Source organism: Salmo trutta, chromosome 21 (assembly GCF_901001165.1).
Source record: "Salmo trutta chromosome 21, fSalTru1.1, whole genome shotgun sequence".
In the NCBI taxonomy this organism is placed as follows: Eukaryota; Metazoa; Chordata; class Actinopteri; order Salmoniformes; family Salmonidae; genus Salmo; species Salmo trutta.
The window spans coordinates 9,864,774-9,936,862 of NC_042977.1; the positions used below are offsets into that span (position 1 = coordinate 9,864,774).

Consider the following 72,089-nt stretch of genomic DNA (forward strand, 5'->3'; position numbering starts at 1 on the left):
GTGATTAGGTAGGCAGGCTCAGAGTCAGGACATGCAGGCGGGCTCAGAGTCAGGACAAAACCAGGAGGGCGAGAAAAAGAGAGACTGGGAAAAGCAGGAGCTGAGACAAAAATGCTGGTTGACTTGACAAACAAGATGAACTGGCAACAGACAAACAGAGAACACAGGCATAAATACACAGGGGATAATGGGGAAGATGGGCGACACCTGGAGGGGGGTGAGGACAATCACAAAGACAGGTGAAACAGATCACGGTGTGACAAATGGTGGTTATTGGGAGTTACTGCACACACAGTTCATCATGTAGAAAGACATCTGGATCCTGGTCCTCCTATCAGATCAGTTCTGTCTGAATAACACTTTTCACACACAACATTGATCAGCTGTGAAGCAACTGTGAATGGACTGACCATAGGGATTTCGGAAGTAAAGAAAGAAAGGCAGTATAGCCAGTCTTGGCAATATGGTATTCAATATGTACATATCGAAAGTTAAATTATATCACTATTCAATTGTATTATTATTAAGTTATATTCTGTTGTGAATGTTGCTAAATGTTTTCTTGGAAGTGCTTTTAGGAAAGCAACAGATTAATCAAAACTTCTCGCTCCAGCCTACTCATCCATGTTTACCTATGGTGGGCGTGAAATCCCAAACAGCCAATGCATTTCCAAGAAAGCAATAATATGGAAGTACTTGACCATAACTAAATATTTTCTATTATATTGGCAAGATAGTCGAGTGACCGTTCCAACAACTAAAGTCGTTGTTCCAAAGGTGAGAAGGGGGTAGCTGCATTACAATATGGCGACCGGAGTATGGAGAGTGGGTGTGTCTGAAGGAGTGGGTGTGTGGAAAGAAGTGGGTGTGTCAAAAGCAAGGGGTGTGGGGAAAGCGCTCTGCTACAGGTTAAACGGTTTTGATTGATTGAGCAGTGTTTATTTTGTATCTTACCACGAAACTACCATACATTTGAGTCTGAGTCGAATTTCACTGTTAGTTTTATACAAATAATAATTTAAAAAATGGTTGTAGAACTGACAATTGTTTATTTTGTATAAAAAGTAGGTCTACTCATGTTGATTCATGCGTTGTATGCGTGTGCTTACTGTGACTGTCACCCTGATATTGGCTACTAGGTAGCTGGCTACTTCCCAGGCCGTTGCAGGACAGTAGTGCTTGTCAAGCGGGAGCGAAGGGCGCTGTGTCCCTGTGTCGTTGCCGTTCATGCCCTCCCATTGAGTAGATTGTATGTACAGATCAAGGTGACATCTAGATGGTTATCAATATTAGTCCTTCCTTGTGCAGGCTGCTATCCTACTTGAAATAAAATCATGGTAGGGAAAACATTTGCTACCGTCGGCAACACGACCAAACCGTGCAGCTGCCGAGTAGCAAGCCCCTATCAGTGGTCAGCAGGCACATCGAAACAACATCGGTGCACTGGTCGCTGGCTTATCGACTTGACTCGTGCAGCCCAGTCAGCCACGCAAAACGGTCTTGAGGGGCAACAAATCTACCCAATTAGCTGATTTTCTTTCCATAGACCCATCCTTTAGACACACCCACGCTCCGATCGCCATATTGGGCTGCAGCTGCCCATACTTGCCAAAGGCGAGAAGGCAGGCGGTTTTCTTATCAGTCTGCTTATCGTGGACAGATTTTGACAGGAGTAAACACTCTCCGCCTCCATAAAAGATCGACCACAGATGGAGATAGGAGGGACTGACCTCTATACATAGATAGCCTAACTGTTATTGGTCCTTGTTTGAGTGTAAGCTAGATATTTTGTCGCTATAGGCTAGACATGCCTTCGGTGTCAGGAGCAAAAATTATAACTAGGTTTTATTATATGAAAAGGATATAATAAACATTGTTCTGACTGTGTGTGATGTTTGTGGGCCCAGGTTTTGTTCTCTAATTTCCAATAATCATTATCACAGTGCTCTTCTTAGTACTCATCTGCAGGCCACGGTTACCATACTGCAATTTTTACTACTTTACTTTGTAGTCTCAATACAGGGTGTGTCAGTCCTACAGAGTGGTGCTTTTTGACAATATACTCTGACAACCTAAATAAATAGGGTGTGACTATCTCTTATCTCAAATATTGATGGAATTGTTACATTATCTGGTTAAAACGTGTTTTTGGCATGTTTTTAAGCTGATAATGTAGGATTTGTTGAGCAAGTGTCACCTACTTTTGGCAGCCCTTTTAGCTGAAGCGCTGAATTTGTGATTTAGAAATGATTGTCTGAATCAGCTGCAGTACCTTCAGAAAGTATTCACACCACTTTCCTTTTTCCACTTTTTCCTGCATTTAAAATGGATTTAATTTAGATTTTGTGTCACTGGCCTACACATAATAGCCAATAATTTCGAAGTGGAATTATGTTTTTATTAATATTTACAAATTAATAAAAAAATGAAAAGCTGAATATTTTTCTTGATATTCATGGAACTTTTGGCTGCACTTTAAGCTGAAGCACTGAAAATACTGATTTAGAAATGACCGTCATATCAGCTATATAGTCATGAAGTCAACAATCAGACAGGAGTATACACCTTCAGAACACTTTTGTAACTCTGATGAGTCAAAACACTCGATTCCGTAAACATCAAATGTTTTGTAGCATGTCCAACATTTATGTGTTCTACCTCATTAGCTACCCAAAGTTAGGCAACAGGGAGGTGTCAGTAGTCTTGTCACGTTGAGCTTAACGAATGCTCCCAAGGGTACTGACCCAATCCAAAGACCAGCGCTGTTGTCTTCTCACTCTCCCAGTTAGGCCGGCACCTTTCAAAATGATCTCAACACAGTCCACAGACAGAAAATAGCTATACATACCCACAGAGACAGGTATTTGAAAAGGTCAACGTTAGTTGGAGAACGGAAAGTCGTATCTAGAGGAGAATCGGTGCTGAATATGATAAGAGCAGACATGGGTTCAAATACTATTTGAAATCATTTCAAATACTTCAGCTTGAGCTTGATTGAGCTTGCCTTTTGCAATGGATGTAATAGAACAGTCCCAAAAGTGCAACCCCCGACCATCTTAAAGGAGATGCTCAAAGTATTTGAAAGATTTCAAATAGTATTTGAACCCAGGTCTGGATAAGGCGAACTAAGGATGAGTCCCAAATGGCACCCTATTCACTATGTAGTGCACTTATTTTGATCAGGTTTTGGTCAAATGCAGTGCCCTACATAGGGAATAGGGTGCCATTTGGGACACCTACTAAGACAGTAAGTTATTTTTAATTCATTCAGATGAGCTAAAAGAGGAGATACATCGAACATGGCATTTGAGAATGGGCATTTCATTCAGTGAGGAGAGCATTAGTGACATCACACCTAACTGAATGCGCTTAGTCAGTTGTCCAACTGAATGTATCTTCCCTTTCCACTTTTTGTACACTTTCATATCAGAAAAGACATGACCCTGAAAATAAACGATTGAGAGAGAAGAAAGAGTAGAGAAATAGCAAAACACAAAAATGGAGGGTGACAGGGAAAAAGAGTGTGTGTGTGATTGGAAATCTGTGTGTGAGTGAGGGAGAGAGAGAGCGAGAGAGTAAAACACACAAAAAAGAGCGCGAGAGAGATGTATCGATTTGGAGAGTGCTCAAAGATGCGGCCCCAATACGATGAGTCAGAGGCTTGGAGCTGAGTCAAAAACTCCTGCTGTTTGACAGCTGCTTTGGTGTGCTGCTTTGGTGCAGTACGGAGACATGAGGGAGCAGTGACAGCCAAGCTGCAGGGAGAGCAGAACCTGCTAAATATGCTGCTGCTGATTTTGTTACACACACCTCTGTGTTGCAAACAAATTGTCCTTAGGGGGACGATAAAGTCTAAAGAGTAGTGATATATTGTTGGCTCCAAACTGAATCCTAACCGCCTTAATCTTGGGAGAGAGGGAAAATAGTTATGTTGAGCTACTGTAGATATAGGCGTAATAACATTTTGGCTAAGTGATATTCAATTGGCTTCAAACCTCTTCTCTATTAGAGACTAGTGAGATATTATTGGTTCCATCTAAACCCTAGCATGCCTTGTATTGGGAGAGAGGGTAAATAACTGTGGTGAGATATATTGTACACTTAAGGCATCCGCGTACTTCCCTTCCGAAACTAGGGTTTGTTCGGCTGTTTGTGAACACACATTTTTTTTTTAGGCAAGCTGAAGGTCGGAGCCGAAGTCTACGCATTGGTCAAGAGTAGGGATTATTCAATGAAGTGTGTGTTGTCATTCAACAAAAGATAACTCATTTTCATGATTCTTTTTCTTCAATTGCAGCAAAAAAAACAACACCAAACACAACAACCTTTTGGGTGTATGATATTGAGTTGGCTCAAAAGTGAATCTTGGGAAAGAGGACATATTGCATGGAGCATCACGGTGGAGGAAAACTTGAATGTAAATTGTCTTGAATCAATTGTCCATCACAAATGAGATCCAGTCATGTAATACAGCACTAGTACAGCAGGCTTTTGAAGTTCGCGGTCTTTACATTAGACGTTTATTCATTTTCAACCCATTCAAAGTCTTTTCATCAAAAAACAACGCCAACGACTGGCCATGCTGGGTGTGTTTCACTATTACACAATGGTTCCATAACACAGACCAGAACCATATATTTAGATGGCTGTGACACAGACTACAACTACACTGCTGTAAGCCCAGGAGAGCAGGAACAGCAGCAGCAAGTTCAAGTGCTGAGACAAAATCTATGAAAAAATGTAAACACATTCAAGAAACACATGTGAATAACTGCAACAGATATAAACAAACATCAGACAAATGTGACCAAATATAAACAAAAACAAATAATAAAATATCCAACAAATACAAAAAATGCAACCCACAAACAACAAATATAAACAAATATCAAACAAAAGGACAGCAGAGCAGAGTTTGGAGGGTGGGGAACAGTTAACACCATAGAACTGTAGAACTGTAGACTTTGTGATATGATTTCGTTCTTGGGTGAAGCGAAGCCGTGGATGGCTACACGGCCACCTCATCACCCAGACAGTCCGCGGGGCTCTCCGCATTCATTACGTTGAAGAGAAGTGCCGCGCCCTCAGGCCCCGCCCCCTCGCCCCGCCCCCAGCTGTCCCTGTCACTGCTCTCATCCGCGTTGGACTCGTACTCCGAACCGATCCCTGACTCCCGGAAACGGAGGAGCTCCAGGGCTCCAAGAACCTCCCCTCCCCCCAGAGGGGAGTCCCCGCCTGGGCAGCCCGAGCATGGACTCTCAGCCTCCTGGTTCTGGCTCTCATGGTTGTCCCCTCCCCCACTGCGGGGGAAGCGGAAGCACTCCAGCCTCACTCCACCCGGGCCCAGAGAGTGGCTGTCCGGGGCCCTGGTCCCTGGAGGAGAGGCCCCTGGTAAGATGGAGGCCCAGGGGCCATTGGTTAGCTGGGGCTGGGGCTGACCCTGCAGGGGCCCCATGGAGGTGTGGGTGGTGGTGATGTCACGTAGCACGGAGGGGGGCTTGGCACGGAAGGTGATCTCCAGCAGACTGTCTTGGGAGCCCACTGTGGAGAGAAGAGAGAGAGAGAATTTGTTGGAATGGAGGAAAGAAGATGAGTGGAGGGAATATAGCTAGAGGAAGTGAGTTGAGAACAGGATTGAGAGAGACGATGATGATAGATTAGAAAGGGCAAGATGACAGTGTTGCTTATGAGCTGTGATGTCAATGTGGATAATTCTTTTAAAAAAACTCAACAAAAAAAGAAACGTCCTCACTGTCAACTGCGTTTATTTTCAGCAATCTTAACATGTAAATATTTGTATGAACATAAGATTCAACAACTGAGACATAAACTGAACAAGTTCCACAGACATGTGACTAACAGAAATTGAATAATGTGTCCCCGAACAAAGGGGAGGTCAAAATCAAAAGTAACAGTCAGTATCTGGTGTGGCCACCAGCTGCATTAAGTACTGCAGTGCAGCTCCTCCTCATGAACTGCACCAGATTTGGCCGGTTCTTGTTGTGAGATGTTACCCCACTCTTCCACCAAGGCACCTGCAAGTTCCCGGACATTTCTGGGGGGAATGGCCCTAGCCCTCACCCTCCGATCCAACAGGTCCCAGACGTGCTCAATGGGATTGAGAATGAGCTCTTCACTGGCCATGGCAAAACACTGACATTCCTTGCAGGCAATCACACACAGAACGAGCAGTACAGCTGGTGGCATTGTCATGCTGGAGGGTCATGTCAGGATGAGCCTGCAGGAAGGGTACCGCATGAGGGAGGAGGGTCTTCCCTGTAACGCACAGCGTTGAGATTGCCTGCAATGACAACAAGGTCAGTCCGATGATGCTGTGACACACCGCCCCAGACCATGACGGACCCTCCACCTCCAAACCGATCCCGCTCCAGAGTACAGGCCTTGGCGTAACGCTCATTCCTTCGACGATAAACGCGAATCCAACCATCACCCCTGGTGAGACAAAACCGCGACTCGTCAGTGAAGAGCACTTTTTGCCAGTCCTGTCTGGTCCAGCGACGGTGGGTTTGTGCCCATAGGCAACATTGTTGCCGGTGATGTCTGGTGAGGACCTGCCTTACAACAGGCCTACAAGCCCTCAGTCCAGCCTCTCTTAGCCTTCTGCGGACAGTCTGAGCACTGATGGATGGATTGTGCGTTCCTAGTGTAACTCGGGCAGTTGTTGTTGCCATCCTGTACCTGTACCGAACATCACACCATCCTGCAGGTGTGATGTTCGGATGTACCGATCCTGTGCATGTGTTGTTACACGTGGTCTGCCACTGCGAGGATGATCTGCTGAGTTTACATAACAGTACAGAATCACCTCTGAGTGAAAGGAAGAGCAAGAGAACCAAAGAAGGAGAAGAAAGGGAGGCATGAAGAGAGGGTGAGAGAGGAGAAGAGAAACAAGGATGAAGAGAGGGCGAGTGGAGATACAGGGATGAAGAGAGGGGGAGAGATAAGAAGAGAGAGGGAGGGATGAAGAGACAGATGGATGAACAGAGAGGGAGAGAAAAAGATAAATGGAAGAGACGAGAGGGGGAGGGGGGAGGGAGACATTAGAAGAGAGGGAGAGAGATGAGAGAGAGGGATGAAGAGAACAAGGGATGAAGAGAGAAGGAGAAATAAAGAAAGGCAGACAATCAAAGAGCAAAGGGATGAAGAAAAAGTAAGATGCCACTCCTATTTGAAAGTGTGTGCCCTCAGGCCTGGTGGGAAGGAAATGTAATTCCGCTACCAAAGAATAGTAAAGCCCCCTTTACTGGCTCAAATAGCTGACCAATCACCCTGTTACCAACCCTTAGTAAACTTTTAGATAAAAATTGTGCTTGTCCAGATACAATGCTTTTTTTTACAGTAAACAAATTGACAACAGACTTTCAGCACGCTTATAGGGAAGGAGATTCAACATGTACGGAAGACACTTATTCAAATGACTGATGATTAGTTGAGAGAAATTCATGATAAAAAAATTGTGGGAGCTGTTTGGTTAGACCTCAGTGCGGCTTTTGACATTATCGATCATAGTCTGTTGCTGGAAAAACGTATGTGTTATGGCTTTACACCCCTTGCTATATTGTGGATAAAGAGTTACCTGTCTAACAGAAAACCGAGGGTGTTATTTAATGGAAGCCTCTCCAACATAATCCAGGTAGAATCAGGAATTCCCCAGGGCAGCTGTCTAGGACCCTTACCTTACACAATAAAGAGCTGCAGTCAATTTCAGAATGGGTTGCAAGAAATAAGTTAGTCCTAAATATTTCAAAAACTAAAACCACTGTATTTGGGACAAATCATTCACTAAACCTAAACCTAAACTAAATCTAGTAATGAATAATGTGGAAAATGAGCATGTTGAGGTGACTAAATTGCTTGGAGTAACCCTGGATTATAAACCTTCATGGTCAAAACATATTGATGCAACAGTAACTAAGATGGGGAGAAGTCTGTCTATAATAATGCACTGCTCTGCCTTCTTAACAACACCATCAGCAAGGCAGGTCCTGCAGGCCCTAGTTTTGTCGCAACAGGACTACTGTCCAGTCGTGGGGTCAGGTGCCACAAAGAGGGACTTAGGAACATTACAATTGGCTCAGAACAAGGCAGCACGGCTGGCTCTTAAATTTACATGGAGAGCTAACATTAATAATATGCATGTCAATCTCTTATGGCTCAAAGTAGAGACACTGACTTCATCACTACTTGTTTTTGCAAGAAGTATAGACATGCTGAATGCACCTAGCTGTCTGGTTAAACTATGCTTGGACAACCATGCATACCCCACAAGACATGCCACCAGAGGTCTCTTCACAATCCCAAAGTCCAGAACAGACTATGGGAGGCGCATGTTACTACATAGAGCCATGCAAGCAGTAGAATCAGATTTGAAAAACAGATAAAAATACACTTCATGGAAAAGCGAGAACTGTGAAGAGACACACACACAGGCACAGACACAGACATACGCATACACATTATAACACACACACACTCTACAAACAAGTACACATGGATTTTGTATTGTAGATATGTAGTAGTAGAATAGTGGCCTGAGGGCACACACATAATGTATTGTGAAAAGTTTTATGAAATGTAATGTCATATAATATTTTTTAATGTACATAACTGCCTTAATTAAGGCAGGAACTAATGGGGATCCTTAATAAATAATACAAATGGAAAGAAGAAGAAGAAGAACCATCACCACTCACTGGAACTGAGTCCTGCAGCAGATTTGAGCTCCATCTCCTGGATCTGTTTGACCAGTAGGGAGATGTGCTGCAGTAGATCAGTGTTCTGCAGTAGGAGTCTCTGGACCCGGGCCTGGGCGTCTGTCCTGGCACACACCTCCACTGACAGCTGGTCCTGGAGCACACGCACCTAGGTAGGCACACGTAGAAGAGAGGTGAGAGTGTATACACACACGTACGCAGATACACTACCGGTCAAAAGTTTTAGAACACCTACTCATTCAAGGGTTTTTCTTTATTTTTACTATTTTCTACATTGTAGAATAATCATGAAGACATCAAACCTATGAAATAACACATATGGAATCATGTAGTAACAAAAAATGTGTTAAACAAACCAAAATATATTTTATATTTGAGATTCTTCAAATAGCCACCCTTTGCCTTGATGATAGCTTTGCACACTTGGTAATCTCTCAACCAGCTTCACCTGGAATGCTTTTCCAACAGTCTTGAAGGAGTTCCGACATATGCTGAGCACTTGCTGGCTGCTTTTCCTTCACTCTGCGGTCCGACTCATCCCAAACCATCTCAATTTGGTTGAGGTTGGGGGATTGTGTAGGCCAGGTCAGTTAATGCAGCACTCCATCACTCTCCGTCTTGGTCAAATAGCCCTTACACAGCCTGGAGGTGTGTTGGGTCATTGTCTTGTTGAAAAACAAATACTAGTCCCACTAAGCCCAACCAGATGGGATGGCGTATCACTGCAGAATGCTGTGGTAGCCATGCTGGTTAAGTATAATAAGTGGTAAGTGTAATAATAAATCACAGACAGTGTCACCAGCAAAGCACCCCCACACCATAACACCTCCTCCTCCATGCTTTACGGTGGGAAAGACACATGCAGAGATAATGCATTCACCCACACCGCGTCTCACAAAGACACGGTGGTTGGAACCAAAAATCTCCAATTTGGACTCTCCAATTTGTCAATTGCTCGTGTTTCTTGGCCCAAGCAAGTCTCTTCTTCTAATTGGTGTCCTTTAGTAGTGGTTTCTTTGCAGCAATTCAACCATGAATGCCTGATTCACACTGTCTCCTCTGAACAGTTGATGTTGAGATGTGTGTGACGACCCTCCCACTCTGTCTGCTGTATTTTCTCTCTTTGGTCTTGTTTCCTTATTAGGATGCCGGTGGGCGGAGTTGGAAGGGTCGTCAGCTAGATGGGAAACACCTGTGCTCGGGTGTGTCCCAGGATAAAGACACCTCTTCCACAGTCATTGGGGAGACTCTCTCCATGCAGACACCTTGTTTTTGGTTGTGCTAGTTATGGTATCTAATAAATATATATTTTTGATACTCCTTGTCTCCACGTTGTCTCCCTTTTGTTGCGAACTCTGAGCCGGTTCGTAACATGTGTCTGTTACTTGAACTCTGTGAAGCATTTATTTGGGCTGCAATGTCTGAGCTGGTAACTCTAATGAACTTGTCCTCTGCAGCGGAGGTAACTCTGGGTCTTCCATACCTGTGGCGGTCCTCATGAGAGCCAGTTTCATCATAGCGCTTGATGGTTTTTGCAACTGCACTTGAAGAAACTTTCAAAGTTCTTGAAATGTTCCGTATTGACTGACCTTCATGTCTTAAAGTAATGATTGACTGTCGTTTCTCTTTGCTTATTTGAGCTGTTCTTGCCATAATATGGACTTGTTTTTTTTACCAAATAGGATTATCTTCTGTATATCTCCCTACCTTGTCACAACACAACTGTTTGGCTCAAACGCATTAAGGAAAGAAATTCCACAAATGAACTTTTAAGAAGGCACACTTGTTAATTGAAATGCATTCCAGTTGACTACCTCATGAAGCTGGTTGAGAGAATGCAGAGCATCTGCAAAGCTGTCATCAAGGCAAAGGGTGGCTATTTATAAAATATATTTGGATTTGTTTAACACTTTTTTGGTTACTACATGATTCCATATTTGTTATTTCATAGTTTTGATATCTTCACTATTATTCTACAATGTAGAAAATAGTAAAAAAATAAAGAAAAATCCTTGAATGAGTAGGTGTTCTAAAATGTTTGACCGGTAGTGTATGTAGGTATGTTTGTGTGCAGGCTCACACACCAGGGGCACGCACAAATGCAAACACACACACACCACACAAGATCTAATTAAAATTCATGGTACACACACCCACTGATCAAGATCAAAACAAACGTTTCTTCACTTCTACAATTCTGACGCTGTTCAATCAGCATTAGATAGAATCCCTCATTATAATCAAAGCAAGACCAAACCTCATTAGACCAAGCAATGTGATTATAGGAAAGAGAAGAGGGAACAAGAAACAGAAAAGAGAGCACAGAGTGACACCGTTGAGCTGGCTTGCTCATTAGCCATAAGGAATGTCTTATCACTCCAGCAGAGATGAGCGCTACCTTTGATGAAAAGTACTGTCTTGTCCTCCCTTTACAGCCACAATTGCCTTGTTGAACTGTCAATCATTATAGGGATTAGAGGTCGACCGATTATGATTTTTCAACGCCGATACCGATACCAATTATTGGATGACCAAAAACAGCCGATATCGATTAATCAACCGATTTATTTTATATATATATATATTTGTAATAATGACAATTACAACAATACCAACAATACCGAATATAACGTAATATAATACATCAATAAAATCAATTTAGTCTCAAATAAATAATGAAACATGTTCAATTTGGTTTAAATAATGCAAAAACAAAGTGTTGGAGAAGAAAGTAAAAGTGCAATATGTGCCATGTAAAAAAGCTAACTTTTAAGTTCCTTGCTCAGAACATGAGAACATATGAAGGCTGGTGGTTCCTTTTAACATGAGTCTACAATATTCCCAGGTAAGAAGTTTTAGGTTGTCGTTATTATAGGACTATTTCTCTCTATACCATTTGTATTTCATATACCTTTGACTATTGGATGTTCTAATAGGTACTTTAGTATTGCCAGCCTAATCTTAGGAGTTGATAGGCTTGAAGTCATAAACAGCGCAATGCTTGAAGCATTGTGAAGAGCTGCTGGCAAACGCAGGAAAGTGCTGTTTGAATGAATGCGGGTGGCATCCATAAGTCTAAATATTGCTGTTACATCGCACAACCTTCAATGTTATGTCATAATTACGTACAATTCTGGCAAATTAGTTTGCAATGAGCCAGGCAGCCCAAACTGTTGCATATACCCTGACTCCGCGTGCAATGAACGCAAGAGAAGTGACAATTTTCCTAGTTTAATATTGCCTGCTAACATGAATTTCTTTTAACTAAATATGCAGGTTTAAAAAATATACTTCTGTGCATTGATTTTAAGAAAGGCATTGATGTTTATGGTTAGGTACATTCGTGCAACGATTGTGCTTTTTTCACAAATGCGCTTTTGTTAAATCATCCCCCATTTGGTGAAGTAGGCTGTCTTTGTTAGGAAGAAATGGTCTTCACACAGTTTGCAACGAGCCAGGCGGCCCAAACTGCTGCATGTACCCTGGCTCTGCTTGCACAGAAAGCAAGAGAAGTGACACAATTTCCCTAGTTAAAAGAAATTCATGTTAGCAGGCAATATTAACTAAATATGCAGGTTGAAAAATATATACTTGTGTATTGATTTTAAGAAAGGCGTTGATGTTTATGGTTAGGTACACATTTCGCGAATGTTAAATCACCCGTAAATCACCCGTTTGGCGAAGTAGGCTGTGATTCAATGATAAATTAACAGGCACCGCATCGATTATTTGCAATGCAGGACAAGCTAGATAAACTAGTAATACCATCAACCATGTGTAGTTAACTAGTGATAATGTTAAGATTGATTGTTTTTTATAAGATACGTTTAATGCTAGCTAGCACCTTACCTTGGCTCCATAATCGGTGTCCAAAAACGCTGATTACCGATTTGCTATGAAAACTTAAAATCGTCCCTAATTAATCGGCCATTACGATTAATCGGTCGACCTCTAATAGGGATACCTCAGGGTTGCAACCAAAAACTAATTAAATCAAAGGTTTGTGTTTAGGACAATAGATGAGCCTAAGGTTGCAAAGGGAGGTTATATTTCTGGATATAAACATTCTAAGTTTACCAGTAAATTATCAGAATTTTGCTAACTTTCAATTTTTTACATAATTTTTTATCATATGACATCTAGAGACCTTTTTGGGTACTTCAGATTATCATAGGTGTCTGTAATTATCTCTGGCCCTCTGTGTGGCCTTATCGCATTGTAAAATATATATAATAATCAAACAGCTAAGACGATTTTAAAATACACATTTTTATGACAAGGCTGTTAAACATCACACTAAATATAAACCATCAATTTAGTCAATACCATTGGTGTTTAATATGAGGGTTTCAGCATAAAATATAATTTCTATCCTTTTTTACAAAATTCTATTTATTTTATTTTGTTATAAATGTTTTGGCTCCAAACTGGTGGCAGTTGTGAAATAAGTTAATAGTTGGAAGAGTGGCAGAGTTAATTGAAAAATAATGCCATTGTTGATTAGATGCTTTTTAAATACATTTTCTCTTGAACCATATGGTGTATCCACTAGAAACTCACGGATAATATGGATGAAGTTATAAAAAAGGAATACTATATATTCCTTTTTTTTAAGTTATTCAAATATAAATTACAAATGACAATAGACTGCCATAGATTACCAGTTAATTATCAAAATGACAGAATATTCCAGTAACTTTGGTAAATTACCGGTAGCTTTGCAACCCTAGTTGAGCCACTTGTGCTCTTCACACACTCCAATTTAAAGTTGCTAGCTAACAATCTGAAAAGGTACTGTAGCTCACGGCAAGTACAAGTGCCTGTTTCTGGTCTAAACTGCCATTACAAACAGTGAAATGTACATTACTTTGGCAAACTGAACATCAACATGTTTGAATAGCGCAGACCCACACACATGAGCTGCGTTCAACAAGGCAAACCATCATTTGGAACTGTTTGGAAACGTGTGTCTACCTGTGCTGCAGCAGCCTGGGCCTGCTGCTCCTGCTGCTGGAGCTGTCTCTGGAGAAGCTGCACCTGGTGTGCCACAGAGCAGTCCACAGCTAGCAAGCTTGACACAGGTGGCCCCGACCTGGATGAGGTCAGCTGCTGGGTTGGGTCCTTGGATGGGGAAAATGAGGACCAGGTCAGTGATTAATGATCTATAATGACTGAGGATACACAATGCATTACATACTGCAAGGGTTGCAAGATAACAGTAACTTCCCCAAAATTCCCTGGTTTTCCAGAAATCCTGGTTGGAGGATTCCCAGATTTGCTGCTTATTCCCTCCATATCTACATGTACATACTACCTCAATCAGCCTGACTAACCGGTGTCTGTATGTAGCCTCGCTACTTTTATAGCCTCGCTACTGTATATAGCCTGTCTTTTTACTGTTGTTTTATTTCTTTACCTACCTATTGTTCACCTAATACCTTTTCTGCACTATTGGTTAGAGCCTGTAAGTAAGCATTTCACTGTAAGGTGTATTCGGCGCACGTGACAAATAAACTTTGAATTGATTCCAGGAATCCAACCATGCTTTCAGGAAAACCAGGACATTTTGGGGAAGTTACTGGCATTTTGCAACCCCATACTCTATTTTAAACGATTTACAATATTACTTTTGATACTTAAGTATATTTTAGCAATTACATTTACTTTTGATACTTAACTATATTTAAAACCATATACATTTAGACTTTTACTCAAGTAGTATTTGAAGTAGTACAGTTGAAGTCAGAAGTTTACATACACCTTAGCCAAATACATTTAAACTCAGTTTTTTACAATTCCTGACATTTAATCCTAGTAAATATTTCCTGCCTTAGGTCAGTTAGGATCACCACTTTATTTTAAGAATGCGAAATGTCAGAATAATAGTAGAGAGAATGACTTATTTCAGCTTTTATTTCTTTCATCACATTCCCAGTGGGTCAGAAGTTTACATACACTCAATTAGTATTTTGCATTGCCTTTAAATTGTTTAATGTGGGTCAAACGTTTCGGGTAGCCTTCCACAAGCTTCCCACAATAAATTGGGTGAATTGTGGCCCATTCCTCCTGACAGAGCTGGTGTAACTGAGTCAGGTTTGGTCCTTGCTTGCACACACTTTTTCAGTTCTACCCACAAATGTTCTATAGGATTGAGGTCAGGGCTTTGGGATGGCCACTCCAATACCTTGACTTTGTTGTCCTTAAGCAATTTTGCCACAACTTTGGAAGTATGCTTGGGGTCATGGTCCATTTGGAAGACCCATTTGCGACCAAGCTTTAACTTCCTGACTGATGTCTTGAGATGTTGCTTCAATATATCCACATCATTTCCCTTCCTCATGATGCCATCTATTTTGTGAAGTGCACCAGTCCCTTCTGCAGCAAAGCACCACCACAACATGATGCTGCCACCCCTGTGCTTCACGGTTGGGATGGTGTTGTTCGGCTTGCAAGCCTCCCCCTTTTTCCTCCAAACATAACGATGGTCATTGTGGCCGAACAGTTCTATTTTCATTTCATCAGACCAGAGGACATTTCTCCAAAAAGTACGATCTTTGTCCCCATGTGCAGTTGCAAACCGTAGTCTGGCATTTTTATGGCGGTTTTGGAGCAGAGGCTTCTTCCTTGCTGAGCGGCCTTTCAGGTTATGTCGATGTAGGACTCGTTTTACTGTGGATATAGATACGTTTGTACCTGTTTCCTCCAGCATCTTCACAAGGTCCTTTGCTGTTGTTCTGGGATTGATTTGCACTTTTTGCACCAAAGTCCATTCATCTCTAGGAGACAGAACGCGTCTCCATCCTGAGCGGTATGACGGCTGCGTGGTCCCATGGTGTTTATACTTGCGTACTATTGTTTGTACAGATGAACGTGGTACCTTCAGGCATTTGGAAATTGCTCCCAAGGATGAACCAGACTTGTGGAGGTCTACAATTATTGTTCTGAGGTCTTGGCTTATTTCTTCTGATTTTCCCACGATGTCAAGGAAAGAGGCACTGAGTTTGAAGGTAGGCCTTAAAATACATCCACAGGTACACCTCCAATTGACTCAAATGATGTCAATTAGCCTATCAGAAGCTTCTAAAGCCATGGCATTGTTTTCTGGAATTTTCTAAGCTGTTTAAAAGCACAGTCAGCTTAGTGTATGTAAACTCCTGACCCACTGGAATTGTGATACAGTGAATTTTAAGTGAAATAATCTGTCTGTAAACAATTGTTGGAAAAATTACTTGTGTCATGCACAAAGTAGACAACTGAAATATTTTATTAAAGTTTAAGTAATGTGAATAAAATATGGTAAATAAGTGTTAAGCAGTAATGGGCAGTCACTACCATCATGGGACTTTATTAATTGTTTTATTGTGCATTTAGTGTAGTGTATTTAACCTTTAAAAAAATATCGAAACAAAATAGAAAAATAGACTATTGGACTGAAAGAGAGTGGTTGTTATCAGTCTTATGGTATTTATGGATGTCTTTGAGCGCCTCCTTGTATTGTACAGCATGTTAGCCAGACAGACATCTACCACATCACAGTAAAACAACTCATCTAGAGTCTAGATAGAGTTAAGAGTCAATCTCAGCTCATTTCAGATATAGGTATGGTTTGTTTTTTTAGGATGATCCTTAGTTTACCATTTTATTTGTTTAGTTTATTGATGGTATATACAGTAAAAGACAGACCGTTCAACTTCCCTCTACTCTGACAGAGAGAATGTCCTTCTAAATGAGCGATAGAGCAAGAGAGCGAGAGTGAGAGAGAGCGAGAGCGCGCGAGAGAGAGATAGTGGGTGGTATGACAAGATGGTTCCTAGAGCACTGGATAGCATCATGCTGTGCGTTTTCATCAATAAACCATAGGAACACATCAATATTACAAGAACCCTATGAAATATTTCTAAACCTTATGACAACAAACATGAGCTATCAACCCAGTTCAACACTAGATCTTTCCGTGGCGGGCTGTTGATTTGTATAAAGCTTCCTTTGAGGGAGACATCGTATGCAGGAGCCATGTTCTGTTTAGAGTATTTATTATGAGGTTTGAAATTGTTAGATGATGGCAATTTCAATACCTTACTTTAGTCAAACGTATGTCGAAAGGATGAGCTTTGGTTGTGGAATTGTAGGGCACTGTATAGGTTGGGTAACACGACTTCACACTGCAAGACAGGGTCCTGAAAAAGGGACGTTTCTTTATTTTGCTGAGTTTAGTAGGGAGAAACGGTTTTGAAACTGAGTAAAACAATGTACTACCTGAACTTGTCCAATACAAACACATATTTTGTTTTCTTTTGTAAAACATTTTGCAACAATTTGCTCTAATAAACACAACCCAGGTCATATACATTACCTTCCCATCTTTACTGAGAAGGTCCTGGCTCTTGGTCTTGTCCTGGTCGGATGACAAACGGTCGATGCTTTCCTCTGTAGTGGCTTCAAGGTCAGTGGAATCAGACAATGCCAACCTCTTCTTGGCTGAGAAAGATATGGATAGAGAGAGAGAGAGAGAGAGAGAGAGAGAGAGAGAGAGAGAGAGAGAGAGAGAGAGAGAGAGAGAGAGAGAGAGAGAGAGAGAGGGGGAGAGGAGAAAGGAGAGAGAGAAATCATCAACAAACAAAATAACAATCACCAGCAAAAACGCATAACATAACCCATTCCTTATATACAAATGAATAGTACATCATATTTTTTTGTGCTTTTCTCAGACCAAAAAACTGAAACATGGAATTCAAACTTGGCTGGAGTCACAACACACGACAATCTCTAACTGATTCAGCCTCAGTAGAGAATGTCACCACTGTGCAAAGATGAAACAGTAGGTACTATGTAATAAGATGGCATGGTGCGTGGGCAAATGCCAGTCACACCTGGCACGGCGTCTGTCCCCTCTGCATCGGCAGTGCTGGTGACCCCTCCATCCTCTGAGATCTGTTCCCCTGTCTGCTGCAGGGTCAGCTGGTGGCACACGTCAAAGGCCTGGCCCACCGTCCGCACGATGCGCATGGCCTGGGACTGGAGGTGGGCAGGGGGAGGGGGGAGAGGGAGGCGTGGGGAGAGGGAGGTGAGTTGATGGAGGGACGGGAGAGAGGTAGGTGAGGGAGGAGAGGGAAAGAGAGAGAAGGGTAGGACAGAGACAGGATCAGGTGTGGAGAAAGGGGGAGGAGGAAGGAAGGGAAGAGGGGGTAGTGGGAAGGAGATAAAAGAAGAAACAGTTGAAAGAGAGGGAGATAGAAAGAGGGGGCAGTGAGGGATGGAAAGAGGAAGAGAACAAAAAGAAGAGAGGAGAATGTTTGACAGCGCACAGTAATTCAGCGACGTAGCCTTACTGATCTACTGTAGGCGCATGCTTTCGTTGTAACGGATTGGTTCATTCCAGAGCCGTTTTTCCTTGAGACCCTACAAGGCGCAAAGCTCTTGGTTATATAGTTATCTACAGTTATCTACAGTTATCTATGTCACGTGTGCTCCCTCTCCGGCCTCTAGGTCACCAGGCTGCTCGTTATGGCGCACACCTGTCACTATCATTACGTGCACCTGCGTGTCTTCAGACTCACCTGGACTCCATCACCTCCCTGATTACCTTCCCTATATATGTCACTCCCTTTGGTTCCTTCCCCAGGCGTTATTGTTTCTGTTCCTGTGTCAAGTCTGTGCGTTGTTCGTGTTTCTTATTTTGTATTATGTTGTATTTATTTATTTAAATACTCACTCCCACAACTTGCTTCCCTTAGGTGAGGCGTTATTCTGTAACGATGTGCGCTGAGAGTCGGGAAGCAACTCCATCATTCTTAAATGGAAGAAGTTTGGAACCACCAAGACTTCCTAGAGCTGGCTGCCTGGCCAAACTGAGGGGGAGATGGGCCTTGGTCAGAGAGGTGAACAAGAACCCGATGGTCAGCTCCAGAGTTCCTCTGTGGAGATGGGGGAACCTTCCAGAAGGACAACCAGATGGAAGTCACTCCTCAGTAAAAGGCACGACAACACGCTTGGAATTTGCCAAAAGGCATCTAAATGACTCTGACCATGAGAAACAAAATTCTCTGGTCTGCTGATACCAAGATTGAACTCTTTGGCCTGAATGCCAAGCGTCATGTCTGGAGGAAAGCTGGCACCAGTGAAGCATGGTGGTGGCAGCATTATGCTGTGGGGATGTTTTTCAGCAGCAGGGACTGGGAGACTAATCACGATCGAGGGAAAGATGAACATAGCAATGTACAGAGAGATCCTTGAGGAAACCCTGCTCCAGAGCGCTTAGGACCTCAGACTGGGGCGAAGGTTCACCTTCCAACAGGACAACTACCCTAAGCACACAGTCAAGACAACACAGGAGTGGCTTTGGGACAAGTCTCTGAATGTCCTTGAGTGGCCCAGCCAGAGTGGCCCATCCAACCTGACAGAGCTTGAGAGGATATGCAGAGAAGAATGGGAGAATCTCCCCAAATACAAGTGTGCCAAGCTTGTAGGGTCATACCCAAGAAGACTCAAGGATGTAATCGCTGCCAAAGGTGCATCAACAATGTACTGAGTAAAGGGTCTGAATACTTATGTAAGTGTGATATTTATGTTTGTTCGTTTTTATACATTTGCAAAAATTGATAAAAACCTGTTTTTGCTTTGTCATGGTGTGCTATGTAAAGTATATACTACTGTTCTAGACTGTCTAACACAATTTTTTTCATTTTCAGTAGATTTCTTTTATTGGCATGGCCACTGCTGAAATTGAACCTAGAACCTTTGTGAAACCAGCATTGTGCTTCAACCAACTGAGCCACATGGATGACAAGGTAAACACTAAGATTCTGGGGATACTATAAACCCTATACAGTGATCCATGGGATGCCACATGAAGTCCAGTAAATCAAGCCCAGTATCATCGGTTCACCCTCCCCTCCAATGGCCAAAGTTCGATCTGGAAGCCTGAGATAAGAGCTTCAAGGCTGGAATCATCTGAATGGCACGACTACACTACACAGGATTACAGCCTGTGTCTCTGTTCTCTGGTAAGTGAAGATGGTGGGTGGTACAGCTTGAAGATGACATTAAGGACAGAATTAAAAGCCTCTTTCTTCCCACCTCACTCACTGACTGCGTCCTAAATGGCACCCTATTCCTTACGCAGTGCATTACATTTGACCAGGGCCCGTAATCCCCAATAGGGAATAGGGTGCCATTTGGGACGCAGACACTCATTAGCATGCTGCTTCACTCAGTCACTGTCGACAGTACATGACTGGTATCCATGGTGAAGTGATAAGAGCCAACCTCATTGGTGGGGTTGCTACCCAGGCTTTTGTTATGCAGAAAATTGTCGCTGTTCCATATGCAGCTATGGGGTAGTCGCGTGCCATTCATTTTCCCAAGATTTTTTCTTGCATGCAAGGTTGTGTGAAATTGATATTCATCAGGTGTGTGTACTGTGTATAAAACGTGTATGCACTGTGTTCAACGTGTATGCACAGCGTGTATGTATGCGTTTGTATAGACTAAACTCTCGAAGATCCCTATTGATCCAAGAGTCCCAAGTAAAATATAATGCATCATGGCATATTCCCTATACCCAGCCCCCTTCCCTCCCTATTCCCTGCCCCTTCCCTAAGCAGCTGCTGCCACGATCTGATACCCTGTAGAAATAAGCGGATTACATATCACTGATCTGGAACCTGTGGATAACTTTAATCTCATACTCAGCCCACTCTCATAGAGCTACATCCTTCTTACCCACATAATCATCAAATAGAACATTCAGTTGAAGTAAGAAGTTTACATACACTTAGGTTGGAGTCATTAAAACTCATTTTTCAACCACTCCACAAATTTCTTGTTAACAAACTATAATTTTGGCAAGTCAGTTAGGACATCTACTTTGTGCATGACACAAGTCATTTTTCCAACGATTATTTATAGACAGATAATTTCACTTATAATTCACTGTATCACAATTCCAGTGGGTCAGAAGTTTATATACACTAAAATGACTGTGCCTTTTAAACAGCTTGGAAAATTCCATAAAATGAAGTCATGGCTTTAGAAGCTTCTGATACGCTAATTGACATCATTTGAGTCAATTGGAGGTATACCTGCAGATGTATTTCAAGGCCTACCTTCAAAATCAGTGCCTCTTTGCTTGACATCATGGGAAAATCAAAAGAAATCAGTCAAGACCTCAGAAAAAAATTCTGGTTCATCCTTGGGAGCAATTTCCAAACGCCTGAAGGTACCATGTTCATCTGTACAAACAATAGTATGCAAGTATAAACACCATGGGACCATGCAGCTGTCATACCGCTCAGGAAGGAGACGTGTTGTGTCTCCTAGAGATGAACGTACTTTGGTGCGAAAAGTGCAAATCAATACCAGAACAACAGCAAAGGACCTTGTGAAGATGCTGGAGGAAACAGGTACAGAAGTATCTATATCGACAGTAAAACGAGTCCTATATCGACATAACCTGAAAGGCCGCTCAGCAAGGAAGAACCCACTGATCCAAAACCTCCATGAAAAAGCCAGACTACGGTTTGCAACTGCACATTGGGACAAAGATCGTACTTTTGGAGAAATGTCCTCTGGTCTATTGAAACAAAAATATAACTATTTGGCCACAATGACCATTGTTATGTTTGGAAGAAAAAGAGGGAGGCTTGCAAGCCGAATAGAATACCATCCCAACCGTGAAGCATGGGGGTGGCAGCATCATGTTGTGGGGGTGCTTTGCTGCAGGAGGGACTGGTGCACTTCACAAAATAGATGGCATCACGAGGAAAGAAAATTATGTGGATATATTGAAGCAACATCTCAAGACATCAGTCAGGAAGTTAAAGCTTGGTCGCAAATGGGTCTTCCAAATGGAAAATGACCCCAAGCATACTTCCAAAGTTGTGGCAAAATGGCTTAAGGACAACAAAGTCAAGGTATTCGAGTGGCCATCACAAAGCCCTGACCTCAATCCTATGGAAAATGTGTGGGCAGAACTGAAAAAGCATGTGCGAGCAAGGAGGCCTACAAACCTGACTCAGTTACACCAGCTCTGTCAGGAGGAATGGGCCACAATTCACCCAACTTGTGGAAGACTACCCGAAACGTTTGACCCAAGTTAAACAATTTAAAGGCAATGCTACCAAATACTAATTGAGTGTATGTAAACTTCTGACCCACTGGGAATGTGATGAAAGAAATAAAAGCTGAAATAAATCATTCTCTCTACTATTATTCTGACATTTCACATTCTTAAAATAAAGTGGTGATCCTAACTGACCTAAGACAGGGAATTTTTACTCGGATGAAATGTCAGGAATTGTGAAAAACTGAGTTTAAATGTATATGGCTAAGGTGTATGTAAACTTCAGACCTCAACTGTATACTGTAGAATTATAGGATCTCTAAGGTCTTACCTTTCTCTTGGATTTGAAGACATTACAACGGAACATGTTGCTCTTTCCATCTCTTGCAATGTAACTGAAGATCTTCAAGTCCTGGGCGTCATGTGACACATAGAAAATCCTAAATGGGATGGTGAAATATCTTGATCACGAGAATTTGACTGATTTCAATCTGAACTACTCAATCAAAAATCATCAATGGGTTTGTATGGTCCTACCAAAGAATAGTCTTAAAGAGGGTTATGTTTGAGGGCACTTTGTGCCTGACTTTACCTGTAGATGGGGTCTTGTGTTATCATGACTGTATTGTCATCCCAAGACCACTCTTTCCTCTGGAACACAACCACAGAGCAACAACACTTACGCAATGCTGTAATTCACTTCTATGACTTATGACTTAAGGTCAGTGTTTCACCTATAAGAAATACGTATATATGGAGGTTCTTAAACCTTTTCCATCTGCAGAGACACTCAAGATGAGGGACCTTGCAGCTTCCATGAAGGACAAAGAGCTATGGCATTCAATCATTCATCAAATCACCACATTTCACAACCATAAGCCATTCCGCCTCCATACACAAAGAAAGCCTGTTTACATTTGACCATAGAACCGTCTTTTCATCACTGATGATGAATTTTCCTTTTGATTTACTGCATCTGGAAAATAACAGTTGCACACTTCACACTGGTGGAAACATTTAGTAAATCTAGCCTTTCAATATGATGGGCTAAGAAATAACATAACAGTTTCAGTTTCTTGTATCATTGACCTTGGTGCAAAATAATAGTTGATGTACAAAAGTACAAATGAAAATGTATCCACTCACTACTGTGAGTGTAGTGAGTGGCTCCTGAGTGGCGCAGTGGTCTAAGGCACTGCATCTCAGAACAAGAGGTGTCACTGCAGTCCCTGGTTTGAATCCAGGCTGCATCACAATCTGGCCGTGATTGGGAGTCCCATAGGGCGGCGCACAATTGGCCCAGCGTCGTCCGGGGTAGGCCGTCATTGTAAATAAGAATTTGTTCTTAACTGACTTGCCTGGTTAAATAAACATAAATAAAAGGAACTTACTCTGGATAAGTGCATCTGCTAAAATGTTGATGTGAGTTTTCACTATGAGCACAAGACAGTCAAGCTCATACAAATGTAAGAAAAGACACACATTCTCCAATAGAACAATTCATAATCAAGACCAACATTTTGGTAGTCACTCTGACTTCATCAGGTATTTCATATTTTGAAGGGGACTTACCTTTTTCTTTTTTCGCAAAACCACCCTTACACCATCCGCAGACACAATGATGTTGACTTTCTTCTTTTTGATGTTCTTCAATTTGAATTCATACTGTGGGGGGAAATGTAAATTCCATAGATTTGTACATGACACTGGAATATAAAATGATCCATACAAGCCCACGGCATATAGCCTAGGGGTGACATCATGGACTTTGTGTGTGTATCATGTCATTATAGTTTGCACATAACCACAGAGCAGGGTTGGGGTAAATTCCATTTCAATTCATTCGTATTCAGGAAGTAAACTTAGATTCCAATTCCAATTTTCCTCAACCTTGTCAGAGATACGGTTCCTGTAGAGATGTAAAGGGATGGAAGCATGTGCTTTGAGGCAGGGAGTGAGTACTTAAGTATTTACCATCGTTGTCTCTACAAGACACCATCTGCTGCTGAGAGTAAATCAAAGTTTGGGTCAACACAAAGTTGCCTAAGGCTGAAAGAAAACGGGAAGAGTCAGATTGTAGAGCTGGCAAAGTCTCCAGCAACTACGTTACCCCTCCCCTCAGAGTGCATTAGACATGAAGGAAGACTCAGCAGTGTGCACCGCTTTTATTCTTGCCTTTGAGTAGTTAGAACCGTTCCCGCTGCCTCACTGCAGTCAAAGGGACCAGACATCTAAACGACAAATACTAATCTAAAATAAACATGTTTTTTCCGTAAATGAGGAAATACAACATCAGAAGTCGAATTGATCAAATGAGGACTTTTATCAAAAGCACTTTTCCCCCTCTGATCCTCAACCAAAAGGCTAATCAGGATTCTCTCATGTCAAAGGTTTGAAGATTCTCCATGCTGCTCTTCTTTTCCTGTAAAAATGTATGATATTCTGCCTGTTCTATTGGCTGACTTTTTACTTCATTTTTAGTATTGGACTATGGACTATTTTATGAAAGGGTGGCTACTTTGAAGAATCTCAAATATAAAATATATTTTGATTTGTTTAACACTTATTTGGTTACTACATGATTCCATATGTGTTATTTCATCGTTTTGATGTATTCACTATTATTCTACAATGTAGAAAATAGTAAAAATAAAGAAAAATCCTTAAATGACTAGGTGTGTCCAAACTTTTTACTGGTACTGTATATATTAAGCATACCAGATTGCACAATGTTCTTGTTTTTTATTTATTTACGGATGCCCAGGGGCACATTCCAACACTCAGACATAATTTATAAACGAAGCATGTGTGTTTTGTGAGTCCGTCAAATCAGAGGCAATAGGGATGACCAGGGATGTTCTCTTGTCCTGCTAAGCATTCAAAATGTAATGAGTACTTTTGGGTGTCAGGGAAAATGTATAGAGTAAAAAATACATTATCTTCTTTAGGAATGTAGTGGTGTAAAAGTAGTAAAAAAAATACAGTAAATAGTAAAGTACAGATATCCAAAAAACGACTTAAGTAGTATTTCAAACTATTTTTACTTTGACCAAGGAGCTGATCGTGGACTTCAGGAAACATGGGCAGGTGCACAGCCCCATTCACTTCGATGGGGCCGCAGTGGAGAGGGTCAATACCTTCAAGTTCCTCGGTGTCCACATCACTGAGGATCATGGTTCTCTCACACCAGCACAGTTGTGAGGAAGGCACGGCAGTGTCTCTTCTCCCTCAGGAGGCTGAAACGATTTGCCATGGCTCCTGACATCCCTAGAACCTTTTACAGCTGCTCCATTGAGAGCATCGTGACTGGTTGTATCACCGTCTGGTATGGCAACTGCACCACCCTCGACAGGAATGCCCTACAGTGAGCTCAGAGCCATCCAGGACGTACATGCCAGACAGTGTCTGAGAATGGCCAAAGACTGGCCACCCGAGACATGGACTGTTCTCCATGCTCCCTTCAGATGGTGGAGACGGTACCGGTGCATCAAGGCTCAGACCAACAGACTCCTAAACAGCTTCTATCCCCTGGCCGTAAGATTGTTAAATACAACCACAACACTGCTGTTCATTGATTATTGATTGCCATTACCATTAGTATCTATCTATTTATCCTGCTACTGGTCACTATTACTCCTGTTTACATGCATATATTACCACTAGTATATTACCTTAAGTATTTATATATCCTTGCTACCAGTTACTTGCCAGCCCTGTTCACATGTATATCCACCTATCACGTCTACATTGTCACTCTAACACCCACACACACACACAATCACCACCAGACACACCCACCCACCCACCACTTATGCTGCTGCCATACTGTTTACTACATACTGTACTTGTTTAAACATACTGTTTCTTAATTCTTATTGTTTGTGTTTTCTTTCTTTATATATATATATATATATATATATATATATATATAGATAGAGATTTTTTTGTTAAACTATTTTGATATTGATTACTGCACTGTTGGGTAGAGCAGGCAATTTAAGCATTTCACTGTACTTGTGCATGTGAAAATAAAACGTATGGAAATTGTCCCTCTCTTGGTGTCATTGAGGAACTGGCCAACCTCTGTGTGACACAGACGCATCACTAGATTAAATGTAACATTTGGCTCTCCCAGCTGACTCTGCAGCAGTTAAATCCTCTCTGTAACACTGTAATACTCTGGCCCACTGCAGTATCCGTTAATGCCAGACACCATTGCCATCTCTGTCTCATCTCTCCAGAGGAGTGGACGTCTTTTAAAGGGATGGTTAGGGATATTGGTTTTAAGATTTAGAAAGAGGACTCTTCATACAGAGATGGTTAGAAATATTGGTTTTATAAGATTAGAAGAGATGGTTGGCTGGTTTAAGGCCTTCCAACACTGTACGTCGGATTCAGTCTTTTACCATTATTCCGTCACACCGTGCGATGTTGTCAAATTAAAATCTTGATATCAACCTGGCTAGATTGTATGATTTGCTTAAATTCTATCGCCACATTCTGCGATTGGCTTGCGAGGCTACGTCAGCCGATGTAGGCTACGTCAGCCGATGTAGGCTACGTCAACTGCAGCGGTCGATTTAATCTGCGCATGTGCCAGCACCCGCAGCACAAACTTCCCAAGTGGGTTTCGAAAAACTGAAAGTATGCATCTTAGAAATAATTTTCTCATATGAACTCCGAATCAAACAGGCTTCACAAAAGTAACATGGTTTCTGTGGTACAATGTTTATTTTGATTGGCGATTTTGTGCATTTGTCAACAAGATTATTAGGGAAATCGTTATTCTTGCAACGCATGCAAATGTTTTTATCGAACTATGTAATTAATATGACGATCCCCAATAATCATTATATTGTGTGCATACTCAGTGCCAACCGTGGTCCCATTGGTCAGTCACCGGCATCGGCTCGTAACACCAGGAACACTACATTATAAATGCTGAAACGTTCTGACTGCCATAACTTTGTCCGAGCCTACGACCGCACACAGTGGTACTTAATCGGCAGACCTATACTTTAGCTGTGTTCGAATACTCATACTAACCTCACTAACAGTACTATTTCTGACATAAATTGAGTATGTAGTATGCTTATTGGTCATAGTATGGATATAGTTAGTATGCCAAAAGTTCCCGGATGTCATTAAATTCGGCAAAATACGAAGTATACAAACAGTGGACACTATTTCCGTGCCCATAATGCTATTCTTCAGAAAATGGGCGTGGCTTCACGTTTTCAGATTTGAAGAAAATGGCGGAAAATATGCAGCCGAAGTCCGACGAGAGAGGATACAAATTCATTGCTTTAACTAATTATGATAAATGTTAAGATGTTGAGCAATGTAATAAAGTTATGACTTTTCAAATATGTTACGTTGGCTGACAATTTATTAGCTACATTATCCTTACGAACCGCATAGCATTACAACAGTATGTACCAGTGTGTTAGCTACTTACCTAACGTTAGTAGACTACTAATATGTCGAACTTGCCATGCAGTATATTAACTATATGTCATCTAACTAACTACCAAATGTTTATTGACTTGATTATTCACATCATTCTTAGCTAAGTGGTATAGTCGTTGTGCGTTCTCAACGGACATTGTTAATTCTGGCAATCTACTCCGATTTCAGAGCACTCTTGTCTGAGTGTGCAAGACCGCAGAATAACTGATGAATTTACAAACGCTCAACACCCGTTGAATATGGCTAGTGTCAGTAATCGTCGGCTAAAAAGCGTAATTGTTGCCAGCAGCACAGTTACTGTCACCAATGCTCTGGATAACATAAAAACAGCCTCACCAGCTCTGCTAGGGTGAGTAAAATGGTCAGAGTGAGGTGTTCTCTCATTTGTGTCTGGAAGTAGCTAGCCAACGTTAGCCAGTTATCTTGGATGCTCGACTGCGATTGTGAGGTCAGAACGCTCGGATCAACCCTAATCCTCGGCCAGAGCGTCCAGTGTACTCTCTGAACGCTCAGAGAGCAAAACACTCTGAATTTACAAACGGACAATCTGACAAAGCTCTGAATTTACGAACGCCCAGAGCGCACTCTGAGTGCTCTCTGGTACTCCAGATTGAATTTTACGAACACACACGAAAATGTAAAATGTCTAGCTAGTCATTTGTTATGCTAACATGCTAGCAAGAGGTTGCATAGCAAAAGCGAAGCACTAGTATGCTCAACTGAAACGATACAGTTCATTTACAGCATACTAAAATGAACTAATTGTAAAAAGTTTATACTCATTAAGGGTGCGCTCGTAAATTCCCTCTGGCTATCTACTCCGATTTCAGGCACTCTTGTCTGAGTGTGCAAGAGCGCAGAATAACTGATAGATTTACAAAAGCTCAACACCAGTTGAATATGGCCGGTGTCAGTAAACGTCGGCAAAAAAACGTAATTAAACTGTTGCCAGCAGCACAGTTACTGTCACCAATGCTCTGGATAACATAAAAATAGCCTCACCAGCTCTGCTAGGGTGAGTAAAATGGTCAGAGTGAGGTGTCCTCTCATTTGTGTCTTGAATTAGCTAGCAAGCTAACCAATGTTAGCCATTTAGCTTGGGTGCTTGACTGCCGTTGTGAGATCAGAACGCTCTGATCAACCCTAATTCCTCGGCCAGAGCATCTAGTGTGCGCTTCGAACACTCAGAGAGCGAACATTTCTGAATCTGACAACGCTCTGAATTTACGAACGCACCCTAAGTATGTAGTATACAGTATGTTAGAATGGGTGTTCGGAACACAGCTTCTGTCACACTGAACGAGCCAAGATGTCCGACAATCATTTATGACCTAAGAATTTGCCCAAGACGTGGACTTTGTCAGTGTCCGCAAAAACGTGGCATAAGACTGCTAAGATCGTAGTCTGTGGGGGCCTTTAGACTGTTATTATAGTCTATTAGCCTTAGAATAGTATGATTGACTAGCAATATTTGATAAGAGGCAATGTCATTCTGTTTGATATGCAGATACCATACCAATGTGAGAGAGTAGAATATTAGTCTCTTAAACATATATTTGCATGCAAACACGTGCACGTACATGCACACACACACACATACAGCCCAAGTTTTGAAGGGCATTGCAATATTCGTAATATATAGCGAAAGTATCATTTATGGAAGGGAGAGAAATGCATTGAATATTATGGCTCACAGATTGTATTGTTGAAAGTGTCTTACCCTTATCCTTCTCATTGCAGCCACTATCTCCATTCGGCTATTTGGACGACCGACTTCCAGACTGCCAATGTACTATAATATTTACAAAGTTATGAGACGTCATTAGTAATTCAAGTAGCCTATTCATATCTTCAACTCTTACTCTGATCTCAACTGCTTCTTGTCAAAAGGAGTTCACTATACATTCTGAATAAATTGTTAAGGTACTGTAAATGGATTTGAATAGCAAACAAGTTGGCATATAGCTTAATAAAATGAATTAATAGATGTCAAAAGCGCACTGTAACCTATAACCGAATACAGTGCATTTAGAATTCAATTAACAAGCACAGCGTAACATTAGCGTACGATTCAAATAAAACATGCAAATATATCCTCATTACATTGTACTGTCATAACATTTTGGAAGAATGTTATTTTAGATATCAATTCATTATTTACTAAGCGCGACGCCGAGTCACTCCTGTTATCCTTAACTACATTGTTGCCCCACATTGATAAGCGGTTACTGTAGTTTATAGCCTACTAGGTAACCTTACCTTTGCCTCAAAGCAGACCCCATGCTGAAATGCCGCCTCGTTGTGCATGGGGATCCTCAAGTCCTGTGCATCATCCACTAAATTATACTTGGTTATCCCTGGCATCGCCCTTCCGATACACGACTAGTCCGACACTAGTTTTATGCCAACGCTATTAGAAGACTGTAAATACGCGCATCTCGCTCAACACTCACGAAGGTCTTTGATTGGTTAGTCGCCTATGGAATGGAACCACTATGTTAACACGATATGCGTATAGCGGTCCGATTTTATACAGTCCGAGATAGAATATCTGCCGCTCTAGTGCTGTTTTGGATGACGCACAATTCTCAAGGGCCGGATTCGATTATGCTGAGCCGCCGGGCACCGGTCTATGGCCCATGAAGGAAACGGGCAAAAGCGGTGAGGGAGGAGTGTACATCTCAAATTGAACCGTAATCTGCGCCAGTGTAACGCAGCATGGTGCATCGTCCAGAAACATACATCTATTTTCCATTAAATGTATGTTTGAATTGTCAAACTAGTTTTCATTGGGAAGGCAGATAATGGGATTTTATCAAAAGCAAATCACATTGACGTGAATCCTACTCATTACCACGTCACTTTTGTTTTGAGCCGATTTTGCCGTGTGCTTTGAACTGGGCACCTGGCTCACGCCGGGGAGGCAGCCCGGTTCTAAAACGAATGCAATCAAATTTCAACCGGTGCAAAACACGCCTACCCGGGGTCTCGGGACAGATTAATCGAATCCCCTCGAGGCAAGGTTGTCCGTTTTTCCTGTCTTGGCCATAAATAAAAACAACAGGTGATGCGCAGTTTACGCGCGTGCCAAATCAAATCCATTTTTATTTGTCACATGCGAGGAATACAACTGGTGTATACTTTACCGTGAAACGCTTGCTTACGAGCCTTTCCCAAGAATGCGGAGTTTAAAAATAATAATGAAAAGAAAAAAGATTAACAAGAGGAAAAAAATAATAAGAATGGAGCTACAGTGAGTACTGTACCAGCACCAGATCAATGTGCTGTGGTATTTGAGGTAGATAATGTACCAGTCAGAAGTTTGGACACACCCACTCATCCTTGGGTTTTTCTTTATTTTTACTATTTTCTACATTGTAGAATAATAGTGAAGACATCAAAAATATGAAATAACACACATGGAAAAATGTAACCAAAAAAATATATTTTATATTTGAGATTCTTCAAAATAGCCACCCTTTGCCTTGATGACAACTTGGCACACTCTTGGCATTCTCTCAACCAGCTTCATGAGGAATGCTTTTCCAACAGTCTTGAAGGAGTTCCCACATATGCTGAGCACTTGTTGGCTGCTTTTCCTTCACTCTGCAGCCCAACTCATCCCAAACCATCTCAGTTGGGTTGAGGTCAGGTGATTGTGGAGGCCAGGTCAGTTAATGCAGCACTCCATCACTGTCCTTCTTGGTAAAATAGCCCTTACACAGGCTGGAGGTGGGTTTTGGGTCACTGTCCTGTTGAAAAACAAATGATAGTCCCACAAAGCGCAAACCATGTGGGATGGCGTATCACTGCAGAATGGTGTGGTAGCCATGCTGGTTAAGTGTGCCTTGAATTCAAAATATTTCACAGACAATGTCACAAGCAAAGCACCATCACACCTCGTCCTCCATGCTTCACGATGGGAACCACACAATGCGAGATCATCCGTTCACCTACTCTGCGTCTCACAAAGACACGGCGTTTGGAACCAAAAATCTCAAATTTGGACTCATCAGACCAAAGGACAGATTTCCACCAGTCTAATGTCCATTGCTTGTGTTTCTTGGCCCAAGCAAGTCTCTTCTTATTGGTGTAATTTTGTAGTGGTTTCTTCCTTTGCAGCAATTCGACCATGAAGGCCTGATTCACCCAGTCTCCTCTGAACATTTGATGTTGAGATGTGTCTGTTACTTGAACTCTGAAGCATTTATTTGGGCTGCATTCTGAGGTGCAGTTAACTCTAATGAATTTATCCTCTGTAACTCTGTGTCTTCCTTTCCTGTGGCGGTCCTCATGTGAGCCAGTTTCATGATAGCGCTTGATGGTTTTTGCGACTGCACTTGAAGAATCTTTCAAAGTTCTTGAAATGTTCCAGATTGACTGACCATGTCTTAAAGTAATGATGGACTTTCATTTTGCTTTGCTTATTTGAGCTGTTCTTGCCATAATATGGACTTGGTCTTTTACCGAATAGGGTTATCTTCTGTATACCACACGTATCTTGTCACAATACAACTGATTGGTTCAAACGCATTAAGAAGAAAAGAAATTCCACAAATTAACTTTTAACAAGGCACACCTGTTAATTGAAACAAATTCCAGGTGAATACCTCATGAAGCTGATTTAGAAAATGCCAAGAGTGTACAAAGCTTTCATCAAGGCAAAGGGTGGCTACTTTGAAGAATCTCAAGTATAAAATATATTTTGATTTGTTTAACACTTTTTTGGTTACTACATGATTCCATATATGTTATTTCATAGTTTTTAAGTCTTCACTATCATTCGAAAATGGAGAAAATGGTAAAAAATTAATGAGTATGTGTGTCCAAACCTTTGACTGGTACTGTGTGTACATGAAGGCAGGGTAAAGTGACTAGGCATCAGGATAGAAAATAATAACAGTGCTTTGAGAGACTAGTCACCTCCACCTTACCTGTCACCCTAGACCCACTTCAATTTGCTTACCGCCCCAATAGGTCCACAGACGTTGCAATCGCCATCACACTGCACACTGCCCTATCCCATCTGGACAAGAGGAATACATATGCAAGAATGCTGTTCATTGACTCTAGCTGTTCAGAATATCAGCAGCAAATGAGTGTCAGCAGCAATTCTTTCTGCAATTCTACACATTTTGCCATGGGGCAAAGAGAAAAACTGTGCTGTTTTACAGCTAATTTCCTGCAATTCTACCCATTTTGCCATTGGGTTGAGAGACAATTTTGCCATTTTAAAGCAAATTTTGTGCAATTCTATACATTTTGTAATGACGTATGCCATGTAAATATGATATCTGAGTCAGAATGACCAACAACATGCTCGGTCGGTATTCGTCCACGATTACAACAAGTTTAGATACAGTGCGTTCGTAAAATATTCCGACCCCTTGAATTTTTGTCCACATTGTTACATTAGAGCCTTATTTTAAAATTGACTAAATTACTTTTTTTCCTCATCAATCTACACACAATACCCCACAATAACAAAGCAAGACATTTTTTTTTTAGCATATGTATTAAAAATAAAAAACAGAAATAACTTATTTACATAAGTATTCAGAACCTTTACTATGAGACACAAAATTGAGCTCAGGTGCATCCTGCTTCCATTGATCATCCTTGAGATGTTTCTACAACTTGATTGGAGTCCACCTGTGGTAAATTCAATTGATTGGACATGATTTGGAATGGCACACACCTGTCTATATAAGGTCCCACAGTTGACAGTGCATGTCAAAGCAAAATCCCAGCCATGAGGTCAAAGGAATTGTCTGTAGTGCTCCGAGAAAGGATTGTGGCGAGGCACAGATCTGGGGAAGGGTACCAAAATATTTCTGCAGCATTGAAGGTCCCCAAGACCACAGTGGACCCATCATTCTTAAATGGAAGAATTTTCGAACCACCAAGACTCTTCCTAGAGCTGGCCGCCCAGTCAAACAGCAATCGGGGGAGAAGGGCCTTGGTAAGGGAGTTGACCAAGAACCCGATGGTCACTCTGACAGAGCTCCAGAGTTCCTCTGTGGAGATGGGAGAACCTTCTCGAACAGGCCAAAGCAATTCCAGAACATGGGGGCCTGATTGGTGTCACACTTTCCCCCCATCCCTAGCAAACACACCTGATTTAAACTAATTGCATTTTTAACTGAAGATCGTGATTAGTTGATTATTGGAGTCAGGTGTGTTAGCTGGGGCTGGGGCAAAAGTGTGACACCAATCAGTTCGCCGAGGACTGGAGTTGCCCAGGCCTGTTCTAGGAGGACAACCATCTCTGCAGCACTCCCCCAATCAGGTCTTTAAACCTGTTTTGCTTCGTCATTATGAGGTATTATGTGTAGATTGATGAGGGGAAAGAAAGTTGATTTAATTTTATAATAAGGCTGTAATGTAACAAAATGTGGAAAAAGTCAAGGGGTCTGAATACTTTCCGAATGCACTGTAGCTGGCTAGACTAACGACCAATCAAAAGTTGTTAGCTGACATGGCTAATTGAGTGACTGTCAGTGACTGACATAACAAGCAAAAAACTGCTGATGCACAACCAAATTTCGAAGTTGCACCTGGTTTATTCTACTATTCTTACTCTTAATGGTAAGTTGCAACCACGACTGTTGCTTATGCCTGGAACCGGCCCTGTGTATATATACACTGAGTATACCAAACATTAGGAACACCTTCCTAATATTGAGTTGCCCCCCCGTTTTGCCCTCAGAACAGCCTCAATTCGTTGGGGCTCCACAAGGTGTCGAAAGCGATGCTGGCCCATGTTGACTCCAATGCTTCCCACAGTTGTGTCAAGTTGGCTGGATGTCCTTTGGGTGGTGGACCGTTCTTGATACACACAGGACATTTTGGAGCGTGAAAAACCCAGCAGTGTTGCAGTTCTTGACACTAACCGGTGCGTCTGGCACCGACTACCTTACACCATTCAAAGGCACGAAAATGTTTTGTCTTTCCCATTCGCCCTTTGAATGGCACACATACACAATCAATTGTCTCGAGGCTTAAAACTCTGTCTTTAACCTGTCTCCTCCCCTACATCTACACGGTTGAAGTGGATTTAACGAGTGACATCAATAAGGGATCATAGCTTTCACCTGGATTTACCTGATCAGTCTATGTCATGGAAAGAGCAGGAGTCCTTAATATTCTGTGCACTCAGTGTAATTTAGTGAGTGTGTGTAGGGTCAGTGCAGATACTCCGGGTAACCATTAATGAACTCGTTAGCAGTCTTATGGCTTGGAGGTAGAAGAGCCTGTGACAAATGAGGGAAAGGGGAATACCTAGTTAGTTGCACAAATGAATACATTCAACCGAAATGTGTCTTCCGCATTTAACCCAACCCCTCTGAATCAGAGCGGTGCGGGGGCTGCCTTAATCGACATAATCGGTGCCCGGGGAGAAGTTGTAATTGAGGGTTAACTGCCGTGCTCAAGGGCAGAACGGCAGATTTTTCCACCTTGCCGCCTCAGGGATTGAAATCAGCAACCTTTCGGTTACTGGCCCAACGCTCTTAACCGCTAGGCTACCTGCCTCTCAGCGTCTAATGCTGCATTCAAAACAACTAGGAACTTGGGAAAAATCGTTTTCAACGATCATCAAACTCGGAAATCCAAGTCAGAAACTGGGGCGTCTTTCTAGAGCACTGATATTTCAACCTGAAGATCACTCCTCTTGAAGAACAACTGTGTTTGTATTTTTTTTTAATCGGGGGATTCCGCTGTTTTCATTGGAACAGTGCACAGCAGCCACTGGTGTACAGGACACCCCCACACCCCTTGTTTGAGAGCGGAAATACTGGGGGTTGTTGTTACTGCATATCCTTCGATATCCTGCAGTAATTGGCTGTTGAGACTGTTCTGTTTTAAAAAATATATTCATGGGAGTTCACTACAAAGCTGTATTCTATTTCACATTTATTGAACACTGGCAATGAAACATTCAATCAGTCAATGCAGTTTGCTGTTCCCAAAACTAGAATCTGTTATGAACAGAGTGTAGAATTTACCCTTTGCTAAAGTTGAAAACAATTGCGTTGTTTAGAAGGAGTGCAAGGGCTGATTGAGTTATTGCACAAGCGCACTTCACAGGGTCGTCACTAGTTACCACAGATACAAAGTTATAATGATAAAGCCTGCCTATTTTTCCAATTCATTTTCTTAAAATGGGATTTTAAACGTAATCTTATCCTTAACCACACTGCTAACCTTATGCCTAACCCTAACCTTAAATGAAGACCAAAAAGCACATTTCTGTTTTCATGAATGTTTACGATAGTTCATTTTGACTTTGTTTGATGTGGTAAGTGGAAACACTTCACAGAGAAGGAGTACCCTAATGGAAATATACAAATACATGCTAAAACGCGACAATAGGATCTCGCTAGTTTGTGCTTGGCTCTGCCCATTTATTCTTCCCGCCATGCTTCATTTGCTCTCATTTGAAAAAATGCCAAATGAGATGTCTTGGCTTAGTTACCTGTATCTTTGGTATAACTCTATCTCCAATTCAGATAAAACCACACAATATGTAATAATTGATACAGGTATGACATCTAGTGGTATCATCTGGAAACAGCGCAGCTGCTGTTTTCAAACGTGCCTATTGTATTCACTATTGGTCTCCAGATGAACAAAGTAGTCCTATGCAGATGGTACTGTTTGGCTACAACTGATCACAGAATCCATTTGATATGTTTAGGCACAAGGACCAAGCCATGGGCCCCAGAATGGGTTTGCTACACAATGCCAACAGGGCAAAGACTATGTGTAATGTACCTGGAGGACAGATGTGGTTAAATAGGAGCTGTAAAAAAAGACCCTGCCCCTTTAAGGGTTTTGATTGACCATGTAAACAGGATAATTAGGGAAATAGCTCCTCTTGCAAAGCATGTAAACATTTTAATCAAACCATTTCATTCATTCGAGTATTCTTATAATCTGTCCATGTAAACATGCCCAATGAAAACCACACAATTAAAACGACCTACTAGCCGGAATGCATTTTTTTGTAAGTTTCATTTTTGGTCAAAAGTGATACCTCTTGACTCATGGCTAAATGTGTTTGTGTACCTGGATTTGCACTGTGGAAGTCACTTTTGAAGTGTTTTACGGTCTTAGCTTTTGGATTTCTTCTATTATTTAGTCTGCTTGGTGTATTCAACTGGTATGGATATCTCAGTAACCACAGGTAGAAATGTCCATCACAAGAGACAACTTGGGAGAAAACTCGTATTATAAATAATTTGCCATTATTAAAACAATTATTGTCTTATGTAAATGAAAATCCTCTATATTACTCGAATGTATTGAGCGGTTGTCACAAACCTTATTTTTACAGTAATGGATGTTGATTAAGGCAGCCCCCCCGCACCTCTCTGATTCAGTTGGGTTAAATGCGGAAGACGCATTTCAGTCGAATGCGTTCAGTTGTACAGCTGAGGTATCCCCCTTTCCCTTATGTAGTTTTGACTGCTCCATCATTTTTTTGTCATGACCGCATTCTCTGTGTCCAGAGGATGGCGCTAGATCTCTGGATTACAAAGGAAGACCCAGCCGTGATCTGCCCAACGAAGCCTCTCTACCAGACAGACTCAATGCATTTTATGCACATTTTGATAATAATAACATTGTGCTGGCTGTGAGGGCCGCCACCAACTCAGATTGGGCGATCTAGCTGTCTGAGGCCGACGTGAGTAAAGTCCTTAATCAGGTCAACACCTGCACGGCCAAGGGGCCCGATGGTATTCCAGGGCGCATTCTCAGAGCATGTACAGAACAACTAGCAGGCATATGCAAGGTAATGTTCAACCTCTCCTTGTCCCAGTCTGTAATCCCCATGTTTTATTAAGATGTCTACCATCATTCCTGTTCCCAAGAACTCTAAGGCTTCATGCCACAATGACTATTGCCCTGTAGCACTCACTTCTGTAATCATGAAGTGCTTTGAGAGTCTGGTTATGGCACACTACAACTCCATCATCCCAGACACCTTAGACTCACTACATATTGCATACCACCCCAACAGTTCCGTAGATGACGCAAATCTCAATTGCACTCCACACTGCCCTCACCCACCTAGATAAGAGGAATACAGTGCATTCGGAAAGTATTCAGACCCCTTCCCTTTTTTCCACATTTTGTTACTTCCCTTTTTTCCACATTTATTACGTTACAGCCTTATTCTAAAATGTACAAAATATTTTTTCCCCTCATCAATCTACACGCAATTCCCGATAATGATAAAGTGAAAACAGGTTTTTAGAAATGTTTTCAAATTTATTTAAAAAATAAAGAAAAAATATAAGATTTATGTAAGTACTCAGACCCTTTGCTATGAGACTATAAATTGAGCTCGGGTGCATCCTGTTTCCATTTAACATCTTTGAGATGTTAAAACAACTTCATTGGAGTTCACCTGTGGTAAATTCAATTGATTGAACATGATTTGGAAAGGCACACACCTGTAAGGTCCCACAGTTGAAAGTGGATGTCAGAGCAAAAACTAAGCCATGAGGTCGAAGGAATTGTATGTAAAGCTCAGAGACAGGATTGTGTCGAGGCACAGATCTGGAGAAGGGTACCCAAAAATGGCTGCAGCATTGAAGTTCCCCAAGAACACAGTGGCCCCATCATTCTTAAATGGAAGAATTTTCGAACCACCAAGACTCTTCCTAGAGCTGGCCGCCCAGTCAAACAGCAATCGGGGGAGAAGGGCCTTGGTAAGGGAGTTGACCAAGAACCTGATGGTCACTCTGACAGAGCTCCAGAGTTCCTCTGTGGAGATGGGAGAACCTTCTCGAACAGGCCAAAGCAATTCCAGAACATGGGGGCCTGATTGGTGTCACACTTTCCCCCCATCCCTAGCAAACACACCTGATTTAAACTAATTGCATTTTTAACTGAAGATCGTGATTAGTTGATTATTGGAGTCAGGTGTGTTAGCTGGGGCTGGGGCAAAAGTGTGACACCAATCAGTTCGCCGAGGACTGGAGTTGCCCAGGCCTGTTCTAGGAGGACAACCATCTCTGCAGCACTCCCCCAATCAGGTCTTTAAACCTGTTTTGCTTCGTCATTATGAGGTATTATGTGTAGATTGATGAGGGGGGAAAAAAGTTGATTTAATTTTATAATAAGGCTGTAATGTAACAAAATGTGGAAAAAGTCAAGGGGTCTGAATACTTTCCGAATGCACTGTAGCTGGCTAGACTAACGACCAATCAAAAGTTGTTAGATGACATGGCTAATTGAGTGACTGTCAGTGACTGACATAACAAGCAAAAAACTGCTGATGCACAACCAAATTTCGAAAAATGGAAGAAGTTTGGAATCACCCAGACTCTTCCAGGTTCTTGGTCACCTCCCTGACCAAGGGAGAAAGGCCTTGGTCAGGGAGGTGACCAAGAACCTGATGGTCACTCTGACAGCGCTCTAGAGTTCCTCTGTGGAGATGGGAGAACCTTCTAGAAGGACTACCATCTCTGCAGAACTCCACCAATCAGGACATTATGGTAGAGTGGCCAGACGGAAGCCACTCCGCAGTAAAAGGCACGTGACAGCCCGCTTGGAGTTTACCAAAAGGCACCTAAAGATTCTCAGACCATGAGAAACAAGGTTCTCTGGTCTGATGAAACCAAGATTGAACTCTTTGGCCTGAATGCCAAGCATCACGTCTGGTGGAAACCTGGCACCACCCCTATGGTTTAGCATGGTGGTGGGGGTGTTTTTCAGCAGCAGGGACTGGGAGACTAGTCAGGGTCGAGGCAAAGATGAACAGAACAAAGTACAAAGAGATCCTTGATGAAAACCTGCTCAGGACCTCAGACTAGGGCGAAGGTTTACCTTCCAACAGGACAACGACCCTAAGCACATAGCCAAGGTAACGCAGGAGTAGCTTCGGGACAAGTCTCTAAATGTCCTTGAGTGGCCCAGCCAGCTGTGCAGCAACACTCCCCATCCAACCTGACAGAACTTGAGAGGATCTGCAGAGAAGAATGGGAGAAACTCCCCAAATACAGGTGTGCCAAGCTTGTAGAAGACTCATACCCAAGAAGACTCAAGGCTGTAATTGCTGCCAAAGGTGCTTCAACAAAGTACTAGGTAAAGAGTTTGAAAGTTATGGAAATGTGATATTTCTGTTTTTTATTTTTCATACATTTAAAAAAAATGTATAAAAACCTGTTTTTGCTTTGTGATTATTGTGTGTAGATGATGAGAACAATTTTTATATTGTATCCATTTTAGAATAAGGCTGTAAGGTAACAAAATGTGGAAAAACTCCAGGTGTCTGTATAGTTTCCGAATGCGCTGTATATAGTGATCCAACCAAAGGCGATAATACTGAAAGGCCTGTAGGTGGGATATGTAGTCAGTTGTAGAACTGAATGCGTCTTAACCCAACCCCTCTGAGAGGTGCGGAGAGCTGCCTTAATTGACATCCACGGTTCCCGGGGAACAACTACCTTCGGCCACCCTGAACAACTGCCTTGTTCAGGGGTAGAACAACATATTTTTACATTGTCAGCTCTGGGATTTGATCCAGCAACCTTTCAGTTACTGGCCGAACGCTCCTACAAGCCAGCCTACCCTTCCTGATTGTGGACTACCGGAAACGTGGGGGTGAGCACGCCGCCATCCATATCAGCGGAGCTGTAGTGGAGTGGGTTTAGTGCTTCAGGTTCCTTGGTGTCTAAATCCCTAAGAACTTAAAATGGTCCAAATACACGCACACAGTTGTGAAGAAGCACCTCTTCCCCTCAGGAGGTTGAAAAGGTTTGGCATGGGCCCTCAAATCCTCAAAAAGTTCTACAGCTGTACCATTAAGAGCATCTTGGCTGGCTGCATCACTGCTTGGTATGGCAATAGCACCGTCCTTGATCACATGGCACTTACAGAGGGTGGTGCCGACAACCCAGTACATTACTGGAACCGAGCTCTCTTCTATCCATGTCCTTTATATCAGGCGTTGTGAAAGGAAGGCCCGGAAAATTGTTAAAGACTCCGACCACCCAAACCATACACTGTTCTCTCTCCTTCCGCACGGCAAGCGGTACCGGTGCATCAAGTCTGACACCAACAGGCTCCTGAACAGCTTCTATCCCTGAACAGCTTTTATATAAGACTGCTAAATAGCTAACAAATTTAGCTAACAAAATGGCTACAAGGACTTCTTCTTATTTTTGTACTGTCTATTTTTGCACGGTCTGTAGGCACACTCACAGGGCCGTTACACTTACAGACACTCCAACACACATACAAACACTCACTCCATCATTTGCTCACACACACATAATATGCACCACAGGAAGTTGGTGGCACCTAAATTGGGGGGGACAGGCTCGTGGTAATGGCTGGAGTGGAATAAGTGGAATGGTATCAAATACATCATAACATTCCATTCGCTCCATTCCAGCCATTATTATGAGCCGTCCTCCCCTCAGCAGCCTCCACTGGTATGCACATACATTTATACTGACTCTACACACACGCACACCCACTCCTATACAATCATCATATATGCTGCTGCTACTCTGTTTATCAGATATCCCAATGCCTAGTCACCTTCCCCCTATACATGTCTACCTCTATTGGTCCAGATTCCCTGCACGCTGTAAATATGGTACTGGAACTGACCCTGTATATAGTATTCTAACTTACTTAACAACTTACTTAACGTGTTCTTATCCTTAAGTTTTTGTTCTACCTTGTTATTTTTAGCATTACATTGTTATTGATTACTGCATTGTTGGGGTTAGCCTGCAAGAAAGCCATTTCACTGTACTTGTGCATGTGACATTAAAACTTGAAACTTGAGACTATTACATGCTGACAAATCTCAACAACATTATAACAAATGCCGGACTTCTCTCAATAGTGCACGCATAATGTACCATTTCAGATTGATATTCAATAGAAATAGTAAAAAATTACTAGAAACTTGCCTCAGTTGTTCTTCTTATCGAATTATATTAGTTCCACATTTTGAATTCACTTAGAGTGACAACATTTCCATGGCTTGATGGAAATGGAGTTTGACGATGTTGAGTCGGAAATGACATCTGAAATAAATAATTGACCAAAAACGTCTGCCAATCACAGTCAATGTAACCTCACTCTTTTTTGCCTCAGTGTTTCGAAACTGATGGCCTCCTTTGTGAGGCGCAGAAAGCCAGATACACCAATACCAAAATAACACCCTTTCTTACGTGACATGTCATGCTCATGTTCTCAAGAGCATAATCATCATTCCATGTTTTGCGGTTATTCTTCAGTCTGGATACTGACTGTACTGGTGATTTGTCAGGGCAGCTGAAAAGGTGCATTTTCTAAATTCAACCTAAATATAACATTTTTGCTTCAGCTTGAAAACTTGTTCTGTTTTTAAGGCCATGATGAGAGTTACGAACACTAGGTTTAAGAGAAGCCGTGGCTGCGAGAGAAGCAACATTATGGATGTCTAACAGTGAAATACAGTTAGGAGCAGGGCTGGAATTGTTCAAATTTGAGATTTAGTTTTCTCCAAGAACATTTGCAATAGCGTGCAAAAAAGTGTTAAACAGATAGACTTTTTTTTTTACCTTGCTTGACATCTTTTTGTTGCAGATTGAATGAGCTAAATGCTTTCTATTTTCAGGTGTGATGCACGTATCATGTAAAGCTCTGACGTACTAACTATATCAGCCGTTGGCGGTGTACGTAGCAAGTGATTTAAATTCACTTGCGTTGTCAGTGCACTGTCACCCAATCTTCCCTTGCACCTTGCGAGAGTGTAACATAGCATTTGCTACTAGGGGTGGAACTTTCACTGGGGACGGGGGGGGACATGTCCCTCTCACATTCTGAAATTCTATTATTGTCCCCCCCCAGTTTTATTATTGGAATGTATTGTAAAGCTACAATCAGCAGTAGAAACAATAACAAAGCGGTCGCCCCCTGATTCGGTAAAAATCTGAGGGGTGGGGCTGGACAAATGTAACCTCTCTCAAATTCATAGACAGAGCTATGGATGCAAGGACTGATTATCCATGATATCAACATTTGAGTTTTAACCATGTTTTGAGGCTATAGAGTGTTTATTTATGTATTTTTTTGTTGGTTTCCAACCATTGGAGTGAAACAAGCTTATATTTTGGGTTCTGATGGAGTGTTATAGTTAAACTAAGCTCATGAGCCATTTATAAGTTACATTCTTCAAGAACCAATGGGTACACATAATTCATTTATAAGTCCAAAAATTGCTGTAGCAACTGCTGATTGCCACTTTAAGCGTAACTCATAGTGCAAAGATGCAGAGTGTTAGACCAGCGTCCCATTGTGACATAGCTACATGGCTCTGAGACTACTGCCCGCGGAGGTATGCACAGCCCGGACACGCACCTCACCAAAATTCCCAACCAACATGACCTCTTCATTTGAATGTGTTGACAGTTGGACAAATTGCTTGAGCCATGCTGAGAATTGGAAAAGTATGAATTCCAATAGTGCAATATCCTAGAACACCGCTGTGCGTACTCATACAGGTTTTGGACTCTGATAGATGAATAATAAAGGGAAGGTCTATGTTTCAGTGTATCCTATGTGACCGAGTTTGGGTGTATGTGACGTGTAGTTAAGCCCAGATGTGACAAAATGTACTGGGTAAGACATTTACCTTTTCTATACTGAACAAAAAATATAAACGCAACATGCAACAATTTCAAAGATTTTACTGAGTTACAGTTCATATAAGGAAATCAGTCAATTGAATTAAATTCAGTAGGTCCTTATCTATGGATTTCACATGACTGGGAATACAGATATGCATCTGTTGGTCACAGATACTTAAAAAAAAAAGTAGGGGCGTAGATCAGAAAACCAGTCAGTATCTGGTGTGACCCCTATTTGCTTAATGCAGCGCGACACATCTCCTTCGCATAGAGTTGATCAGGCTGTTGATTGTGGCCTGTGGAATGTTGTCCCACTCCTCTTTAATGGCTGTAACTGGATATTGGCGGAAACTGGAACACGCTATCGTACACGTCGATCCAGAGCATCCCAAACATGCTCATTGGGTGACATGTCTGGTGAGTATGCAGGCCATGGAAGAACTGGGGCATTTTCAGCTTCCAGGAATTGTGTACAGATCCTTGTGACATGGGGCCATGCATTATCATGGTGAAACATGAGGTGATGGCAGTGGATGAACGGCATGACAATGGGCCTCACGATCTTGTCACTGTATCTCTGTGCATTCAAATTGCCATCAATAAAATGCAATTGTGTTCAAGGTCCATAGCTTATGACTGCCCATACCATAACCCCACTGCCACCATGGGACACTCTGTTCACAATGTTGACATCAGCAAACTGCTCACCTACACGACACCCTAGATGTGGTCTCTAGATGGCAGCCGTGCCTCAGACTGTTGCGCCACTCTGGAGCCCGGCTGTATATGGAATGATCATGCTTTTTAATCAGCTTCAGGATATGCCACACTTGTCAGGTGGATGGATTATCTTGGCACAGGAGAAATGCTCACTAACAGGGACGTAAACAAATTTGTGCACAAAATGTGAGAGAAATAAGCTTTTTGTGCATATGGAACATTTCTGGGATCTTTCATTTCAGCTCATGAAACATGGGACCAACACTTTACATGTTGTATTTATATTTTTGTTCAGTATAAAAAGCATTTCAAACATCTTTCCTCCCAATTAAGTTTCTATGTGAGAATTCTCAGAACAATCTGATACCCAAATTACTATTAGGGCTATAAAAAAATTATGCTTGAGTATGCATAAATAGCAGGTCCTGTACCGGGAAGAAATGAAATCTAATTTCAACACTGATTGTGATGCACGTCCATGTATCCACTTTCTATGCGTATAGAAAAATGTTGACAATGTAGAAACATAATAATCCAGCACATGACTTTGTTAATATAATGAAAAGTATTGCAATCAACATTTGAGCTTTTACAATAACAAATGATTCTGTAGGGACGCATATTTTTCTAGGGCCTGCAAGCTTTGTCTGTTTTGAAGAGTATGGTTTTCCATTACCTGCCATGCTTCAGAGGCATCTCCAGACATCTCTCAGGTTTATTTGGAAGAGGGATGACATTCTCAGTGTGATCATGCTCTGGCCTCTGGAGCAGGATACCAAACTTGAATTTGATTTGGTTGGCCCGACAAGAAGAATGAGCATGTGACAATCTGGCATACCATCAACTCAAAGACTAATGTCATTTCTGATGTTTGAATCAGAATAACGCCAGTTTCTAAACATTTACAATAAAGACAATTGAATGGGGTACATTTGAAAAGCACACATATACTGTACATTTCCGTTCAAACATTAGGAGTCAGGAGAACAAGTGTTAAAGCTTTAAACAAGTGTTAAACAACAAGTGGCATGATTTTAATGATTCTAATGACACTGAGCAATTGCAAAGCAGAGAGGCAAAAACCTGCATAGGATTAATAAATCATCAGTCAAACAGAGCCCTAAAAGTCAACTGTTGTATCAAAAAGAACAAATGTATTTAAATAGCCTAGATGTGAAAATTCATTCAGTATACATACACTGCTCAAAAAAATAAAGGGAACACTTAAACAACACAATGTAACTCCAAGTCAATCACACTTCTGTGAAATCAAACTGTCCACTTAGGAAGCAACACTGATTGACAATACATTTCACATGCTGTTGTGCAAATGGAATAGACAACAGGTGGAAATTATAGGCAATTAGCAAGACACCCCCAATAAAGGAGTGGTTCTGCAGGTGGTGACCACAGACCACTTCTCAGTTCTTATGCTTCCTGGCTGATGTTTTGATCTTTCACTCTAGTGGTAGCATGAGACGGAGTCTACAACCCACACAAGTGGCTCAGGTAGTGCAGCTCATCCAGGATGGCACATCAATGCGAGCTGTGGCAAGAAGGTTTGCTGTGTCTGTCAGCGTAGTGTCCAGAGCATGGAGGCGCTAGCAGGAGACAGGCCAGTACATCAGGAGACGTGGAGGAGGCCGTAGGAGGGCAACAACCCAGCAGCAGGACCGCTACCTCCGCCTTTGTGCAAGGAGGAGCAGGAGGAGCACTGCCAAAGCCCTGCAAAATGACCTCCAGCAGGCCACAAATGTGCATGTGTCTGCTCAAACGGTCAGAAACAGACTCCATGAGGGTGGTATGAGGGCCCGACGTCCACAGGTGGGGGTTGTGCTTACAGCCCAACACCGTGTAGGACGTTTGGCATTTGCCAGAGAACACCAAGATTGGCAAATTCGCCACTGGCGCCCTGTGCTCTTCACAGATGAAGCAGGTTCACACTGAGCACATGTGACAGACGTGACAGAGTCTGGAGACGCCGTGGAGAACGTTCTGCTGCCTGCAACATCCTCAAGCATGACCGGTTTGGCGGTGGGTCAGTCATGGTGTGGGGTGGCATTTCTTTGGGGGGCCGCACAGCCCTCCATGTGCTCGTCAGAGGTAGCCTGACTGCCATTAGGTACCGAGATGAGATCCTCAGACCCCTTGTGAGACCATATGCTGGTGCGGTTGGCCCTGGGTTCCTCCTAATGCAAGACAATGCTAGACCTCATGTGGCTGGAGTGTGTCAGCAGTTCCTGCAAGAGGAAGGCATTGATGCTATGGACTGGCCCGCCCGTTCCCCAGACCTGAATCCAATTGAGCACATCTGGGACATCATGTCTCGCTCCATCCACCAACGCCACGTTGCACCACAGACTGTCCAGGAGTTGGCGGATGCTTTAGTCCAGGTCTGGGAGGAGATCCCTCAGGAGACCATCCGCCACCTCATCAGGAGCATGCCCAGGCATTGTAGGGAGTTCATACAGGCACGTGGAGGCCACCCACACTACTGAGCCTCATTTTGACTTGTTTTAAGGACATTACATCAAAGTTTGATCAGCCTGTAGTGTGGTTTTCCACTTTAATTTTGAGTGTGACTCCAAATCCAGACATCTATGGGTTGATAAATTGGATTTCCATAGATTATTTTTGTGTTATTTTGTTGTCAGCACATTCAACTATGTAAAGAAAAAAGTATTCAATAAGATTATTTCATTCATTCAGATCTAGGATGTGTTATTTTAGTGTTCCCTTAATTTTTTTGAGCAGTATATTATTTGGACAGAATGCTCATAGTGTCCAATTCCAATTTAGGAAATTACGACTTTCTTACGCACGCCATTCCTATGCACTTTTTAGTAGTTGGTTTTCAGTCTTATCTTATGAAGGTGCGTAAAGGGCTTTGCAGACGTGGTTCCCTTGCACACGCTGAATAAGTGTAATTCAAATGCGGAAAACCCTCCCACTTGCTGGCCAACAGATTTTCTTGTGCCGTTTTCTTTCAATAGGGTTTATCAGTACATTTGTCTCAAGCCATCCCTTTAAATACGGTGTATTTTTAATTAGAATTTTGTCGACAGACTGGAATACATAGAGAGAACGGGTTCATAAAATAGGGATCAATGAAAGAAGTCCATCTAAATATATGCATATTCGTCTCCGTTTCAACACCAACTGGTAGATTGGTGTTGATTTAATAAAGATTTAATTAGCCTACATGTTTTTCTTCATATTATCAACAGTTAATAATAATCCTCAGCAACAATCACATGGCCATGACAGCTTTTACAGAGGAAGCTGTAACGTATACGCCGGGAGTGTCACGTCCTGACCATAGTGAGTGTTATTTTCTATGGTAGATTAGGTCAGGGCGTGACAGGGGGTGTTTGTCTGGTTTTTGTATGTCTATGTTTTGGTTCTAGGTTTGTATTTCTGTGTTGGTGTTATTTGGCATGACCTCCAATTAGAGGCAGCAGGTTGTCGTTGTCTCTAATTGGAGGTCCTATTTAAGTTTAGGTTTGTCCCACAGGTGTTTGTGGGTGATTGTTCTTCGTGAGATTTATGTTCCTCCAGCGTCACGGTTTGTTGTTTTGTATTTACTTAAAGTGTTAATTGTTGCATTCTGTTTCACTGATTTAAATAAAACATGTGGAACTACGAAAACGCTGCATCTTGGTCCGCTCTTTCAAACAGCCATGACAGGGAGTCAGTAAGCAGGTGCAAAAGGTGAGTTTAACCTGTTATGGCTAGGGGGCAGTATTTTCACGGCCGGATAAAAAACGTACCCGATTTAATCTGATTATTACTCCTGCCCAGAAACTAGAGTATGCATATAATTATTGGCTTTGGATAGAAAACACCCTAAAGTTTCTAAAACTGTTTGAATGGTGTCTGTGAGTATAACAGAACTCATATGGCAGGCAAAAACCTGAGAACATTCCAAACAGGAAGTACCCTCTCTGACCATTCCTTGAGTTCTTGGCTCTGTTTAAAGAAAATTTAGGATCTTTGCTGTAACGTGACACCCCCTAAGGCTCCCATAGGCTCTCAGAACCCGGGAAAAAGCTGAATGATGTAATTCCAGCCGCTGGCTGAAAAACTTTAGCGCGTTTGGATGGTGGTCGATCAGAGGGCCATCAGACTGAGGCTCGTGCACGAGGGGATCCCATGCTTTTACTTTCTCTCTCGTTGAACGTAAACACGCTTTCCCGGTCGGAATATTATCGCTTTTTTACGAGAAAAATGGCATAAAAATTGATTTTAAACAGCGGTTGACATGCTTCGAAGTACGGTAATGGAATATTTAGATTTTTTTTTCACGAAACGCGTCGGGCGCGTAACCCTTATTTACCCTTTCGGATAGTGTCTTGAACGCACGAACAAAACGCCGCTGTTTGGATAGAACTATGGATTATTTGGGACCAAACCAACATTTGTTATTGAAGTAGAAGTCCTGGGAGTGCATTCTGACGAAGAACAGCAAAGGTAATAATATTTTTCTTATAGTAAATCTGACTTTGGTGAGTGCTAAACTTGGTGGGTGTCTAAATAGCTAGCCGTGATGGCTGGGCTATCTACTGAGAATATTGCAAAATGTGCTTTCACCGAAAAGCTATTTTAAAATCGGACATAGCGAGTGCATAGAGGAGTTCTGTATCTATAATTCTTTAAATAATTGTTATGTTTTTTGTGAACGTTTATCGTGAGTAATTTAGTAAATTCACTGGAAGTTTGCGGGGGGTATGCTAGTTCTGAACGTCACATGCTAATGTAAAAAGCTGGTTTTTGATATAAATATGAACTTGATTGAACAAAACATGCATGTATTGTATAACATAATGTCCTAGGGGTGTCATCTGATGAAGATCATCAAAGGTTAGTGCTGCATTTAGCTGTGGTTTGGATTTATGTGACATTATATGCTAGCTTGAAAAATGGGTGTCTGATTATTTCTGGCTGGGTACTCTGCTGACATAATCTAATGTTTTGCTTTCGTTGTAAAGCCTTTTTGAAATCGGACAGTGTGGTTAGATAAAGGAGAGTCTTTAAAATGGTGTAAAATAGTCATATGTTTGAAAAATTGAAGTTTTTGTATTTTTGAGGAATTTGTAATTCCCGCCACGCCCATCATTGGCTATTGGAGCAGGTGTTCCGCTAGCGGAACGTCTAGATGTAAGAGGTTAATAATGAACCGACACAGATTAACAAACATGAGGCGCATACTGAATGTGAGAGAAAACAATACTACCTAATGACTGATACTACTAAGGGCTAAATAAAGGGAGAGTATTCAGAGTGATGATGTAGTCCAGGGGTGCGTAACGATGGGGAGCAGGTGTGCACAATGATGGTTGCCAGGTGTGCTTAATGGGGGCTGCTAGGACCGGTGGTTAATAGACCGGCGACGTCCGTGCCAGAGAGAGAGAGAGAGTTAGGGAGGGAGCAGGATTAGGCATGACAGAAGCAAATTAAGGTAAACTAAACAATGTAATTCAATGATAATATAGTTTATACCAAATGACGGGAACTAACAGTAAATTGGCAGTTGAATATGTTTTGTTATTAGGTCTACTGATGGTCGATACTCATAGTGGTATTTAACATGATAGCAATAGGAAACAGAAAGTCGGTGTAGCCTATAATTAAGACATTAGAGTTCCCATCCCTGCAAGTTAAAAGGCCATGCAATTTAATGATGGTTGCTAGGTGTGCGTAATGTGGGTTGCCAGGACCGGTGGTTAGTAGACCGGTGACGTCGAGCACTGGAGGAAGGGAGCAGGAGTAGGCGTGACAGTGCCCCCCGATGCACGGCTACAGCCGCAAGATGACACTGGTTCCTTGGGCGAGGAGGGGGCCGATCCGGACAGCGGAGATAGAAATCCTGGATGATGTTGGGGACTAGGATGTCCGCCACCGGAAACCGAGTGTGCTCCTCAGGACCATACCCCTCCCAGTCCACTAGGTACTGGAGCTGACCCCCAACAGCATAGATGGGGTCCCCTCAATGTCCAGGGGAGGAGGCGGGGTGTCATGGGGGACGGCATCAGCTAGGAGACCTGGAACCACCAGCCTGAGGAGGGAAACATGAAAGGAGGGTGAGATCCGGTAGAGATGATAGGTTCCCTCATTGACTCTCTGGAGGACCTTGAAGGGCCCCACAAACTGGGGGCTCAGCTTCCGCAGGGCACGCGGAGCGGGAGGTTCCTGGTGGAGAGCCAGACGCGATCACCAGGATTGAACACGGGAGCCTCACTGTGGTGGCGGTCCGACTGATCCTTCTGACGGCGGACGGCGAACTGGAGCCTCACGTGGGCGGTGTTCCACACCTCTTCTGTGCCGGAAAACACACATCCACTGCAGGAGCCTCGGTCTGGCTCGGAGTCCACCTTGTGTCAGTCCAGTGGAGGAGTGTCAAAGTGAGTTCTGGGTGTATTCCGCCCAAGGAAGGAACCAGGCCCACTCCCCACGCTGGTTCTAGCAGTGACTCCTTAGGAATCTCCCCAGCTCCTGGTTGGTCTTCTCCACCTGTCCGTTGAACTGAGGCTGGTACATGGATGTGAGGCTGACCGTGACCCCCAGGTTCTCCATAAAGGCTTTCCAGACCCGTGACGTGAACTGGGGACCATGGTTGGAAACGATGTCGTCGGGAAGCCCATAGTACCGGACGACCAGCTGGAATAGTGCCTCAGTGACCTGGAGAGCGGTAGGTAGACCAGAGAGAGGGGTAAAATGGCAGGATTTAGAGTATCTGACAACAACAACCGTAATGGTAAAACCATCACACAGGTGGAGATCAGTTACAAAGTCTATGGACAGATGTGACCAAGGCCGCTGAGGTAGTGGAAGGAGAAGTAGTTTCCCTGCTGGAGCGTGCTGGGTAGATTTGGATTGGGTACATATGGAGCATGAGTTGACATAGTGGGTGATGTCCTGCGCCAAGGTGGGCCCCCAGTACTTATTGGAGAGGGATTGGATGGTGTGGGTGATACCTGGGTGCCCAGCGGCGAGGGATGTGTGTGACCAGGTCAACAGCTGATCTCTTACCCCCATGGGGACGTAGATGCGTTCTGGAGGGCAGGTAGCAGGAGCGGGTTCCCTCTCCAGAAGCTGGCGTATGTCCACATCTACGTCCCAAAACACGGGGCCAACGATATGAGAGGACCAATTGAGGGGCTGGAGGGCACTTACTGGACTCAACCCAGCATGGAACCACAGGGTACGGGAAAGCAAGTCCTCCGGCATCCTGGTCTGCAGGTGGTGATTTTCATCCTTGACCAGGAGATGGTGTGGTTATGACGTTGGAGCCACGGGAGGCAGAGGATTGCTTTGTGTACGGGTGCGGTGGTGATGAGATAGGGAAGGCTTTCCTGGTGCATGGGTTCCATGGTGAGGGTGAGGGGTGCTGTGATGTGCTGGAGAATATTGTTATATCTATTGTAAAAAAAATAAAGTAGATGCTTTTCCACTTAGAACTGGCAGGTTCGCTAGACCTTATTCATGGTTTCCTTGTGGTACAGCTGGTGGAATTTATTAGGGAATGAATGTCAAGTTCAGAATATGACACATTTGTATACTCTCCACCCAAAACGAATAGCAGGTGAATAGCACTCTATTCTCATGCTTAAGTTCAAGGTCAGAATATGCATGGAGAGAAAAGTGCATTTACGCGCTCAAGTCAGAATGGGGGGCCATATAGAACTGCATTTACCTCTCAAAGCATGTTTGCTGTAAGGCCGCAAACCTTTTACACATTCTCTGAGGTTTCCTTTATTAGTTTCTCCTCTGCATAATTCTTTGAAAAGCTCTGTTCTGAAGAGACAGCTTATTGGCCAAGGGTTTAAAGAAGAGGAATTGGGTCGAGCTGAGAGTTAGAGGAGACATCTGGGCTGCTCATGTTGACATCCCGTTAGTTATATCCCAAAGGACATGGAATCATCTAGTGGGTCATTCACCCTCTGGGATCTGGTTACACAAATGTGCCACAAAATACTTTAAAAAAAACTTGCTTTGATTAAGTTTTTTTTTTTTTTACCAAATTTTGTCCACAAGCAAGCAATCTGAAATGAACCCTTTCCTGCTTTTTTACAGTTAAACCAAGGAATGTGTATTCAATAAAAAATAATGACAAATGCTATTTTCGGAGTTTGAGTTCTCTATTTTTAATGTGATGACAACTAATTGCAGTCCTCTGGTGTTATAATTTAACAATGCAAAAACAAAAACACATTTCAGCTATATTATGAGTATTTAAAGTACTTCATATGAGTATTTAAATTATATTATGAATATTTATAGTATTTTGAATGAGTATTTCAAGGAACATCCAACACCTTTCCGTTCTTTATTACCTTCCGGAACCTATACTCATTCCAGTAAGTCTTTGTAAGCATTGGGGGGAAAAGCAATCACCCTGCAAACTGTAAATGCCATGCTGTGAGTAATAGGTACCTAATTAATGCCAGAGCTGAGGCAACCACCATTACATTTCCAGTGACGAGGCAAACGTTAAACGTTGATTATTATCCGTTATGATACGGACGGTTAATTGCAAAACATTCATTTGTCTTACAATAAGACAAACCACAATGGATTAAGTCAATCACAATCATGGGGATCTAATGTTATCGGCTGCGTGGCAAATGTCATGTAATCCGAGAACGTTCTCCAAACGACCACTCCGCTACTCGTCGGCTTGGTTCCCCTAGTAACCTTGTTACCATGACTATGGCCCTGTATTTTGAACATGGCTCTCTCAACATCATACGTATTTTTTTTTTTTTTAAAGTGAAGGGCAAAATCATCAAGCATCACTTCTAAGCCAGCAATGTACTATATTAAACATGTCCTGTATGTGACTCATTTGTACTGATCGAGCTCTAACTCTAATGGGCCTGCTACTCTTTGTTCATATTCTTGTTGTTGTACCTGCATCAGATTTACTGGCAACTCCTTGAAGTCCACCATGCTTTTTTTTTGGACACAAGACAAGGAGAAAGGACTAACATGTTCTCACAAGGGGTTTGAGGAGAAGTAAGCTGTTCTGTCCCAACTGCAAAGTCCAACGATCCATCTTCTTGGAAAATAGAGCCTAGAAAGATAAGGGCCCTCTTAGGCTAGTAATAAAATCAACATTTATTTGTCACATGCTTCGTAAAACAACAGGTGCAGACTAACAGTGAAATGCTTTCATGTGGGTCCTTTTGCAACAATAGTAAGTCCACATATATCTGTTGCTCTTCACAGCTATGCTTATGCGTTCATCCATCTTTTCCACTTGACTTGTTGCAAACCAACAGTTTATTCTGACATTCCATTTCTTTTGAGATGCTCAAGGACATGGTTTTAAAGTATTATGTCTCTATTATGTCAATTTAGAGAATTGACAAAAGACTTAAGATTCACAAGGCTGTTGGGCTCACAGAGGCAGTTGATTGTTATGCTTGACAGGAATCAGAAAGGACCTGTCTGTTTTTTCTTCCAGCCAGTGACTCAGTTACCTGGCCTGCCGCCTGAACCTTTGGAACCACCCACACTGTAAAGCTACAGACAGACAGTCACCGGAAGAAAATCCCTACCATTGTTTCCTTTCGGTTATAACAACATTGGACCTTGGTGATCCAGCCGCACTGCTTGTCTACAGACAAAGACAGACAGATCGACAGACAGGAAGAGAATCCGACCAGCCAAGGTTTCCACTGAAGAGAAAGCCAGGAAAGCTCTTTTGCCAAGCAACAGCCTTGTTTACAGTTTGTTTGCCCTCTGTGGGTGGATTTCAAACCATTTCATGGAATAAAATCTCAGTACATGTTCTAACAGGGGTGGATGTTTCTTCCTTAAATAAATCAAAATAAAATCTCAACCGATGCACCAATAGGTCTGCTGTGTCACAGTGAATTGGTCCAAAGTTGGATTTTTTAAAATGTGTAAGGCCTTATTTTGAAATCTCAGAAAGCACAGTCAGCTAATCTCTCTGGTTTGTTAATTTCTCACAGGTCTCCAAAGGGATGTTTTCTCCCACAACACCCACACAGTATCATAAGAAGAACTTCTCAGTAGGATGGAACAATCTTTTTTAATGATAAATCATGTTTTTTAGTGATTCAGTAGTGATCAGATCATCTAGGATATGCTGTATAGGGAAGGGATGTTTATGTGACCAGGAAAAACTCCTTTCACCCAAGCTAGGGGAATCTTGCTATACCTGCAACTAGGGCCTAGAGTTTTCCTTGGTCCATTCACATGGTCAGGAAAAACTCCTGGCCCTGCTTATGAAGCTCCAAGAAACCTTTCAGTTAACTCTTCCAAATATGACCATGACACATTTACAATATGAGGCTACATGAGCTTCACAGTGTGAATTTATTCACATCTTAGTGCTGAGAATGGTGTGAATGTGGAAGAATAAAACTCGAACGTCGCATAAAGAAATTATTCTAAACTAATTGCGGAGTTGCAGTGAACTAGCATTGACCTCAAGGTAATCTCTATTGAGCCAAAGTGCATTTATCTACATCCAACTCACCACAACAGGGCAGAGTTGGAGTACTCAAAGGAATTCCTATTGTGTGACTGTTACCCTGGAAAGACTTCTATAACTTTGCCAATTTCTCTCCAGAGTGGTTAGGAGTTTGACACTGTAAGGGGGAAGTGCTTCCAGTAACTGAAATCAGGAAATATTCCCTTGGGGATGGCGTAGTGAGTGAGTAAAACCATTTCCAAGCAAATCTACTTCGACGCAATAGACTGACACTTAGAGTAGTGTTTCAAATGGTAGGTCTGAGACCTACACGTTTTTCGCAGCTACTTTCTTCTGGTCGAGGCCTGACTAAGGACTTAGTCTAGACGTGAAGGTAATTTTAAATGGCTCTACACTCTTAGAAAAAAAGACGCTAGCTAGAACCTTAAAGGGTTCTTTGGCTGTCCCCATAGGAGAACCCTTTCCACAGAGGGTTCTACCTAGAACCAAAAAGGGTTCTCGTATGGGGACAGCTAAAGAACTCTTTTGGAAGCCTTTTTTCTAACAGTGTAGGCCTAGGTGGAACTGGGGAGAAATACATTTATGAAACTTTCTAGTAGGGGATTTTAAGCCCCTTGATAAAGATGCATTAGCTGTAATCAATCAACCAAGTTGAATGGTAAACATAGGATTTGATCATCATGCTAGAGCTACATATAGTTAAATACAGTCAAGCGAGGGCTGTATTCTTAATCCAGTGGACCTTGTCTGTAGAAGATACAGGGTTTATAATCAACAATGACATAGAATGATTCTATCATTTATTTGTTAGTTTTTTTCATGATCATTACAATACAATGAACTGTATACAGTACATATGTAAATAATGCATCTCTTCCAACTATTGCCACAGTTACAACAAAATATTTTCGATGTCTATAGTTCAGACCAAAGATCCTTTGCTTTACTGCTCTGTCTATTGCCCTCTGGTCAGACTACATACTCCTAGGAGAGAGAATGGGCCCTGGTCAAAAGTAGTGCACTGCATTGGGAATATGTGCCATCAATCTTTGACCTTATAGTTACTGAGTTAGTGGGTTGACTGGAGATGTTGGTTGGCTACCATCCTTATCCATGTGATGAGTGGCTTTGATGAACAACCCTTTTTTTCCCTCACCCACTTTTCTGTGGGAGTCTGTATTACATACTTCATTGATGTGTGGAAGGAAAGGGGGAAGAGAGAGAGGTTATGTAAAGTGAGTCACCGCGGCTCTGAGGGGTTCACTTGTGGGCCGTGGCGCCACAGCAAACAAACCTAAAGAGGTGCGCAATGGGTGATCGCTAGTCTTCATGGAGACCACGGCCAGCCCATACTCTCTGAAGCCGCTTTCTGGGAAAACCCCTCCGGGAGGCTGAGCGTACTGGAGAATTTGCTCCTCCAGATGTTCCTGCAGTCTACCCCCTCACATACACAAGAACCCTGAGACCAACGGCGTAACTTTGAACCTGACCGCCCCAATATACAACACAATGGCCACCCTGGGAGATTTCTAACTGTGAAATGGTTGTTTGTGGTGAATTTTGAAGGGGAAATACATTTCCTGATTGTTTGTTCAATATATCCTAACCACAACTGAAATACTAAAAATGTCTGCATTACTTTAAATTGTTGGTCTAACTCTAACAGTTCAGAAAGGAACCATGCTTGGTAATTTCTTTGTAGAACGACTGAGAAAGTCAATTCTGCGGTGTGTTCAGTTTGACGGAACGTTCGCTACATTGCATAACGATTTGCACCGAATTACGTTTTCCCAAACATTCTTCAACGTTCTTGAACAGACTTTGAGGTAGCATTTGCTCCATTTGATGGGTGTGGCGGGGTGTGGCTTGAATCAATGAGTGACGTATTTGACGGACAGTGGTGCATTTTCAAACCACAAACGAGCCCCTCCCTGTTTTTCAACTGGTAATTCAGGACAGCACCGTTGCCGTTTAATTGAACGCTGCATTTAATTTTTTTCATACTGAATGCAGACCTGGTGACTTTTCTACTCAAAAATTCATCAAAATCAAATAATTGTGACACCATTAAAATAAAATTTTACCCTCCAAAAATGTGCCTAAAAATTTGTCCAGATTATCAGGCTGGTGTGTCATTTAGCAATAAGCATTACCACCTGTAGCACAACTGATGCAGCGTGGTGGCTATAAATAAATAAGCTGAAGCATGTGGTTGCCCATCTGTATTTGTGATAATCATTAGCTAGATCAGAGCTTCCCAAACTTTTTCAGTTAGCCCTTTTCATCATGGAGGAACATCATATGCCCCCTCCCCCATGCTCCCTCACTTCCTCCAATTGAATGAAGTGCTACTATTGTTACAGAAAATATGGTATAAGAATTCCTTTCACTCATCAAGAAACAATACATACAAACACCAGTACCTGGTTTCCTTCCATATTGAAATCAAGAAGAACAATTTTATAAAGGAAAAATAAACCAGCTTACTGCTGTGCAATGTCACATGCATCTCTATCAATAAAGACTAGTGTTGGCCAATTTCTTTTGTAGGTTTTCTGTTGAAATAAAATATGAAGGTAGTTCTGGAGGTATTCTTAGGGTGATTATTGGGTCGCATAAACATGACGAGTGTTCCGCATAAATAAGGAGGATAAGTTGCTGCTGCTGGTCAGAGTCTGTGAGACAGGCAGGCAGGCCTCCTCTGACTGAGAAGAGAAACAGGCTTGCTCGAGTCTACTGCCTGAGGTTCAGAGGAACATTCCTTCTCTAATTCTGTAGCCTAATAGAAACCAGTTATTTGAAAGTTTAAAATACTACTAAAGTTGTCTTGGAACTCAAAAAATAGAACCATTTCCAATTATCTCTCGTTTTGAGAATTAACGCATGTGCATCTAGTTACGTCGCAATATAAACTTTCTCTACTTAAAAAATATCCTTTTCGATACAATTCTTATTTGTGCTTATGAATTTACCATGTCAAATGTGAGTGTTCTTCTTTATTTGTTACAAGTTAGCTCACAAATTTAAGGGTTTGTTAAGAAGAGAAAGAGAGAGAGATTCTTCAATGTGTGTTTTGTCAGTCCGTCAGATCAGAGGCAGCAGGGATGTTTTATTGATACTGTACAGTTCCTTCAGAAAGTATACAGACCCCTTCTCCTTTTCCACATTTTGTTACGTTACAGCCTTATTCCAAAATGTATTTCCTCATCAATCTACACACAATACCCCAAAATGACAAAGCCAAGACAGGTTTTTATAAATATTTGCCAATTTATTAAAAATTAAAACATAAATAACTTATTTACATAAGTATTCAGACCCTTTGCCATGAGACTCGAAACTGAGCTCGGGTGCATCCTGCTTCCATTGATTATCCATGAGCTGTTTCTACAACTTAGTTGGAGTCCACCTGTGGTAAATTCAATTGATTGGACATGATTTGGAAAGGAGGTTGGTCACGGAGGTGACCAAGAACCCCATGGCCACTCGGACAGAGCTCCAGAGTTTCTCTGTGGAGATGGGAGAACCTTCCAGAAGGACAACCATCTCTGCAGCACTCAACCAACAGGCATTTATGGTAGTGGCCAGACGGAAGCCACTCCTCAGTAAAAGGCACGTGGCAGCCCGCTTGGAATTTGCCAAAATGCACAGAAAGGACTCTCAGACCATGAGAAGCAAGATTCTCTGGTCTGACGAAACCAAGATTGAACTCTATGGCCTGAATGCCAAGCGTCACGTCTGGAGGAAACCTGGCACCATCCCTACAGTGAAGCATGGTGGTGGCAGGATCATGCTGTGGGGATGTTTTTCAGCAGCAGGGACTGGGAGACTAGTCAGGATCGAGGGAAAGATGAATGGAGCAAGGTACAGAAAGATCCTTGATGAAAACCTGTCCCAGAGTGCTCAGGACCTCAGACTGGGGAAAAGGTTCACCTTTCAACAGGACAACAACCCTATGCACACAGCCAAGACAACGCAGAAGTGGCTTCGGGACAAGTCTCTGGAGTGACCTGAAAACGCTCCCCATCCAACCTGACAGCGCTTGAGAGGATCTGCAGAGAAGATTGGGACAAATTCCCCAAATACAGGTGTTCCAAGCTTGTAGTGTCATAACCAAGAAGACTTGAGGCTGTAATCACTGCCAAAGGTGCTTCAACTAAGTACTGAATAAAGGGTCTGAATACTTATGTAAATGTGATATTTCAGTTTTAAAAAATGGATACATTTGCAAACATTTTTAAAAACAAGTTTTTGCTTTGTCATTATGTGTCACGGTTGTCATAGGAAAGAGCGGACCAAAGTGCAGCGTGTGTCGTTCCACATTTTATTTTCACTGTGAAACTAACTAACATACACTAACTCAAAACCAATCTCCCACAAACCCAGGTGGGAAAAAACCCTACTTAAGTATGATCTCCAATTAGAGACAACGATGACCAGCTGCCTCTAATTGGAGATCATCCCAAACAAAACCCAGCATAGAAATACAAAACTAGAACATGACAACATAGAAAAACTAAACTAGAACCCCCCCCTGTCACACCCTGACCTACTCTACCATAGAAAATAACAGCTTTCTATGGTCAGGACGTGACATTATGGGACATTGTTGGTAGATTGATGAGGGGGAAAAAACTATTTAATCCATTTTAGAATAAGGCTGTAACTTAACAAAATGTGGAAAAAGTCTAAATACTTTCCGAATGCGCTGTAAGTGCGTGAATTGGACCATTTTCCTCTCCTGCTAAACATTCAAAATGTATCGAGAACTTTTGTATGTCAAGGAAAACATATGAGTATAAAGCACATTATTTTCATTAGTAATGTAGTGAAGTAACAGTAAAAGTAGTTTAAAATATGAATAGTAAAGTGAAGTAGAGATGCCCCCCAAAAATGACTTAAGTAGTACTTTAAAGTATTTTTACCTAAGTGCTTTACACCACTGGGAGTTATTGCTCCATTCTCCTTACCAGGGTTTGCCAAAGTCGGTCCTTTAGCACTCCTGGGTGCACGTTTTGGTTCTTGCCCTAGCATTACACAGCTGATTAAAATAATAAAAGCTTGATGATGACATAGTTATTTGAATCAACTGTGTAGTGTTAGGGCAAAAAAACTAAACATACACCCAGTGGAAACCCTGCTCCTTTACAAGCCTCGCTCAACTTTTTCCCCTTCACAAACCATGGCCTCTGAGGACGAGGCCAAAGCAAATGCATCATTGGCACGGGGGGGATCCAATCATACAATTTTGAATTGAATAGTACTGTATAGTGTAAAGCCACAGAAAGCTGAATGCATCAAATTCATCATGGTTTATTATTGAGGTCATTCAAATTGGCCTGTCTGTAATATTAGGAGGGTCATGATCCCCCTGTCCTCCCTGCAACTTATGTGCCTGCCTGATACTAGGAGGCAAAGGCTCCATCCCAATTAGATGGGACTTTATGGTGCATGGCCAGTGATGATTATCTTTAATTTGTTCATGGAGCCAAATTATTTCAAGATCCTTCCCCTTTGTCTTCTCAGTCTATATACAGTATGTGCAAGTCACAGAGGAGAGACAGAAATGATGGATATGTTTTGCATGTTTCATATATCATATTGAATGGACAAAGAAACCGAACCTTTGATCTGATCATTTCTGTCCTTTTTGATCTGGTAATGGAAATGAATAAAACCTCATGTCGTTATGTTTCATATAGTCACATTTTATTTCAAATCATTTCTTGTCACATAAGGAATTCTGTGAAGAAAAAAACATAAATATATATACATAAATATTACAATCTAAGTCGAACAGTTGCACAGTAGAAACTAATAAATAAATGCTAATAAATACAGAAATAAATAGACAAATTAAAGTATTGGATAATACAAGACGATAACAGCTTCTCCATCAGTGATTGTGCAAAGCAGTCCTTTTCCATCTCATTATTCTTTCTACTCAAATGCCCTGAACAGGAACCTCTTGGTGTGTCCTTGACTTCAAGACACAGGTTCACCTTTTGCAAACCTCAACGCCTCAATCTTCACATTGAGCGAGGCTATTTCCCAGGCCACAGGACAAGATTTCCAGTCTTGATTCTGACTGACTTCCAGTCCAGTATTCATCTTCAGTTGCCCCTCCATACTTCTGACCAACCAGTACTGAGGAGGAACCTAGTGAGGCTACCTGGTTTCCAGTGTGTGCTTTTTAGCTTGTTTCCTATAGACTTCTTCTTTGTGTCCCATTCGCCACTTGCAGTGGGCCTTAACCAACCATAACCAGCATCAACCAGCATTAACCAGTCTTAATCAGCCTTAACTGGTCTTAACCGGCTTTGACCTGCCGACTGATCTCCAGGTAGGTGATGGACTTGAGGAAGCGAGGGTAGCAGTCTTTCTCCATTAGGGTGTAGATCTTGTCCTGGGCCAGGCTGAAACAGGACTGGCTGGGGCGCTCCAGGTTCTTCTTGGTGATGGCTTTGGTCTCATGGTCTAGGTTGACCTGGGTAAAGAGGGCAATTTGATTAATATGTGTTTAACAATAAACTAAGTGTTATTGAGTATTGTTCATGTACAATTAGTAAATGACGTGTGTGTGGGCGCATATATTTATGCAGTGTACATCCAATCCATGAATCCCCCTTCAAACATATTCTGTATGTAGTTAGAACAATTGAATCATTATATTTATACTGTATATTGATATTTACCTCTCTTGGTGCGTCACTGCAGACAAACTCCTCATAGATCTTCTTAGCCTTAGCTGATAGCTTTGAGGAGGGCTTGGTTGTCCTGTAGTCTTCACAGGCCAGGTAGAAAGCTATGTTCTCCTCACTAAACTCTGACACCAGGAAAGCTCTGAACAAGCACAGTCCATCTGGAAAAGAAAAGATGAGATTCACTTTCAACCCTGTCCATTTTTGATATTTGGAAAAGGCTGCATTTCCTATAGTGTTTAAGTATGAATAGTATATTTTAATGTGATATTATGAGTGCATCCTGATACGGCTCTTTGGGCTATTTATTCTGGCTATATGGGGTACCAGCTACATGGCTTTTCCTATCCACTTGTGCAATGCACATCTCTACAAGATGTACTTCTGAGCTTGTACAGTATGGCCAAATAAGTATGCTAAAGATGCAGGATCTTAATTTGACTAGTTTCTTACAGCAGGAAAATAATCCCGCAGCAACAGGAAAAGTGAATTATTGTGTGGGTTATAATTAATGGACATTTATGAAGGGGTTGACACACTTTTAGCTTTTTAAAAATAATTTTCTGCAACAACAGGGTGATCAAATTAAGATCCTACATTCGTATATCATTTAAGTAAGAGAAGTGATCAGTATGATAACCCATATCAATAATCAGACTTACGTTGGTTGGACAGCAGGTTCTCAAATGACTGCCTCCATTTTAAGGGCTCGTCCATATTTAACCTGTTGATAAGAAGCGTCAGGTTAGTTCACCCAGTCCTAAAAATAATTGTTAGCATTTATAGTATCCTAAAGTTTTGTTTCATTTCCGATGCAAAATTTCAATCATGACTACATTTCTCACTATTCAATTTAGATCAAGTTTAAAAATCTATATAGAAATGGAGTATTCTGAGCTAAAATATCTTACCTTATTTTGTCAGTCTTGTGTGAGTGACTGATGATGCTCAGATCTGGCTTCTGTAGAAAGCTTCTAAAGAGAGCTTTGAGTTCCTTTGCCCTGTGAAAACAGAGAAACCATTTACATTAGATTGATGCAATCATTCACATCTTACTTACAACTGTCCATCCAATTTCCCCATGAAGTAGCTATATAATAATTCCCATCGATGTAAATCCAAAATGTAACCCAAATCCAGGGACATATAATGAGATGGAAGAAATAGTAGAGATATATGACAAAACATACCTCTCCAGACATGTGATAGGCAGTGATTCCAGTTCTCGGCACATGGTGGGAGATGATGAGATGTGATCCTTTGTGCTACTGTGCTGTATTTCTGTAGTGTTCCGGAGCTTTTAGTCTACGATGGCTCTAACACTGCAGTGAAACTAGTTCTCAGTGTGGTCTACTGGCTGTGTGTGAAGAGTGTGTTTTTATAAGGCAGCCCCCTCTGTGACATCACGTCTCTTAGCCAATGACATGAGGGCCGTGGGAGAAAAAAAATACTCCCTCGTTTCATGTTTTTTAAAATATTTTTTGGGGGGGGTTGACCGTCACGTGTGTGACTAGAAAGAAGGAAGCAAATATAAGCAAGCATATTATATTAAACAAGCATAATATAAAGTTAATTGCAAATCCACACAATCATTTTTTAAATGTGTTGCATGGATTGAGTTTATATCCAGCCCTCAAGCAAAACATATCTGTTTGGAGTAGTAATTACAACACTTTTGCCACTGCAATAAATAATTGTTATGATACTGAAATTACACTTTGGGCCAGTTACCGAGACGCATATTTAGCGTAGTCCTGATCTAAAAAGCATGCTCAATAGAGAATCTCCATTGAAAGTGCTTTTTAGTCCAGGACTAGGTTAAGTGTCTGGATGTCCGGGAAACCATCCCAAAATGTTATAGTAATTTCAGTATCATAACAATACGTCGAAGAGGACAGCTATTTCTCACAGTGGCCCAAATGACAAAAGCATTAAGTTTATTCTGAGAAGTCAAACACCCATGTCTATAAATAGTCTTCCATTTTGGGCTAGACGAGAAATCTATTGTCTATTCAGAAAGGGGTTTCTACTTTTAAACATGAGACAGAGCCAACACCAAAGACAATCTGATGAATCTCAGTGAGTGTGAAACAGGAAAGGAAGGGAAAGGGGAAAGGAAGTAGGCGAAACAGGAAAAGGGGGTAGACTAGAGGATTCCTTGGAAGGACTGTAGGTCCTACACTGGCCAACTAATACAATGTGACTCGTTCCCAGAAACTCTGCTACATTATTCATAATGTCACACATAGTTTGGTTGTTTACAGGTCAGAACTACAGATGTAGTGACTCATCTTCCTTCTTACAGTAATAGGCAATTGGCCTACACTTACGCTCAGGAAACGGTGGTCGGCTCTATTCTGCTAATTCATGGGTTATTCACAAGTGCGTCAGGCCGTTTTTATGAATGTTTTCTTGAGGACTGGCCAACTTTTCAAACTTGTTTATTCATTCTAAATGGAAGCTAATGATGATTTTGTCTAAATTACACTGCGGTGTCTTGGAAATACGATAACATTGATTAAGTAGGCAAATAATTAGTAGGAAACCAATTTGTCTCTGTATAAACTGTGGGACTATTGGGAACAATCAGAAGGTGACGACGTCACAATGATGACAAAAGCCTTGCCTACTAATGATTAGCTTCCTTTAGAAATGTCCTTGTTTTTGCCAAGCCACTATAAAGCACTTTAGATGACGGCTTCATCAGCGCCAATTGAGAACGCATTGAGTAGAACTTTCAGTCATAAAACTTTCACCAATGTAGTGATGCGACGTGAAACCCATGAATAGGCTAGGGACAAAAATACTTTTCTCATATCGTCATCAATCTAAGACAGTGACTGGAGTAGACATTGCTGAATGAGGTAACCCACTGGGCACATACTGGTAGAATCAACGTTGTTTCCACGTCATTTCAATGAAATTACGTTGAACCCACTGTCACGCCCTGATCGGTTTCACCTGTCCTTGTGCTTGTCTCCACCCCCCTCCAGGTGTCTCCCAATTATCCCCTGTGTATTTATACCTGTGTTCTCTGTCTGTTGGTTGCCAGTTCGCCTTGTTCGTTCAAGCCTCTCTTTGCTAGTTCTCCAGGTTTTAACCTTTGCCTGTGCTGACCCTGTACCTGCCTGCCTGACCTTTCTGCCTGACCCTGCACCTTTGCTCCACCTCTGGATTACTGAACCCTGCCTGACCCTGAGTCCGCCTGCCGTCCTGTACATTTGCCTTACCCTGGATTTTCGACCCCTGCCTGCCTTGACCTGTCTTTGCCTGCCCCTGTTGCTACAATAAACAGTGTTACTTCGACAGTCTGCATCTGGGTCTTACTTTGATTCCTGATACCAACATTGAATTGATGTCTGTGCCCAGGGGAAATTTCAAAACTTGATGTTATTTAGTACCAAAGGATTCTCTGGTATGGGGCTCTGCTTATCTGGGTAGTCATTGTAGATTCTTGATATTCCAAAAAAGGAAATGTGATAGCATCTCCCATAAATGTCTAAAAGCTTGACTAAATCCACAGGTTGTCACAGAAGTTGTCATGGAGAGAAGACCAAGGCGCAGCGGGTATGTGGATACTCATATTTTAATTTAAAAAAAAGGAGTAAAGTATTCACTGACAAAACAATAAAGATGACAACAGCAACAGTTTTACAGGCTATACAAACGCAGTGCAAAAACAACTACCCACAACCCCAAAGAAAAACACACACCACTATATAAGACTCCCAATCAAAGGCAACTCAACACACCTGCCTTCAATTGGGAGTCTAATCACCAACACAAACCCCTTAACATACAAAAAACCTGCCACATCCTGACCCAAAACTGATACCATACCTCCCTCTGCTGGTCAGGACGTGACAGTACCCCCCCCCTCAAGGTGCAGACCCCGGAATGCACCTAACAACAGAAAATACAAAAAAAATGTAACCCCAACAAAACCAATAAACAATAACCCCTAAACAATAAGGGAGGGAAGGGAGGGTGGCTGCCGTCAACGACGGCACTGTGCTACACCCTCCCTGCCCAACCCACCTATCCTGGAGGTGGCTCAGGTGCAGGACGTGGACCTCGCTCCACCTTCGGCGTCGCCCACTTCGGTGGCGCCGATAGCTGCGCCGGGCAGTCGGGCCGCTCCGGGCAGTCGGGCCGCTCTGGTGACTTACGACTGGCTCTGGCGACTCACGACTGGCTCTGGCGACTCACGACTGGCTCTGGCGACTCACGACTGGCTCTGGCGACTCACGACTGGCGGGCAGCTCTGGCGACTCACGACTGGCGGGCAGCTCTGGCGACTCACGACTGGCGGGCAGCTCTGGCGACTCACGACTGGCGGGCAGCTCTGGCGACTTACGACTGGCGGGCAGCTCTGGCGACTGGCGGGCAGCTCTGGCGACTTACGACTGGCGGGCAGCTCTGGCGACTTACGACTGGCGGGCAGCTCTGGCGACTTACGACTGGCGGGCAGCTCTGGCGACTTACGACTGGCGGGCAGCTCTGGCGACTTACGACTGGCGGGCAGCTCTGGCGACTTACGACTGGCGGGCAGCTCTGGTGACTGTTGACTGGCGAGGCTGGGCTGACGCACTAGACTCCTGATGCGTGGGGCTGGTACTGGACGTGCCAGCCTGGAGACACGCACCTCCATGCTAGTGCGTTTAGTGGGAAACACCGGACCGTAGAGGCGCACTGGCGGTCTTGAGCGCAGGGTTGGCATCACCCCTTCCGGCTCGATGCCTACTTCGCCCTGGCACATGCGGGGCGCTGGTACTGTGCCTACCGGCCTGAAAATCCCAGGCCTCACCACAGCCCCAACCCCAAAGCACGGGACCTGTCCAGTCTGGCCTTGGGCTCCAATCTCGCCCCGCCAAATAGCCCTTGTGCCCCCCCCTAAAAAATTATTGGGGCTGCCTCTCGGGTTCTACCTGCCTCCCAGGCAGGTTGTCACAGTGGACCCGCAACTGCTCCCATGTCCAGTCAATCCTTTCCGTCAATACTTCCAGCGACCAGGAATCCATCACCTCCCGGGCACGCTGCTTCCAACATTCCTCCCTCACTTGCCTCTGTCCTCTTCTCCGCTGCTTGGTCCTTTGGTGGTGGGTAGTTCTGTCACAGAAGTTGTCATGGAGAGAAGACCAAGGGTCAGCGGGTATGTGGATACTCATATTTTAATTTTAAAAAAAGGAGTAAAGTATTCACTGACAAAACAATAAAGATAGCAACAGTTTTACAGGCTATACAAACGCAGTGCATAAACAACTACCCACAACCCCAAAGAAAAACACACACCACTATATAAGACTCCCAATCAAAGGCAACTCAACACACCTGCCTTCAATTGGGAGTCTAATCACCAACACAAACCCCTTAACATACAAAAAATCTGCCACATCCTGACCCAAAACTGATGCCATACCTCCCTCTGCTGGTCAGGACGTGACATTGTCAGCTTTTTTTAAATAGAAAGTGCACCATGAATTAAAGACCTTTTTGTTGCTGACATTTATGGGAGATACTATCACCTTTCCTTTATTGGAATATCAGGATAAAAAAAAATGTATGCTCAAGTGTATCCTTGCTTGGACTCCAAACATTTCTAACGTTTTTATTTGTGGTATTGTCATGTCCTGACCATAGAGAGCTCTTATTTTCTATGGTAGAGTAGGTCAGGGAGTAACTGGGGGGGTTTATTCTAGTTTTATTTTTCTATGTTTGGTTGTAGTTTCTGTTTTTCTATATTGTTTATTTTGGATGATCCCCAATTAGAGGCAGCTGGTCATCGTTGTCTCTAATTGGGGATCATACTTAAATAGTTGTTTTTCCCACCTTTGTTTGTGGGAGTGTCACGTCCTGACCAGTATAAGGGTTATTTGTTATTGTAGTTTGGTCAGGACGTGGCAGAGTGTATTTTGTTTATGTGGTTCGGGGTGGTGATTTATTTAGTAGGGTGTTTGTTTAGTTAGTTCCGGGTTTTTGGGGTTATGTTCTATGTTTGTATTTCTATGTGGTCTCTAGTCTTTTGTATTTCTATGTCTAGTTTATTGGGGTTGGACTCTCAATTGGAGGCGGGTGTTTTCTAGTTGCCTCTGATTGAGAGTCCTATATATGGGTATGTGTTTGGTTTAGTGTTGGTGGGAGATTGTTCTTGGATTGCTGTGTTGCCTTCAAGACTGTTGTTCATCGTTTTGTTATTTTTGTATGCGTGTTTGTTTGGTTTTTCCTTCTTTTCCCGTCAATAAAGAAGATGAGTATACATGTCCCTGCTGCGTATTGGTCCACTTTCTCAGACGATGATTTCTCTGTTTCATCTGACGACGAAGAACGTGACAGAATCTCCCACCAAACATGGACCAAGCAGCGGAGGAAGGAGCGGCAACAGGTGGAATATCGGGAGACATGGGCAGAGATGAGGATAAGAATTTCCAGGGCTATGGAGGAGTTAAGGGAGCCTGAGAGGCAGCCCCAAGATTTTTTTTTGGGGGGGCACACGGGTAGTTTGGCTGGGCGAGGATTGAGCCCCAGGCCAAATCCCCTTACCTTTCCCAAACAACCAGTGACTGGACAGGTCCCATGCTTTGGGGTAATGTGTACTATGGCGAGGCCAAGTATTTTTAGGCCGGTATGCGCAGTACCAGCGCCCCGCATTTGCCAGGGGGAAGTGGGCATCCAGCCAGTAAGGGCGATGCCAATTCTGCGCTCGAGACCGCCAGTACGCCTCTACGGTCCAGTGTTTCCTGCTCCACGCACTAGCCCTGAGGTGCGTGTCTCCAATCTGGCACATCCTAAGCCAGCACCACGCACCAGGCTTCCAGTGCGTAATCCCAGTCCAACCCGTCCTATTCCTGCTCCCCGCACTAGCCCTGAGGTGTGTGTACCTAAACTGGCACTTTCAGTACCAGCACCACGCATCAAGCTTCCAGTGTGTCAGCCTAGTCCAGTACGTCCTGTTCCCACTCCCCGCACTAGCCCTGAGGTGCGTGTCCCCAAGCTGGCACGTCCAGTACCAGCACCACGCATCAGGCTTCCAGTGCGTAATCCCAGTCCTACTCGGCCGTTTCCTGCTCCCCGCACTAGCCATGAGGTGCGTGTCTCCAGGCTGATACCTCCAGTACCAGCACCACGCATTAGGCTTCCAGTGCGTCAGCTCAGTCCAGAGTATCCGGCAACAGTGTCCAGTCCAGAGTATCCGGCACCAGTGTGCAGTCCAGAGTATCCGGCACCAGTGTGCAGTCCAGAGTATCCGGCAACAGTGTCCAGTCCGGAACCGAGTGAGTCTGTCTGCGATCCGGAACCGAGTGAGTCTGTCTGCGATCCGGAACCGAGTGAGTCTGAATATAACTTTGAATTGTGTGAGTCTGCCTACAGCTCAGAACCGAATGAGTCTGCCTACGACCCGGAACTAAGTGGCTCCGCCTACGGTCCAGAGCCAAGAGGCTTTGTCTACAGTCTGGAGGACAGTAGGCCGGAGCCAGAACCACCTCCTGTATAGGTGGGTTGAGGGGGGGGGTGTAGCACAAGTGCCGTCGGTGACGGCAGCCACCCTCCCTTCCCTCCCTTTAGTTTAGGGGGATTTTATTGTTGTTGTTTTTTATTTATTTTTTATTTATGAGGTGCATCCGGGGTCTGCACCTTTAGGGGGGGGGGGTACTGTCACGTCCTGACCAGTATAAGGGTTATTTGTTATTGTAGTTTGGTCAGGACATGGCAGAGGGTATTTTGTTTATGTGGTTCGGGGTGGTGATTTATTTAGTAGGGTGTTTGTTTAGTTAGTTCCGGGTTTTTGGGGTTATGTTCTATGTTTGTATTTCTATGTGGTCTCTAGTCTTTTGTATTTCTATGTCTAGTTTATTGGGGTTGGACTCTCAATTGGAGGCAGGTGTTTTCTAGTTGCCTCTGATTGAGAGTCCTATATATGGGTATGTGTTTGGTTTAGTGTTTGTGGGAGATTGTTCTTGGATTGCTGTGTTGCCGTCAAGTCTGTTATTTTGTCGTTCATTGTTTTGTTATTTTTGTATACGTGTTTGTTTGGTTTTTTCCTTCTTTTCTCGTCAATAAAGAAGATGAGTTTAGCCTTCCCTGTAGCTCCGTTGGTAGAGCATGGTGTTTGCAACGCGTGGTGTTTGCAACGCCAGGGTTGTGGGTTCGATTCCCACGGGGGGCCAGTACGGAAAAAAGAAGAAAAAAAATTTATGCATTCACTACTGTAAGTCGCTCTGGATAAGAGCGTCTGCTAAATGACTAAAATGTAAAATGTATACATGTCCCTGCTGCGTTTTGGTCCTCTCCTTACGACAACCGTGACAGGGAGATTATTTTGAGTTAGTGCATGTAGCACCTCTTCGTCATGTTTTGTTTATGGTTTATTGTATGTCTTGCATAGTTTCACATTAAAATAGTATATGGGGAACGGTATTCACGCTGCGCCTTGGTCCGTTCCTACACAGTTGTGACAGTTATTAAGATTTATTTGTCCATTTGTACACAGGGTCCAACAGAAATCTGGCTTACGCTTTATCCCAACCCTTCTGAAAGACACACATACATGTTAAAGAGGTTGGAGTAGGGGGCTGCCATACTACAGTGCCCGTGGAGCAGTTGTTGCTCAAGGGAAAAACAGCAGCCGATGGCTAGTAAGATTTAATTCCAGAAACCCTCAGCTCACTTCCTGCCAGATCCCTTGTCATGTCTAAGATCACTAGGCCAGAAGAGTCGATGGCCTATTTTCCTGCTCTATGGTTGATGTTTTTAAGGACATTTTGTACATCTCCCGGCTCTATGCCAATGGAAGCTTCAACATAGAGTAAACATGTTTTCCATGGCCTTAACCATCATGCTGTTGAATTACATAAGCCCTGACGGAATGAGCCAGATCTATTTCAATACAAACTCTATTATTCTGACTTCTCTGTTTTTGGCATTTAAGAGCGTCAACGGCGACACATTTCTGTTAATGTTTGTAATTTGATCAACATAACAGGCAGCTGCCGAAGCGTATGATAACTAACTATACACTATTATGACACGTTACTTTAATTATCCCAGTTTTCTAGATCAAGGCCAAAAAAATTGTTGAACATCCTCACACCATGTCATGACTGTTTGACTGTTTAGGGATGTAGTGGTAAAAATAAAATTGCGCTCCCTATACTTTGAAAGCATTTTTCTGCAAAGGTTATGTCATGCCAGTGTTATAAAGCCCTCATGTGGGAGGGTTCAAGCAAAATGTTACCAGATTTAGGATAGTAGTGTGTCAGAGCAGATATGTTGGGTTCAAATGATTTGTGTTCCCCTTAGTATTTGAGGGTCAGAATCTTACTCACTACAACTGTATTCAGTAAAGACACATTCATATGGCTTATATTCATCTTAAACTCTTATCCTAAAGAGGGACTGAAATCCTTCCTCAAGATTATGGACTAGTGTGAGCTGTAGCAGCTAATTTACACTGCAATGTTTGAATGACAGAAAACAGTAGGCTACAGAAGTTCATAAAAAAAAGTGTGGGTAGCTAGGGAAGTGTGAAGTCCTTGTCACGGCTGTCGTAATGTAAGGACCAAGGCGCAGCGGGTGGAGTGCTCATCATTAATTTATTAAACAACGTGAATACGAAAAACAAGAAAATCAGAAACACGACAGGAACAGTGCTAAAGACAGCAGTGCTAAAGACAACAACCCACAAACCCCAGGTGAAAAACACACTCCTAATATATGACTCCCAATCAGGAACAACAACATACAGCTGTTCCTGATTGGGAGCCACACAGACTAACAAAGAAACAGAACAACTAGATAAACCATACAACACAACCCTACTGCCACGTCCTGACCAAAATCTAATACAATTACTCCCTATGCTGGTCAGGATGTGACAGTCCTTGATAATTGACAATAACAAATACACTCCTCAAAAAAATAAAGGGAACACTTAAACAACACAATGTAACTCTAATTCAATCACACTTCTGTGAAATCAAACTGTCCACTTAGGAAGCAACACTGATTGACAATAAATTTCACATGCTGTTGTGCAAATGGAATAGACAACAGGTGGCAATTAGCAAGACACCCCCAATAAAGGAGTGGTTCTGCAGGTGGTGACCACAGACCACTTCTCAGTTTCTATGCTTCCTGGCTGATGTTTTGGTCACTTTTGAATGCTGGCGGTGCTTTCACTCTAGTGGTAGCATGAGACGGAGTCTACAACCCACACAAGTGGCTCAGGTAGTGTAGCTCATCCAGGATGGCACATCAATGCAAGCTGTGGCAAGAAGGTTTGCTGTGTCTGTCAGCGTAGTGTCCAGAGCATGGAGGCGCTACCAGGAGACAGGCCAGTACATCAGGAGACGTGGAGGAGGCCGTAGGAGGGCAACAACCCAGCAGCAGGACCGCTACCTCCGCCTTTGTGCAAGGAGGAGCAGGAGGAGCACTGCCAGAGCCCTGCTAAATGACCTCCAGCAGGCCACAAATGTGCATGTGTCTGCTCAAACGGTCAGAAACAGACTCCATGAGGGTGGTATGAGGGCCCGACGTCCACAGGTGGGGGTTGTGCTTACAGCCCAACACCGTGCAGGACGTTTGGCATTTGCCAGAGAACACCAAGATTGGCAAATTCGCCACTGGTGCCCTGTGCTCTTCACAGATGAAAGCAGGTTCACACTGAGCACATGTGACAGATGTGACAGAGTCTGGAGACGTCGTGGAGAACGTTCTGCTGCCTGCAACATCCTCCAGCATGACCGGTTTGGCGGTGGGTCAGTCATGGTGTGGGGTGGCATTTCTTTGGGGGGCCGCACAGCCCTCCATGTGCTCGCCAGAGGTAGCCTGACTGCCATTAGGTACCGAGATGAGATCCTCAGACCCCTTGTGAGACCATATGCTGGTGCGGTTGGCCCTGGGTTCCTCCTAATGCAAGACAATGCTAGACCTCATGTGGCTGGAGTGTGTCAGCAGTTCCTGCAAGAGGAAGGCATTGATGCTATGGACTGGCCCGCCCGTTCCCCAGACCTGAATCCAATTGAGCACATCTGGGACATCATGTCTCGCTCCATCCACCAACGCCACGTTGCACCACAGACTGTCCAGGAGTTGGCAGATGCTTTAGTCCAGGTCTGGGAGGAGATCCCTCAGGAGACCATCCGTCACCTCATCAGGAGCATGCCCAGGCATTGTAGGGAGGTCATACAGGCACGTGGAGGCCACACACACTACTGAGCCTCATTTTGACTTGTTTTAAGGACATTACATCAAAGTTGGATCAGCCTGTAGTGTGGTTTTCCACTTTAATTTTGAGTGTGACTC

At 42.7% G+C, this 72,089-nt stretch overlaps 2 protein-coding genes across 2 annotated transcripts; both read right to left on the reverse strand.

Annotated features, from left to right (window-relative positions):
* Positions 1-4,489: 4,489 nt before the first annotated feature.
* On the reverse strand, positions 4,490-30,073 carry LOC115156636 (carboxyl-terminal PDZ ligand of neuronal nitric oxide synthase protein). The gene is made up of 10 exons (XM_029704149.1): positions 29,524-30,073; positions 28,985-29,056; positions 23,368-23,460; positions 22,388-22,446; positions 22,127-22,235; positions 17,606-17,750; positions 17,089-17,213; positions 13,710-13,856; positions 8,715-8,883; positions 4,490-5,541 (listed from the first exon to the last, which is right to left on the reverse strand). The coding sequence occupies exons 1-10, from the start codon at positions 29,626-29,628 to the stop codon at positions 5,009-5,011; spliced, it is 1,557 nt and encodes a 518-aa protein (XP_029560009.1). The 5' UTR covers positions 29,629-30,073; the 3' UTR covers positions 4,490-5,008.
* A 29,704-nt stretch (positions 30,074-59,777) lies between these two features.
* On the reverse strand, positions 59,778-62,169 carry LOC115156637 (regulator of G-protein signaling 5-like). The gene is made up of 5 exons (XM_029704150.1): positions 61,979-62,169; positions 61,700-61,789; positions 61,451-61,512; positions 60,783-60,949; positions 59,778-60,574 (listed from the first exon to the last, which is right to left on the reverse strand). Exons 1-5 carry the CDS (start codon positions 62,020-62,022, stop codon positions 60,398-60,400), a joined length of 540 nt encoding a protein of 179 aa, XP_029560010.1. The 5' UTR covers positions 62,023-62,169; the 3' UTR covers positions 59,778-60,397.
* Positions 62,170-72,089: the final 9,920 nt, after the last annotated feature.

Bases quoted from the DNA above. Each gene is read 5' to 3' on its own strand.
- LOC115156636 (XM_029704149.1), bottom strand. From the start codon at position 29,628: ATGCCAGGGATAACCAAGTATAATTTAGTGGATGATGCACAGGACTTG. The intron at 29,057-29,523 runs GTAAGGTTACCT...TAAATATTATAG, and splicing joins GGGTCTGCTTTGAGGCAAAG to TACATTGGCAGTCTGGAAGT. The intron at 22,447-23,367 runs GTAAGTCCCCTT...GTTGTGTTCCAG, and splicing joins TTTTGCGAAAAAAGAAAAAG to AGGAAAGAGTGGTCTTGGGA.
- LOC115156637 (XM_029704150.1), bottom strand. From the start codon at position 62,022: ATGTGCCGAGAACTGGAATCACTGCCTATCACATGTCTGGAGAG. The intron at 61,790-61,978 runs GTATGTTTTGTC...CTGTTTTCACAG, and splicing joins CCTATCACATGTCTGGAGAG to GGCAAAGGAACTCAAAGCTC. The intron at 60,575-60,782 runs GTAAATATCAAT...CTCTTTACCCAG, and splicing joins GCAGTGACGCACCAAGAGAG to GTCAACCTAGACCATGAGAC.